The 72,089-nt window shown below is 38.9% G+C and overlaps 1 protein-coding gene across 4 annotated transcripts; it reads right to left on the bottom strand.

Annotated features, from left to right (window-relative positions):
• Positions 1 to 20,828: 20,828 nt before the first annotated feature.
• PABIR2 (PABIR family member 2) lies at positions 20,829 to 51,573 on the bottom strand. Of its 4 annotated transcripts, none has more exons than XM_084870259.1 (10): positions 50,510 to 51,573; positions 48,241 to 48,331; positions 44,171 to 44,227; positions 43,835 to 43,878; positions 43,696 to 43,750; positions 43,348 to 43,449; positions 41,410 to 41,492; positions 39,781 to 39,845; positions 35,974 to 36,070; positions 20,829 to 22,719 (listed from the first exon to the last, which is right to left on the bottom strand). In XM_084870259.1, the coding sequence occupies exons 1-10, from the start codon at positions 50,605 to 50,607 to the stop codon at positions 22,650 to 22,652; spliced, it is 762 nt and encodes a 253-aa protein (XP_084726385.1). In that variant the 5' UTR covers positions 50,608 to 51,573; the 3' UTR covers positions 20,829 to 22,649. The 4 variants fall into 4 exon arrangements, with proteins under 4 accessions (XP_084726385.1, XP_084726386.1, XP_084726387.1 ...); XM_084870260.1 differs by having other exon boundaries at positions 39,781 to 39,842; XM_084870261.1 differs by having other exon boundaries at positions 48,253 to 48,331.
• Positions 51,574 to 72,089: the final 20,516 nt, after the last annotated feature.

The raw sequence follows: 72,089 nt of genomic DNA, 5'->3' as shown, positions 1-72,089 counted from the left end.
AAGGGGCCAAATTAGATTAAAATTGATGACTCTTCTAGTTCCCTCCTGCATTGGAATCCACAAATGTGTATGCTGTGCAGCAGTTTACATGCCATGGTCAGGATTGAACCTCACAGTTAGCCAGCCTGAGGGTAGATCCCATGCACAAATGGACCAACAGTAATCAAGCCTCAATTACAATAGGAGGCCCACATAACCCGCACAAGGAACATTCCTGAAATACCCAGCTCAGGTGATCAAGGAGACTCTACCATTGGATCCCAAAGGACACCTACTATCATACATAAGATCACCCCATGAAGGCTTGGAGTCATAGAAGAACTATCTAATACATAGAAATGAACACAAAGAGACAGCCAAGATGGAGAGACAAACAAATCTCAAATGAAAGGATAGGAGAACTCTCCAGAAAAAGAGCTAAATGAAATAGAGGCAAGCAATTTATCAGATATAGAGTCAAGGTAATGGTTATAAGAATGATCAACAGAGAAATACAAATTAAAATCAAAATGAGATATCACCTCACACCTGTCACAATGGCTATCTTCAACAAGTCAACAAACAACAATTTTTGGTGAGGATGTGGGGAAACGGGGGCCCTCATGCACTGTTGGTGGGAATTCAGATTGGTACAGCCATTGTGGAAAGCAGTATGGAGTTATCTCAAAATATTAAAAATGAAAGGACCTTATGACTTAGTGATTACACTTCCGGAATTTTATCCAAAAAATCCTGAAACACTAATTCAAAAGAATATATGCACCCTCATGTTCACTGCTGCATTATTTATAATAGCCAAGATTTGAAAGCACTCATGTGTCCATCAGTAGATGATGGATTAAAAAAAGCTTTGGTACATTTATATAATGGAATACTATTTGACTATAAAAAAGAAAGAAATCTTACCCTTTGTGACAGCATGGATGGGCCTGGAGAGCATTATGGTAAGTGAAATAAGTCAGAAAAACACAAGTACCATATGATTTCACTCATATGTGGAATCTAATGAACAAACTGAACTGATAAGCAAAATAGAGAAAGATTCATAGATGTAGAACAGGCTGACAGCTGTTGGATTTGGCAGCAGAGGGTGTGGATGGATTGTGCAAAAAAGAAAAAGAGAGAGAGAGAAACCTCATGGACACTCACAACAGTATGGTGATTGCTAGGGGAAAGTGGGGTATGGAGGTGGAGGAGGGTATGGGGAGAAAATAGTGATAGAAGATTTGACTTGGGGTGGTGATCACATAATACAGTGTACAGATGATGCATTATAGAATTGTTCACCTGAAACCTGTATAATTTTTTAACCAGTGTCATCCCAATATATTCAATAAAAAGGGAAAAAACAGTGTGTGTTGTGGTCTCTGTGAATGCTCTGCTTTTCTTCTTTTAGAGTGTTAGCCACAAGGACAGTAAGGGCTGGGCCCTCCATTTCTGTTGTCACCTTTGAGCTGTTGTCATCTACATGCAGCTATGAATCTAAAAAAGAAAAAGAAGAAACATGAAGACAGATATGAAATGGCACATGTTCCAAATTAAGTCACTATGAATGGGCAAAACAGTAACTTCTTCACCACAAATAAAGAACTTCACTCAAGGATTGTTTGAGAAAGAAAAATATGAAATTAGGGGCAAAGAGAAGAAAATTCCCACCTAGGAAATATGAAAAGTGAGGCAATGTTTGTGAGACCAGATAATAACTGATTTGGAAAAAAGTCAAAACATTAGGTAATGTGAAATGCTGAGCCTTGACTGTAACATACATTGCATGTTTTTTCCTAATTCAGTTTTGTCTGTACAGAATTCCAGCCAAATATTCTAACTGAAAGCCCTTGAGGAAAGACTGAACATGAGACAATAGTTCATAATTCAATTCCATCAGCATTCACTGAATGCTTACTATGTGCTCAACATTGTTTCATGCTGTAGGAATATTCAGGAAGCAGAAAACACAGTCAATGCCTAAAAGAAGTTTGCTATTTTGTTGGAAGAGAGAAGACTTCCAAACATAGAATAATTAAATCAGAAAATAAAGACATCATAAAGAATAAAAAACATACTTTGATGCAAAGATGTATGGTTCAGGCAAAAATGGGCAAATCAACACCATAAAAATGTTGAAGATAGTAAGGAGAGTCCTACAGATTGCAAATAAGGTAGACTTGGGCTGTAGGAATAAGGCTAACCAATGTCATGCTCTGGAACTGTCATTAACAACTGATGTTAACAAGAAAAACTCTAACCATTTGTTCTATTAAGTTGAGGGTACTGTCTCAAAATCAACAGGAGACCAAGAATGGCTTCCAAAATCTCAACTATATGTGGTGATCAATTTTTTAAGATATGTAAATGTTGAATTACTCTGTTGTACACCTGACACTATTATAATATTGTATGTCAACTATAATTAAAAACAAAAATTTTAAAATAAATTAATTTTTAATTAAAATAAAATTTCAATCAATAAATAAAATTTAAAGGGCTAACTGGTACAAAATCAGTTATCTTGATATTGTGTCACAAAAAATTTTTGGTAACTAAGTGTGAATAATGAATGAGAAGATGTGAATCATAAGAAATTGTTAATAAGTGTACAGCACTGTTTACAGAAGTGGATCTAAGCTTTTTTGGCCTTAAGAAAGGAATACTTTGGATCAGAATACAGGAGGCAACCAGATGTTACCCTTCTATCCTTCCCTTGGTTATAATGTCCTTAAAAATAATGGTTCCTTGAGCCAGTTTGACTCAGTGGACAGTGTGTGGGCCTGCGGAACAAAGGGTCCCCAGGGTTGATTCCAGTCAGGGGCACATGCCCGGGTTTCAGGCTCGATCCCCAGTAGAGGAGTGCAGGAAGCAGTCGATCAATGATTCTCTCTCATCATTGATGTTTCTATCTCTCTCTCCCTTCCCCTTCCTCTCTGAAATCAATAAAAATATATATTTTTTAAAAATAGTGCTTCCTTTAGATTCAAACCAGGTGACCCCTCCACTTATTACTCATATAGCCTTGAGGATTGACTTCGTATTCCGAAGCCTAAGTTTTCTTAAGTGGGAATAATAATAATGATAATAATAATAATAATAATTATAATGATACCCACTCCCACTGTATATGATAAGGATTTAATTAGGTAATACATGTGGAGTACTTAGCACAAGGCCTACAGTACATCAGGAGCTCAGTAAAAGTTTGCTATTGTTTTTGTTAACCATGATAACCTCCTGATTGCTACTAAAGGCTATATGAATTGGTAGTTAAGAGACTGAGCTTTGCAATCTATAGATTCAATGCACTCTCCATTAAAATACCAATGGTACTAGCCATAGCAATTAGATAAGAAAAAGAAATAAAAGGGGAGGGAGGCAAGATGGCAACTGGCAGGAAGGTAGGAAGGGAGAGTGTGTGAGAGAGTAAGGGAGTAATAGAGGTGTACGTAGATGTGTGTGGGTATGTGTGTGAGTGAAATAGGGACAGTTAGACCCTTCAGTTCTTTCTGGGGCTGCCAATCCGGGCAGTCTTAGATGGCAAAACCCCGCTGCCGCCGCAAACACTCTGGGAAGGACACTGGCAGTGGCACACAGATCACCCCATCTTGAAGAACAGAACTGCTTGAGACTAGGATCCTAGCCTCGCCACCACCCAGTCTGGTCTCAAAAGCAAACCAGAACCCTACAGCTGCTCTGGTAGAAGACCTGTCACCACAGCTGCAGACCCAGAGACACCAGGACTCCAGGCACCTGGCTGCAGATTTCTGTGAGTCACAAAGCCAATCCCCCTTCCCTGCAGCCCCCATGGCAGCAACGTAGAAACTACCAGACCCCAGCCGCACAAAAAGGCTTTCTGTCCACACAAAGCAGTGGCGACTCTGCCTGACTTTGAGCCTTGGTGCTATCCCTAGGGATATAGTTTCTGTGACCAGATCCTGCGCCCACACAGGGCAGGGAGACAACACTAAACTTAAGCACGGTCTTGTGAACTTAGGGAATGTATTTCCCGCTACTCATCTCCACCTCCAGGCAGGGAGGCAGTCCTGAATTTGAGCATAGGCACACGACCTTGGGGATATTGTTTTCTGTGACCAAATCCTACACCCAACGCAGTGAGACAGCGCTGAGTTTGAGCCTGGGGGTGCAAACCCAGGGAGTTTGTTCCCCACGACCAGACACTGTGCCCTCACAAGAAGGCAGCACTGAATTTGAGCCTGGGTATATGGACACAGGGAGTATGTTTTCCACAGCACACACCTGCATGACCAGACCCCACATCCACACTAACTGGCAGTGCCATCTGACTTTGATTCAGGATAAGCACACACAAAATGCTGTTTAAGAGATCAACCGAAGGACTTGTAACCATGCATATAAACATAACCAATGGATACAAGACACGAGGTGGGAAGGTGAAGGCATATGCGGGGGAGATATATGAAAACATGCTCTAAGTCACTAATCATCGGAGAGGTTCAAATCAAAACAACAATGTGGTACTATCTCACACCTGTCATAAATGGCTATCATCAACAAATCAACCAACGACAAGTGCTAGTGAGGATGCAGAGAAAAAGGAACCCTCGTGCACTGCTGGTGGGAATGCAGACCGGTACAGCTACTGTGGAGAACAGTATGGAGTTTCCTCAAAAAAAACTAAAAAATGGAACTCCCATTTGACCCAGTGATCCCACTTCTAGAAATATATCCCAAGAAACTAGAAATAAGAATCAGAAAGGATATATGCACCCCTATGTTCACAGTTTCACAATTCACCATAGCTAAGATTTGCAAACAGCCTAAGTGCATATCAACAGATGAATGGATTAAAAAACAGTGGTACATCTACACAATGGCATATTATGCTGCTGTAAAAAAGAAGAAATTCCTACCTTTTGCAACAGCATGGATGGAACTGGAGAGTATTATGCTAAGTGAAATAAGCCAGTCAGAGAAAGATAAATATCACATGCTCTCAATCTTTTATGGAATATAATGAACAACATAAACTGATAAACAAAAGCAGATCCAGAGACAGAGAAGCATCGATCAGACCTTCCAACCTCAGAGGGAAGGTAGGGGAAGGAAAGGGGAAGGGGGAGAGATCAACCAAAGGACTAGTATGCATGCATATAAACATAACCAATGGACACAGACACCAGGGGTGTGAGGGCATGAGCGGGGGTGGGTATGGGGGCAATGGGGCGATAAGGACACATATGTAATACCTTTATCAATAAAAAAATTTTAATGATTTAAAAATAAAAATAATAAATGTCCTCATTTTTTTTAAAGAGTCTGGCTTTGGACTTAGGTAGATTAAAACCTAAATCCTGTTCTCTGCTATTTGCTGGCTATGTAACAGGCTGTTTGTTATTATTATCATTTGCTGTTGTCACTATTATTACTACCAACTTGGTTTCCCAGGTACCTTGATACTGAGAAAGGAAGTTGGAGATCACAAATATTCCAGGCACTGGAAAGGCATGCCTTCCATTGTCAATTAATAAACTGGTCTCCTGAATTATAGTCTCCTCTGAGTCTACTAGTAGTTCGTGTCTGTCAGTCCCCCAGAGTCCTTGCAGGATGATGGGAGTTCTTGTTTCAGTGACCACCCAGCCTCTCTTGTAACCATCTACCTCTCAAAATAAGAAAAGTTTTTGGCTCACAAATCTGTGAGTTGACTTTATCCTCAAGTTTCAGTGAGATGTCTACAGCAATTTCAGACCTTGCATCTATATGACAACATATAGAGGGAGAGAGACCTCTTTCTTAACAATGAGGAAACATTCTGAGAGCCCACAGAACCCTGGCCAGTTTTCTCAATGGTTAGAGAATCAGCCTGGGGACTGAAGGGTCCCAAGTTCCATTCCAGGTCAAGGGCATATACCTGGGTTGCACGTTACCCAGCCTCAGTAGGGGCTAGTTCAGGAGGCAACCAATTGAGGTGTCTCTTTCTCAACTCCCCCTTATCTCTCCCTTTCATTCTCTCTGGAAATCAATGAGAAAAGTATCCTCAGGTGAGGATTAAAGTATAATTTAAAAAAAAAATTTAATCCATAGCAGGCCTTCCTTCACCTCTCATTAATAGGTACTGGGTCCCCCAGCCAGTATTGCTCAGTGGCTGAGCATCGATCCATGAATCAAGAGGTCACTGGTTCAATCCCTGGTCAGGATACATGCCCAGGTTGCAGGCTTGATCCCAAGCAGTGGGTGTGCAGAAGGCAGCTGATAAATGATATTTCTCTCTCATCAATGTTTCTATCTCTTTATTCCTCTCCCCTTCCTCTCTCTCTAAAAATCAATAAAAACATCTTTTAAAAATATGTATTGGGTCACTTCCCAACGAATATATGCCCACTTCCAAACTAATTCTTATAGCCAGGTATATCTGAAATATTCAGGAGCGTGGCATTACCAAGAATTAGGCTTCACCCACTGAAACTGGAAGCAATCCCCAAAATTATACTTGTGCTAAACAATGTGAGAGAGGTAGAACAAATGGTAGGATATCAACTCACAATGGCCCCCACCTTAAGCATAGGATATCCTTGCTCCTTAATGCTGGCGATCATAAAAAATAACCCTACCATGAATAATTGGACACTCCTTAAAAGCAAGTTAAAGTTAAGGTGTGCCCTAGTGACCTCTTTGGAACTATAGTCATATCCGGAGTAACAGGAATGTCACTGCCTGGAAAAACAGGGCCCCTTTCTAAAATGGGCTTTCCCTTCTGGCCAGACTCCTTAGTCCATAACTACAGTTGATAGGATCTTTGGGAGAGGTTTCCTTGGCCTTTTGTTTGAATGTCGTGCCCCCTTTATGATTCTATACATGAAGAGGAAACCAGCCCTTTCCAGCTATGTCAGGACCTTGATGAATGCCTCAGTAGCAAGCGTGACCCAAACCACAGACAGCCTAGTTCCTTCCTTTCCCAGAAGGAAGCTAACATGGCTGTCCCTTTGTTTGAAGGTGCTGGGTTAAAAAACACTAGCTGCAGTTTGAGAGAGAGAGTTAAGGAGGTCCTAAAATCAATTCCTCTCCTCGTCTCTCTACTGTTTGTGTTGAATATACAATGAATCAGTCTGAGAAACCAAGATTCACCCCAGCTCGGGCTGAGGACTGACACAGGCAAGGCTGGACTACTTGCAGAGCGCAATGTGCTCTGTCCTAGAATGTATACGACCACAGGCCTGTGCCTCAGGGTTCAGTTCCCACCATTGGCTTCCTCCTTGACCTGTTTTTAATTTTTCAAACCTCCCACCCCTCTCGCAGACGGTTTCAGTTTCTTGCCTGACTTCTCCGTGGTTTCCCTGGGCAGGCTGCCTTGTTCTCTCCCTCAGCTGGCGAGGCTGGCTGGCTGCCTAATTGTCCCAAGAGACAGGAAGGCACCCTTTACATCTCTCCAGCTTTGGTCCCTTTTTACTGCCTCTCTGGAATTAACATCAAGGACTTTGAAAATATCTTGGTAAATGCAGATGTAGAAGCTAGATAGGATTGTGGTCACCTTGGCCCTCATTTTTCTTGCTTCTACAGAGTAGGAAAATTCAGTGCTGTTTTTGGACTTTACCCAATACGTTTTCTGCTCAGAAAGCCAATAACTCACTCTCCAAGTGACTTGTTTGGCTCTGCTGGCTATATCACGTATCATATATTATAGATGATATATCACAGTCATTGGCAAAACTTAACTAATGCCCAAACTCCACTCCCAGCTCCCAGCACTGACTGCCAGAGGTAACCATACATTAACATTGGTAAGATGCAGTGTGCTGTTAAACCAATCTGCATTATTTGAAGTGAAAGGGTAGAAGCAAATAGACTTGCAAGTTTCTTGGAGTAGTATTAGTGTAATTTCCCTTGGACTGTAAATAACTTCGAAAGATCATACAGGTATTTTCTACATTACTTGGAATTTGTTTTTCAAATCAAGTGAATATTGTGTACAGAACATTGTGTTCAATGTTCAAGGGACTACAAGGGTTTTAGTAAGGAATACATGCCATATGCTTTGGAAAAATTAAAAACAATCCAAGGTAGTATATGCTAAGTCAAAAAGAATGGTATAGAGCAGGCTATAAATGCAGCAGAAGTACAGAGGACTTTATCCTTAGTTGATGTATAACAGCTTAAACTCATTTCTAAGCATTGCCCTTGGGCCTTTCATTCAGGACAATAAGATACTCTGGGAGAGGTGGGGTGGAACACCATTTAAAGTTAAACGAAACCTCTTATTAACCCATGGCCAACCTGTAGCAAGAGCACCCCATTCAGTTGCTTGCTTCCTGTGGCTAAAGTTGGCCTATGCAGGAGGCCAAAAGAATGTCTATCCAGTGGTTTTGTATGGCAGTTTGCATTCTGATAGTGAAGGAAAGATAAATGTGGAAGAACCTCCCTAAAAAATACCTTCCTATATTGTAGGTTGCCTGGTCACTCCGCTTAATGGTTTTATTTTTCCCCCCAATATTTTTATTTATTTATTTATTTTTATTTATTTTTTTTTTTAGAGAGAGGAAGGGAGAAGGAGAGGGAGAGGAACATCAATGTAAGAATGACACATCGGTTAGCTGCCTGCCACATGCCCCCTACTGGGGATTGAGCCTCCAATTTGGGCATGTACCCAGACCAGGAATCAAACAGTACATGGGACAACACCCAACCGACTGAGCCACACCATCCAGGGCTCCACTTAATAATTTTAAAAGACGTTATTTTGTTCAGCAGTCTGTAGTGAGTGAAGTTTGCACTCTGCCAGGGAAGAGATATTAAATGTCTGTGGGGTCTGTGGGAGTGGGAAAAGAGTATAGACCTCATTGGGAAATTCTCTGTTAGTCACTAAGTTTATTAATTTTGTTTTAATTGATTTCTTTATTGTTTTATAGAGAGAGGGGGGATTGAGAGAGAGAGAGAGAGAGAGAGAGAGAGAGAGAGAGAGAGTCCCTCCTGCACATGGCTCGACCAGGGATCGAGCCCACAACCTGGGTATGTTTTTCTCCTTCCCCATAAATATGATATAGTATATTGCAATGACCATCTCCTGCTACTACTCTCCAAGGACATTTGGAAAGGGTGTTAAATAGCAATGGTTTTGTACAGTGCTATAATTTTTATAGCTATACGGAAGCCAACTGCCACCGACATCCCTACACCAGAGACGAGTGAGCCCCAAAACTCTTTCATGAGAATAAGCAATGGAATCCAGCAGATTATCCTAACCAAATAGCACTCAGGCAAAAGGGCCCAACCTGGTAAGATTCTTTCAAATGCATTTTGTATCAAGGCTTAAACTCATCAGAAAAAGACAATGAAATTTACCAGGAAATGTTTAACGTAGAGTAATAGAGCTGCTGAGATACACTTAAACATAACTTTCTAAGCTTAAACTGCATAATAATCTTTTCCAGATCCTTTTAGTTCATTTTTTTTTTCACTCCAAAAAGAACCTTATATGGGATTGTTCACATTTGGCCCAGTACAACTTTGGCCCATATCAAACCCCTTAGACTTGGCCCAACACAAATTCATGCTGTCAACTACAGCTTAGCTCCCACCATGGCCCAATTGTTCCTTATTCATCTTATACTGTGAATATTCCAGTTTTCCTCCCAACTCCCCATTCTTAGTAGATGAGCTTGCTTACAAACCTCTTACAAATGTTGCTTGGAGCTATGGATGTAAACTCACTTAACTATTGGAAATGTTAGAATATCTCTCACATCAGATGATGTTTCCCCCCCTGAATATTCTCAAAGTTATCTATTTTCTCCTCTGTTGTAGAATTCATCCCTTCCCACTTTTCTACTCCCACATTTATCCTCTCCCTTTAGACCTGCACCATTTTATATAGTAGCTACTAGCCACATGAAGCTATTTAAATATAAATTAATTAAAATTAAATTAAAAGTTGTTTTTCAATTGACCTAGCCACATTTCAAGTTCTTAAAAGCCACATGTGACTACTATATGGCACAGAAAAGACAGAGAAAATTTCCATCATCACAGAAAGTTCTACTGGGTAGCAATTTTCAATAGGGTCCTCTGATTTCTTTCCTATCCCATGGATCATCAACAATAGCAACAACTACCCTACAATTGACCCTTCTACCCTTGTAGCTAGCTACAAGTCTCTAAATGCTGCCAAACTTTTAGAATGAGAATTTGCTTTTACCCCTACATTCCTTCCCTAGTCCTTTGCAATTTGACTTCTGTATCTTCTTTGCAGAAATAAAGCCACCAAAGACTTTTGGTGCATCCTACACCATTTTTTCCAGTTATCATCCTCCTAAAATTATTTCTCTCTAACCTGTTTCTCCCACCTTCGGTACCTGGCACATAATCATTGCTGAATAAATGTTGGTTAGCTGAGACAATGAACTTTCCTCCTTGATCACTTAGTCCTCCAGGACCCATCATGCAACTCACTCCTGTCTCAAAGGCTCAGTCTTCTGCTTGTTTTGTTTTGTTTTGTTTTGTTTTTGTTTTGTTTTTTTTGCCAGCCCTTTTCTGACTAGCTCATCTTCTCTCCTTCACCTTTAACTACTAGTATTTGCTTTTTTGAAATGGGTCTTGATGCCCTGTCTCAAGATACTAATTTCTCAGAAACAGACTTGTAGATACAGAGAACAGACTCGTGGTTGCCAGAGGGAAGGGGGTGGAAGAACTGGGTGAAAAATGTGAAGAGATTGAGAACTACAGATTGGTAGTTACAAAATAGCCATTGGGATGTAAAGTACAGCATAGGAAATATGGTCAATAATCTTATATAATAAAAGGCTAATATGCAAATAGACTGAACGGCAGAACAACTGGTAGCTATGTCATGCACTGATCACCAGGGGGAAGACACTTAATGCAGGAGCTGGATTAAGTGCGCTCCCACAGGGGGACCGCTACTCAGCCAGAAGCTGGGCTCGCCAGCAGGCTCATGGCTGTGGCAGTGGCAGGAGCCTTCCTGCCTCCAAGGAAGTGCTAAGGACCCCTCAGGGAGCAGGGAGCAGGCCTAAGTTGGCAGGTGGACATCACCTGAGGAGTCCTGGACTATAAGAAAGTGCAGGCCAGGCTGAGCCTCCCCACAACCCCAGCCCCAGTGCACAAATGTCATGCACCAGTCCTCTAGTATTTTAGTAACTATGGTGCGAGATGGGTACTGGAAATATCAGGAGGAACACTTTGTAAAGTATATGATTGTCTAACCACTATGCTGTACACCTGAAACATGCCAGTTAATTCCCTTGTGAACAGTCAGAGATTTAAGGGGGCAGGAACAAAGACTGTAAAATGGAAGATATGGGAAAGCTCTGGCCAAAGGAACATTTTCTATATAATAATTCTGCTACAGTCTCTCTTATGACTAGTTTCAACGTTGAAGAACAGAATAGTCGTTTTTTTCCTAATCATTTCTTCTTTATTTTTTTTCCTTTTTGTTTGGAGGGAGGAGTGTGTTAGTAACCTCCAAACTACCTCTTCATAGCAAATTACACAACAGTTGTAGATCAAAACAAAAAGCCAGCCACTTGCACAAAGGCGATAGTAATGTAATAAGACCACAGAAAATTACATCCTGGTGCTTTGTGAAGAAAGTTGACAGGACAACACATCCTTCCCTTCTTAAAATGAAAGCATGAAATACACTCTAACCTTTAACAGCATATGATGTCTATAACTATGTGAAGGAAAGTCAGAAATTTTTTTCTCCCTTTATTTTTCTTTTAGCAGAAACATCGTTCTGCTGATTAGAAAGCTAAAAAAGTGAATTGGGAGAAATATGAAACTCATTCAAGTAAAGAAAAATTAAAGTAATGCAGACAACACAGTGTAAGATGCTTGACTCTGTTACACTTAACTTAAAAACTACCAGGTCTTCCCCATCTGGTGTGGTTCAGTGGTTGAACATCAATCTATGAACCAGGAGGTCACAGTTCTATTCCCAGTCAGGGCACATGCCCAGGTTGTGGGCTTGATCCCCAGTGGGGAGTGTGCAGGAGGCAGCCAATCAATGATTCTCTCTCATCATTGATGTTTCTTTCTCTCCCTTCCTCTCTTTTCCTCTCTGAAAACAATAAAAATATATTTAAAACAAACAAAAACTACCAGGTCCTGACCAGTGTCCCTCTACCCTGCACCACACCAGCTCTATTGAGATACAGTTGAAAAATAAAAGTGTAATATATTTAAAATGCACAACATGATAATTTGATTATATATACACTACTGGTCAGGTGCACGTAATTTGTGCATGGAGGGGGGATTCCCTCAGCCAGCCTGCACTCTCTTGAAATCTGGGACCACTGACTCCTAGCCACTCACCTGCCTGCCTGATTGCCCCCAACTGTCCTCCCCTGCAGGCTGATCTTGCCCCCAACTGCCCTCCTCTGCCAGCCAATTTGGTTCTGATGATCAGTTTCTATGCAAGTCAGCATCAAAAGCTCCACCTCCTAGGCAGCCATTGGCTCCTCACAGTTGACCCAGATTTGGTTCTGATTGGTCAGTTTCTATGCCAGTCAGCATCAAAAGCTCTGCCTTCTAAGAAGACATTGGCTCCTCACACTTCACCCAAATTTGGTTCTGATTGGTTGGTTTCTATACCAGTCAGTATCTCTGGCCTATCAACAGGGCCTGATCAGAAAGGCAGGGCTGATCAGCAGCCCTGGTGGAGGCCTAGAGAGAAATGGAGGTGTTGCTGCTGACCAGACTGGGAGAGAAAGAAAAAGGCAAATGCTGATCAAAAGCTGCCACAAAGGATCAGTCCTGCTTCTCTCTTCAGGCCTCTCTCTGGCCCTGATTTGCAGCCCCCTCAGCATTCAGTGCTGGGATGCCGCACCTGCAACAAAGGCAGTCAGCACTTGGTTGCCACAGTAACCCAGGGCAGACTGCAGGACCAACTTCCAGTTGGTGGAGCCTCAGTTGTTAGTGGTCATTATGACTCGGGGTTTTTATATATTAGGACTAGAGGCCCAATGCACAAATTTGTGCACAGGTGGGGTCCCTTAGCCTGGCCGGTGATTGGAGTCCGATCAGGGCCTTCTTGCCCAGTCCCAATTGGGGCCTATGGGGGCCAGACAGCCAGTGAGGGACCATGGGAGGGCTCCAGGTTGTGTCTGGCCCTCTCGTCCAGTCCCAATTGGCCAGACCCCAGCAGCAGCAAGCTAACTTACCAGTTGGAGCATCTGCCCCTGGTGGTCAGTGCACATCATAGTGATTGGTCGAGTGGTCGACGGAAAGGTCGGACACTTAGCATATTACGTACGCTTTTATTATATAGGATAAGTGAAATGATTACCACTATCAAGTTAATGAACACATCCATTACCTCACATAGCTACTTTTTTTTTTACAGGACACTGTTATTAACTGTAGTTACCAAGATGTTTATTAGATTCTCACAATTTATTTATATTCTAACTGGAAGTTTGAGCCCTCTATCCAATCTCCCATTTCCTCTACCTACCAGCCCCCTGGCCATCATGAGTTAATACTTTTTCTATGAGTCTTACTTTTATTTTTTTAGATTACACATATAATTATTTGTCCACAATACAATATTTGTCTTTCTGTTTCCCAACCAATATTCTTGAAATGTAATTCAACACCCAAAACCTATAAGTGACACTAAGAACACTGGAGAAATTTTACTGAACAGATGTGGGCCATCCCAAAACTCAGTGATCTTTGAGAGCTAAAATATCAAGATTTTTTTTCACAATGATTTATAAGAAATTTGCTTATAACAGAAAAACAAGAGAAGGCTTTCAGTTATACACAAGGTAATCAAAGTAGCAAAAATATCCTCCAGAGTGGGCATTTACCAGGCAATTTGGGTTAAAATAATATAAAAGGCAAATTGTTTTGCCCAGTACATCTGCCTTTCTTGCACTTGAAGAAAATTGGCAGATGAAACTTCTAGAAACAAAGAAAGGAAGGAAGGAAGAGAGAGAGAGAGAGAGAGAGAGAGAGAGAGAGAGAGAGAGAGAGAGAGAGAGAGAGAGAGAGAGAGAGAGAAGAGAGAGAGAGAGAGAGAGAGAGAGAAGAAATGAAGGAAGGGAGCCTCCTTTCCCACAGCCTTCTGCCAAACAGATTCTGTTGCTAGGTAAACATAAGCCACCAACAATTTATGTACCCATATATATATATAGCAAATTATAGCTGAGAGGAAGCCTGCTAGTTTATGAAACAGATGGTAGATTTATGTTGTAGCCCAAGAAAAACAGGGTTTTGCCACAAAGAGCCACTGCAAGTCTCTCTGACAATTTCCTAGCCTAATAAACACTATGGCTTTTTATACTGTGAAGTAGAAGAGTGGAATCACATAGAAAAGAAGAGTTAAAAGGAATGACAAAAGTGATGCTCTTTGAGAGGTGGAATTATTGGTTTTAAACTTTGTTTTTAAATAAGCAATAGCAAAATACATAAATAAGTAAATAAATAAATGATAGCAGCAGAAAGTAAACCAATACAGCTAGTAATATACCCTCAGACTTGCCATCTGGGTTGAAGTTAGATTTAATAAGCCCAGCTATATCAATTCCACGATAACATTTAATGAAGGCAAATCTCTGTAACTAGAAAATATATCCATGTTTATTAAATTTTTTAAAAGAAGTTTCAACAACTGAAGGCCCTTGCAACTCTTATTTCTCATCCAAACTAAACTGGTATTTGTTTAATAAGAAACCGGTTCACAACTGGATTTCAACTGCTCCAGCACGTAAAGGAACAAACTGTTGAACCACACTCAGATCCACACTGACATCTGCAGGTAGTTGAAGCAGGACTTATAGGAATTGTTTTCTAGACACCAGACTATCAAACCAGTCATCACAGTAGTATACAAACATAAAACACAACATTTAATACCCTGAATGACAATTTATTTATTTTTAAAAATACTATCAAAGTGTAAGCAGTTTCATAGATTAAAATATTGCACATAGTATATGAGCTCAATTATGTAGGAAAAAATGTAACTATTTCTGCCTGGTGTAATTGTGGTGGTTTTATTTTCACTTAAATGTTTTCCTTCTATTTTCTGTTGCTTTTTATATATTCTCAAATGAGCATATAGTACTTTTACAATAAGTAATGTAAAGCATGCTACCTAAGTTTTAACTTCAAACCCTTAGTTGTCCCAATTCAACTTGTATTAACATTCATCAAAGCCTTTTAACAGCACCCTGCAAAATGCTGCTTTACTGTAGTAAACCACTGCTATGTAGCATGTTTATTTATATAGATTATCAAAACTTCTAAACACACAAAAATAAGGATAAAACCGATTTGTAGCAGACTCAAGCTACTCTAGTCTAAGATATGATTTTTCTCTAGTGCCTTTCAATTGAGAAATATTTTTAAAGTAACATTTCTTGAATCAATCTATAATTACAGTATTAGAGAAAATAGGATCTACTACGATGAGGCTCCTTTTACAATGACTGTATGGGAGACCGTTTGTCTTTCTGGACTTGCAAAATCAAGAGACTCATTCAAATTCTGAGGTAAAAAAAAAAAAATCAATGTTTGAAGAAGGCTTTATTTTACCTGTTAAAAATTAGGTATAATAGAAAAATCCTCCAGGATTTCTACTGGTAGAATAAAAAGTACAACTGCATAAAGACTCCTTAAGAAATTCAATCAATGAGCTCTCATAAAAATTCAGTCTCCCCCACTTACAAGTGTGTTACATTTCTAATGCTTATTAATTTTTTTTGGGGGGGTGCCAAGTAGTAGGGTTCCAAGTTAATTTACAAAATAAAGCTAAAATCTAAAATACTCTATGTTTGCAACGAAACTGTAGAATGAAGTTTTAGCAATAAAATAAAACAAATGTTGGGATGCTTTTAACAACAAATTATTTTTCAGTTTTCATGTTTTGGTGCATGAGAAAATAACTATAGAAAGATAAGAAAGTGGGACATTTTCAAGCACTTTAGATAGTAACTAATTGCTCTTTAAATCTTGCAGCTTATCTTGTTTTTGTTTTATGCTTAAGGGTTGTACTTAAGGTTTTACTTTACTTAATAAATGGACATGGAATGGTAATTGGGAGAAAAATTAAGAGAGTGATTTTACTATGGAAACTGGCTAAGAATTGACACAGAAGGGGAAAGGGAGCTAAAGAAAACATGGATGTCGAGTCTACATTGTAGACGATACTTTTTGTTTCCACTTCATTCATTCATTCAGTTATGAAATATATTTTATAAATAAATTATCTTTATTGTTGGAAGTATTACAGATGTCCCTTTTTAAAAATATATATTTTATTTATTTTAAAATATATTTTATTGATTTTGTTACAGAGAGAAAGGGAGAGGAATAGAGAGTTAGAAACATCGATGAGAGAGAAACATCGACAGCATGTGCCCCCAACCAAGATACATGCCCTTGACTAGAATCGAACCCGGGACCTTTCAGTCCACAGGCTGGCATTCTATCCACTGAGCCAAACCAGTTTCAGCCAGATGTCCCTTTTTTTGTTTGTTTTTTTCCCATTGACCCCCGCCAGCCCGCACCAGCCCCTCCCAGGCCTTCACCACACTATTTTGTGTGTCTATGGGCTATACATATATGCATACAGGTTCCAAACCCACACTCTGCACTCCTTACCTTCCTTCTGAAATTCATCAGTTCATTTTTTGGGGTGTGTGTGTGTGTGTGTGTGTTTTAACCTTAATTGTTGAAATTAATACATATGTCTCCCTTTCCCCCCCGCCCCCCACTGACCCCTTCTAGCCTGCCTTCATCCCCTACTACAAGTATTCACCAACCTATTGTCTGTGTCCATGGGCTATGCATATATGCATATAAGTTCTTTTTAAATATATATATTTTTTTATTGATTTCAGAAAGAAAGGAGAGGGAGAGAGAGAAAAATCATTGATTGGATGCTTCTCACATGCCCCCCACTGGAGATCAAGCCTACAACCTGAGCATGTGCTCGGACCCAGAATCGAACCGTGACCTCCTGGTTCATAGGTCAACGCTCAACCACTTAGCCATGCCTGCCAGGCTGTATACAAGTTCTTTGGTTGATCTCTTCCCACCCATCCACCCTCCAGACCCCCAGCCCCCGCCCCCACCTTCCTGCTGAAATTCATCAATCTGTTTCATGCTTCTCTGTCTCTGGATCTATTTTGTTCATCAGTTTATTTTGTTCATTAGATTCCACATATCAGTGAGATTATGTGATATTTTTCTTTCTATGATATATGTATTTTAAAATATTATTTGTTAAATTTGTTATAACAGGATACTTCATATAACTCTCATTAATGGAAAGTCTGTATCATGTGCCACAAACAAAAGACACATATTAGGTATATATTAAAAATATTAGCTAAAAGTGGAAACTCCTCATGTGTTTCCTCAGGAATTGTGTGGAAGAAGTTTGATGCTCCTCCTAGAGGGCAGAGTGTGTGTGGCTTTCTTCCCACTCCTTCTATAGGTTAACACTCCCTGATGATATTCCTTCAGCTCCCTCTATTGGTTAGAGAGAATAACTCCACAATTATTCAACAAACTTTATTGAGCTACTATTATGTTTCAGATACAGTGCTGGCTGTTGAGAATACAGAGCAGAAAATGAGAAAATTATTGTATGTAATGAACAAAGATTGGGAAAGAAGGAAAAGAGGAAGCTAGAAAATTTGGACATAGATTCCTTTTGTCCAAAGTAGGCAGGTCTCCGTGACCCAAGCTAGAAGCTTGTCTATAAGGTTTATATTCTGACCTTACTTAGCTTTGGAGCTCTAACCACTCCTTTAGTCAGAAGAGATAGTAACCCCTCATTTACTTAAGCCTCTGCAATCTCACTTTTACCCCTTTTACTTCACCAAAAGTACACATATGAAAGGCTCTAGGGACCTCCTAATTATCAGAATCAGAAGGAGTTTTCAGTCCTCACCTTAAGTGACCCTGGCAATGACTCCCTCCTTAGCTTCACTGATAAAGGTAGCTGCTTTCCCCAGTTTTCTCCTGCCACCTCATCTCTCCTTCAGCTTCCTTTTAAATGTTGGTGTTTGTCAAGATTTTGTCCTTAACCCACTTCTCCATACAACCTCCCTGCTTATGTCTACACACATAGGCACAAAGATTTCTACCTACACAAGCTAAAACTCTCAAATTCTAAAAGACCACAGCCTATTTCTTTCTCCAGCTTCATTGTTTTTCATTTATTGATGTAACATTTGTTAACCCAGCCTCATTTTCCATAATTGTCAAATTACTGTGTTTCTGTGAGAGTGATTTGGTCTCTTCTTGTCTGTACCCGATTTCCCCTTACCTGATTCCCACCTCCACCCAAAAGTTTGCTCTTCAAGATTCAGCTTCAGTGCTACTTCTTCTGGTAAGCATTCTAGAAGCACAGCACAGCCTATTTTTGGTGCTCCCCCTTTGTATTCACCCAGCACGCTCAAATTGGTGCTTCCAATGGTCTGTGTATTTCTGTTTATTCCACTACACTTGTCTTCTTAAAGGCACGAACTTAATCTGCACTTATAGTTCCCAGCACAGGGCTCAATAAATATGTTAAATTGATAAACAGTCTAAGAAATCCCTTGTAAACTATAGCATAGGGAATATAGTCAATAATATTGTAATAACTCTGTATGGTGTCAGGTGAATACTGACAATATTGGAAGGAACGCTTTGTGAAGTTTATGATTGTCTAACCACTGTATACCTGAAACTAATATAAAATAATATTGAATGTAAACTGTAATAAAAAATTGTCCAAAAAAGAGGGGAAAAATTCCCAGAACTGTGAACAGTTAAACACAAAGGAAGAGGAGGTTGTTGGTGGTATAAGCTAGGGCTGTTTAACACTTGAGTATTCAGATACTTTTCCCTTTCCCTTCATAGAGGCAGCCAGGGCTGGTGGGGCTAGAGGGGCATGAGGGTCAGAGCCAAAGAGATGGTTGGGCTAACAAGGCCACCAGGATGTCAGGGCTGGAAATTGATTACACACAGGAGAAATGACCAATTATTTGGAGGACAAAGGGAACCAGGTCTGTCACTAGCTGAGAATGGAATTATAGGGTAGATGCTAGGATGAACCCTATGCTGGAGGTATGAATTTGAATTCATGATTTTTAATAGATGAACAGATATAAATATGTGTGGATCTATGCTGAGAAGGCCTTTAAACCATGATGCCCACCCCCATTCCCAGTGGCAATGATTATACCAGTGTCTAGCCTACACTTTGATTTTGAAATATCTTTCTCATTAAAGGAAATCAGGGCTCCTTAGAGAAATGGCTGATCCTGGGGCTGGGTCAAGATCTTATGCCAGAAAGTAAAACACTCTCAAAAAATCATAGGGATTTGTCAACAGGACACGGGAGCTGACATGGAGGAGCACTCACCCTCCAAATCTGGGAGGTGAATATCAATAATAACATGGTAATAGATTAAACCCCATTGACTAAAATAGGAGTCTATGAGTCTACATTGATTTAAATAAATGGTAGAGAAGGGAATTTTCTTTACAGTAGAATGCTAATTAATAACTGTATTCAAGGGGGGGCAATGTTAAAATATGTAAACAGATAATAATTTAATTAAAATTTTTTTAAAAAAATAACTGTATTCAAAATGATAGGATTAGAGTTACCATTAGGTAGCCATCATAAATACCAGCAGGGAAGAAAGATCAGTGGATACTATTATACTAGTAGTAAATGAAAGTTTCATAAGAAAACAAGGTAAGTAATACTCTTAAAGTATCTCTATACAAAATATTTTATTATTTTCAAAGGGAAAACACTAACTGTTCAGTGGAATAACGTGGTAGACACCAGTTTAACTAAAGGATCAAAGATATCATTACCAGTAATAGGACAGTGACAGCATGTGCCTCCTGCAATGATATATTGAGAACACAGCATCGCTTATGTGGTATTCCTGCCCAAAATAAAAAACCTGAATTTAAACATTAGTCAAACCTAAATTAAGGGACATTTCTCACAATATCTGACCAGCACTTTTCAGAAATATGAAGGTCACCAAAGAAAGATCGGGGAACTTCCAGATTGAGGGAAACCACACACATAATGATTAAATGTAACATATAATACTAGCTTAAATCCTGGGCCAGATAAAATATTTCTTTTCCTTTAACTTAAAGAATGTTATTGGGACCATAGGAAAAATTTGAAAGGGGTCTGAAGATTAAATGGTATCAAAGTTAACCTCCTAATTTTGAAAGCTGTAATGTGGTTATATAGAATGTCCAAGTCTTGAGGAAATTTTCACTGACGCATTTAAGAATAACAGGGCATATCATGCCTGTATCTGTTGGTTCAGGAAAAAAAAATGTGTGTACATACACATACACACATTAGATATATAGATAGATGCATACATACAAGAATTGAGAGAGAGAGAGAGAGAGAGAGAGAGAGAGAGAGAGAGAGAGAGAGAGAGCGCGCGCACGCGCGAGGGGAAGGAGAATGATATAACAAATATGGTTAAATATCAACAAATGAGAAACCTGGGTGAAGGATATACTGGAGTTCTTTGGGCTAGTTATACAACTTTTCTTTAAGTGTGAAATAAAACAGTTAATATATTTTTAAAATACTGAAAAGAAAACTGTGTGCTTGTAACCTGAGTCATACAAAAAGGCTTTTATTTTTTACCTGTCTACTCCTCCATCGAGTTCCAAAAAAACAATTTAGTCTTATGAATATGTAAAAAATAAACAAGATAAAATAAATTGAAAACAAGTATGAAATCCATGTGATCTTGGCAAGAACCTTCTAAATTGCCAAATTCTATAAAATGTTCTTGAAAATTTGACAGGTTATGAGGAGAGATTTTTTTTTTTTTTTTTTTGGAGGGGGGGAGAAACAATCCGAACTTCAATATAGTCATTAGTTCCTTTGTGTTCCTGATACCCTTTTATTCAAAACTTGATCACAATTAGTCACAGAGAATGTAATACTGGACTATGGAGGCAGAAAATCATTATTAATAAGAATAAAATAAATACACTTTAAAATTTGTACAGAATTTTATGCATGTGTACACACTTTATTAAATTTGCGTTTAAGATATACACAAGGTCATCATTTCACAAAATTTCCCATTATTTCAAAAGCAGTTATCATGAAATACAATGATTACATAAGTCAGCCAAGCAAAAAGAGCATCACCTATAGGATTTTCTTACCTTATCATCTCTTGTACTTATTTTCAAATAGAAGCTTGAAATATGATATAATATAGAATAGGAAGAGATCACTTTAATATATAATAATGATCACTTTTCAAATATTAAATTTTATATAAAAATAAAGGGGTACTCTTAACCAAGCTAATCTGAAGATTAGCATGTCTATCTTTTATTTATCTCAAAACAATCCCTGCAGAAAGTTAACTTTCTAGTTCATTTAAACAATAAAGTTAACCATCCTGCTTCCTAGTTCTCATACCATTGGAACAATTTCATTTTCCTGCCCTAATTCTACCCCACCACTGAATTTGAAAAATAAATATCATATTCCAAAGGTTATTTCTTAAGAGTTCTAGATTAGAGCCAATAAATGGCCAAAAGTGTCCCTTTAAGGCAAGAAGACAGGAGAGTGAATGTGGATAAGTATCCTGTAAGATAAGCCATCGCTCAATATGATATAGGCAGAAACATCTGAACATGATTCTTTCACAAACAGAATAAATACACTGAATGCCACAGAAATAATGTTTCTTTAAAATGGCATACTAGAGAAAAATCTTCATAATATACACATTTATGTCAGGTTGAAGGATTATGGCCTTTGCACAGGTGAAAGCAATAAGAGAAATAAAACCATTAATGGTTGTTATTACTATTTAAAATAAACAGCGCATCTGATGCTATAACAGAACTACTTATTGATAGCTAAGTGATGCTCTCTTACAATTCAAAGAGAATATGTTTCCCTTCAAGCCACACAGTATTCTAGCCTGTGAGTACCTGCAAAGTGCAACATCTTCCTTCAAGATTCAAGGATCTTTGCCTTCAAAACACACAAGTGCAGTAGTTTTTGTTTCTTACATACATTCAAAAATGGAATACTATGATCCTAGCAGGGAAATTTGCATATTAAATACACACTATCCACCCACGATATATGAACATTAAAGAAATCTACCATGACATACATTTTTACACAATTTTAAATAATAAATAACACAACAATAGACTACACTCGAGTTTTTAAAATAGCTCCATTCAGGATTTACCTTTTAAAATTTAACTTCTGGCATCACAGACTATCATTAACAATGTTCACAGCTCAAACAGCTTCTTAAAAAGCAGAATTCACAACAACATCGATTTTTTTCAGCTCATAGATATTAAATTGCCTTGCTCTAAGGCAGCATGAACAAGAACTGGATTCTGATTCTGGTGGCAACACAATGACCAAAACACAGTCGGCAGCACCGCTCATCACATGACAAAACAAAAGAATCCAATGTCACAAAAGTAATCAGGAAAAAAGCAGCAATCAAAACAGTATGTGGCAGTCACATAAAGCTCCCTTTTCTACATACCTTATGATATACATCTTTACAGCACAGCACTGTACCCCAAGGCATCTCAGGCCTCATAATACTACCCAAGGCAAGCTGTCAAGCTTCAGGTATGCTTTCTAGACAGTAGTTTGTGGGTAAATAACATTATTCATTCATTTGAAGGTGCTCCACACATCTGGTCAAGTCAGGAATTTCTTCTCCTTGATAACAACACCTAGAAATATTAATAATATTTTATATATTCCTTAAGGCAACAGAATTGGGGAGAAAAATAGCAACTGTGGTAGCTGAGTCATAGGAACTTGTGTGGTGACTACTCCAGGCATCCTATAAGTTCATTTACACTCTCAGCGCTAAAATTAATCCTCACGTCATACACTCTAACATCATAGAAACGATATGGGTAGTAATGAAAGCAACTATGTGGTTTTTTTTCCTGTTCTGTGAGAAATGACAAGTAAGCAGCTCCAACAGGAAAAGGAAACAAAGCAATGTGCTTTAAACTGATGCAGAACAATAAAAAAATGATATAATGAAAAGCAACTCATCTATTGTAAAATATATTTGAAACTATGTAGCCAACAGAGGACAAAAAAATTGTCAAGCAAAAGAGAATTTCTGATCTACTCTAGGTGTCATATAACTGCTGGGAAAAGGAACCATTATAAAAATACCTATCAGTAAAAAAAAAAAACAAAAAAAAAACCACACACAAAAAAAAACAAAAACGTATCAGGGCTTTCCTTAAACATATTTGAGATTTAGTCCCTAGATCCAAAATGTGATCAGGAGAGAGAGAGAGAGAAAGAGAAAGAGAGAGAGAGAAAGAGAGAGAGAGAGAGAGAGAGAGAGAGAGAGAGAGAGAGAGAGAGAGAGAGAGAGAGAGAGTCACTATTCTCATAAAATTGAACTTTAGAGAAGAGAGATGCCAAGAAAAGAATGGTGTCAAAATAGTTTAAATATGTAATACTTTAATCCTCATTATGGATCAAAGTTCTCTGTGTTCCTCTCACTGAATGATTTATGTAGGAAACAGCAGCTAAAACACTGAATCAGAAATGGGTAAATCACTTGGGTGAGAAATCATCCATCAAGATGAATGGAGGGCATGAATTGGAACATGCCACTGGAGACTCTGCAGTCATGCTGCCTATAGCCAGTGAATCTGAGGATAAGCCACTGCTGCTACTGCTCCTACTCTGCCATCCAAAGTATCTGAACTAAAGACAAAGCATAAAGAATTATAAGCAGATGAACCTATCAGGTTAAAAGTAAACATAGCATGCAAAAACATAGTTTCAAGAACTCATGAATTAGTACAGCATTTGTAAATAATAAAAAGTAAAAAAGCAATAGCAAATGAACTACATCATTCAGATACCTGTGAAAGTAAGATACTCGAGGTTCCCTATCATTTTAGTGCTCTCCAGGAGGCGCCAGAATGTCAATAAGCCTTCCTCTTGACAAGTCACAATTTTAGTGAGGTTGTTCCCTTACCTTCAGCTAAAGAGATTTCTACCTTATATTTATCTTCTTACCTTCCCATCAGTCTCATAGTAGAAGGAAATGGTTACTCATTGAAGTACCTACCCTGAGCTGTGTGAAGTATTCTATCAAACAGTGCTATATGGTCCTTCTACTCCAGAACCAAGCCTTTCAACTGCACTACATTTTACCACTTCCCCACTCCCAAAAGGACTTTGATTCAAGCACATTTTTTCTAATTTTCCCCATTATTTGCCTTTCATATTCTTCTCATTTTATGAATTTCCTATACTGTTTCCTCTCTTCTTGCTTTCAAAACCCAAAGGTCTCTCTACCACCTCTAAAATACTCCTTTCTTAGACCCCTTCTATTACTATCCAGTTAAGCTTCTAAAAGGAATGCCCTCTATAGCCCAGCTGGTGTGGCTCAGTGACTGAGCACTGACCGTTGAACCAGGAGGTCACAGTTGAATTCCAGCCGGGGGCATATACCCAGTTGTTGGCTTGATCCCCAGTGTGGAGCGTGCACGGAGTAGCCAATCAATGATTCTCTCTCATTATAGATGTTTCTCTCTCTCTCCCTCTCCCTTCCTCTCAGAGATCAATATATTTTTTTTAAATGAAAGGAATGCTCTATATTCACAGACCCAATACCTTCACAGTCCATTTGTCTCTTTAATCTTGACAACTGGCTTCTGCTCCTACCCTCCCACTAAAACTCCTTATCTGGGACATTAAGAGCCTCTATAGCCCAGCACAGGGATACTTTACCCAATCAGCCCAAACCCTCATGCCTCCCAACAATCAGCCTGGCCTTCCTCATAAAGCTGCCTTCATATTTCAGCATTCACAATTAAGAGCCTTCACCATTTGCCATCAGGCTGCCTTTCCAGCTTTGATTCCATCAATCCAAAATATAAGCGTTATGCTCTATATTTAGCTCAAATTCACGAATTCATTCATTTATTTTTAAACAATTTTTAAAATATGTATTTTATTGATTTTTTACAGAGAGGAAGAGAGAGGGATAGAGAGTTAGAAACATTGATGAGAGAGAGTCATCGATCAGCTGCCTCCTGCACACCCCCACTGGGGATTTGCCCGCAACCAAGGTACATGCCCTTGACCGGAATCAAACCCGGGACCCTTGAGTCTGCAGGCCGACGCTCTATACTAGGGGTGTCGAACTCAATCAGAGAAGGGGCCAAAATCTAAAATCCAGCCTAAATCGTGGGCCGAATGGTTTACTGAACAGTCATAAACTGACAATGTCATAAACTGACAGCGGAGTGCAGTGATGACAGCGTGGTGAGGGCCACATTGCAAGGCCTGGCTGGCTGGATTTGGCCCGCGGGCCTTGTGTTTGACATATGTGCTCTATACACTGAGCCAAACCGGTTTTGGCTCACTAATTCATTTATTCTAATATTACTGAGTTCCTGCCAAGTTCAGGAATTATGCTAGATATTAGAAAACAATGGTGTATAAGACAAACATTGTTCCTGCCCTCATCAAATTTACAGAACAGGGCAGAATACAGACATTGAAATAATTATGCTAATAAACATATAATTATAATCTGTGATCAAAGTAATAAAGGAAAGATACAAGGGGCTATGGGAAACCTGATCTAATTTAAAGAAACAGGAAGGAACAAGGCTCCCTAAAAGTGATATTTGAGCTGTCATCTGAAAGATGAGTAGGCATGAATGAGGTAAGGTTTGGGAGGAAGCAAGGATAGTTCTAGAAGCCAAAAGCAGGCTAGTGTGGCTGTCATATAGACAGTAAGAAGAACACGAGAAACAAAGCTGGAGAGGTAGTCAGGCAGTTTTAGCTATTATACGGAAGTACTTTTTATTTTTGTTTTGTTTTTTTTTTAAATATATTTTATTGATTTTGTACAGAGAGGAAGGGAGAGAGATAGAGAGCTAGAAACATCGATGAGAGAGAGAGTCATCGACCAGTTGCCTCTTGCACACCCCCTACTGGGGATATGCCCGCAACCAAGGTACATGCCCTTGACCGGAATCGAACCCAGGACCTTTCAGTCCCCAAGCCGACGCTCTATCCATTGAGCCAAACCGGTCTCGGCTACTTTTTATTTTAACAAAAGAAAGCATAGAATTGGAGAAGGAATTATGAATCAGAAAATAAAGGTTCTAATTTAAATCTGGTCACTAGATCCTTTGAAAAAGCCCATCCTGATCTAATGTGTTCTAAGGCTAAAGATTATGAGCCTTTAATATTATAATTTTTATGAATTTCTAAGTTAATATATTTCCAGTATTAAGTAACCTGTGGTATATTTGGAAGTTTCTGGGCCCTATATCACCTCCAATGAAATATAACTTCCCACCCACGCTGCTTCTCTACTCTTCTATTTTATCTTCAAAATGTAATTTCTTTCTATTGCCACTGGATTTTTTTAGGTGGAGACAGAATATAAACAGGCTTCAGAATAGTAAAAATTAAAATGGAAATGGTATATTCCATAGTACTCCTACTCTATGCTCACTGCTGTCAAATGCATCATTAATAATACCACTTTTAAGAAAGAAGTTTGGATAATTTAGCTGGCTCAGATATTTTTTCAACCAACAGGCAAAACAGGTCTAAAATATGAATTATTCAAACTACTGAAAGAAAGTTGCACAGATAATCTAAGACATTGGAAAATCAAAACACCTTTATATTTGCTTTGGAATATATGTGATATTTTCCTCCTGCAGGATTTGGCCTAGACTAATATTAAAATAAATTTATTTTCCTAAAGTACATATTGGCTGGGCAGCTGACGGACATGCTCTGTGGTAGTTGGAAGGAATAAACAGGCTTGGATTAAAATTTGGCCACCAAGCAAATAATCTGAATATAAATAAAGACTTTCTTATTCCAACCACCAGACTTATGGTGAGCCCTAGGTTAAAAGGTTCCATTTGTAACAAGACCTGCTGCTTAGGTGAATCTTTTATTCATTCAAAACACGGAAGATGTGGGTGATGAACACACAGTGCAATATACAGAAGATGAGTTATAGAATTGTACACTTGAAACCTATAAAATTATATTAACCAATGTCACTCCAATAAATTTAATGTAAAAACCACAGAACATGCAGAGAAATCTGTCATCTAACACTATTGATTACCTTAAGAGAAATAAGCTAATGGGAAATTTACCAAGAAAAAAATAAATCTGAACATTTCATATCTTTTCAAGAATTTTTTCTCTATTATTAAAAATAAACATATGTAAAATTTTGATTAACAGAAAAACAGCATACTTATATTTAGTCACCAAAGCAATTCAGATTCAGAATTTAATAAACCATTAACCATATATTTCCACCAAGTTAAAAATCTACTTTCTGTTCTAGCCGAAACCGGTTTGGCTCAATGGATAAAGCGTCGGCTTGGGGTCAAGGGCATGTACCTTGGTTGTGGGCCTATCCCCGGGGGGAGGGGGGGGGTTGCAAGAGGCAGATGATCGATGACTCTCATCGATGTTTCTAACTCTGTATCTCTCTCCCTTCCTCTCCGTACAAAATCAATAAAATATATTAAAATAAATAAATAAATAAATAAATATAAAAAATATATAAATAGATCTGGCATAACTGTATTGATATCGGACAAGGTAGGCTTTCATTAAAAAAAATCTACTTTCTGTTCTAATTAATCTGGCACTACTACACATGGTCAGAAAGCACAGACTACAAGTCACAAATTACTCATTGTCAGTATATCTGCATAAAGCAAGATTTATGTTATATTTTAATCTATAGATTAGGAAATAAAAGTGATTTTCACAGTATCTGCTATTAAACTTCTACCAGGGTTTCCAAAAGGAAAAAAGTATGGTCCAATTTGAGTTTTTCTCTTCTTTCTTTCCTAGCTTAAAGTCTGATGGAGCCAGACAATAGCAGGAAAGCAAAGGATCTACATAATTCAAACTGAACATAGGAGTACATGAATCAAAAGAGAACTAATTCAGCCCTAGCCAGTTTGGCTCAGGGCGTGGGCCTGCAGACTGAAAGGTCCTGGGTTCAATTCTAGTCAAGGGCATGCACCTCGGTTTGCAGGCTCCTCCCCAGTCTGGGCCCTGGTTGGTGCTCTTGCAAGAGGCAACCAATCGATGTGTTTCTCTCATATCAATATTTCTCTCTGTCTTTCCCTCTCTCTTCCGCTCTCTCTAAAAATCAATGGAGAAATATCCTTGAATGAGATTGGAGAGAGAGAGAGAGAGAGAGAGAGAGAGAGAGAGAGAGAGAGAGAGAGAGAGAGAGAGAGAACTAATTAATTCCAACCACTGAACATAATGTTGAGGCAATATGTATCTGAACCACACAACCAAAAATACTTATGACTATGAAAGTAACTTCCTCTGTCTAAAAAAACAAAGGGTGAAGTTGTAAAAGAACCATTAAAACATTTAAACAACAAAACTAGGATGTCTGTTGCGACATGTACTCTCACCCCATCTGGTTGAGCCACTTTGCCTTATTCAGTCAATAAATTGGGTTCAATCAGATTGATAAACAGACAGGTAAGTGCACTAAAAATTAGCCACAGCCTTATCAAGTTCAGCAGATATTGAAATAAGGAAAGATAATAGGGTATCCTTACCCCTTGATGTGAGTTAAACTGGCACATAGGACATTTTCTCTAGTCTCTACTACTTTACCTTAGTAAAGCCCAAGATTATCTTCCCATATAACCTCTAAATTCTTAAGATTATACATTTAAATATGATAATTTTCAGTCACCTTGGGAACAAGAGTTTAAAAGTATCTGCACAGATGTCTAAGTTGCTCACATAAACATGTTCAAATTATATGTATACATTTCTGTTAATAAATAAATCATAGCCCTAACCAGTTTGGCTCAGTGGATAGAGCATAGTAGGTCTTCGGACTAAAGCACATGTGTCAAACACAAGGCCCGTGGGCCAAATCCAGCCCGCCAGGCCTTGCAATGTGGCCCGCACCGCGCTGTCATCACTGCACTCCGCTGTCAGTTTATGACATTGTCAGTTTATGACTGTTCAGTAAACCATTCGACCCGCGATTTAGGCTGGATTTTAGATTTTGGCCCCTTCTCTGATTGAGTTCGACACCCCTAGACTAAAGGGTCCCAGGTTCGATTCCAGTCAAGGGCATGTACCTTGGTTGTGGGCACATCCCCAGCAGGAGGTGTTGCAGGAGGCAGCTGATTGATGTTTCCCTCTCATCAATGTTTCTAATTATCCCTCTCCTTTCCACTCTAAAAAATCAATAAAATATATATTTTTAAAATAAATTATTATTAAACTTTATTCTTGGGCCCTAGCTGATTTGGCTCAGTGGATAAAGCATTAGCCCATGGGCTGAAGGGTCCTGGGTTTGATTCCAGTCAAGGGTATATATCTTGGTTGCAGGCTCCATCCTGACCCTTGTCAGGGCACCTGTAGCAGGCAACCAATCAATGCCTCTCTCACATCGATGTGTGTGTGTGTGTGTGTGTGTGTGTGTGTGTGTGTGTGTCTCCCCCTCCCTTTAAAAAATCAATGGAGTCCTAGCTGGTTTTGCTCAGTGAATAGAGCATTGACCTGTGGACTGAATGGTTTGAATCCATACTCATATAATGGGCTCAATCCCCAGTAGGGGACATTCAAGAAGTGGCCAACCAATGATTCTCTCTCATCATTGATGTATCTATCTCTCTCTTCCTCTCCATTCCTCTGAAATCAATAAAAATATATTTTATAAAAACCAATGGAAAAATACCTGAGTTGAGGATCAACAAAAAATAAAATATATAAAATAATTAAATAACCTTACTCTTGGTATATCACACATTCACTATAAAATTATCTTTTAATGACACATATAACATTAAAAATAATGCTAAAATCATTAAAATTAATCTAATAAAAATGTTAAAATCATAAAGGTTAAATTAGCAGTCACATTAAAACTGAAATTTCATTGACTTTTTCCTTTTCTGTAGGAGAAATAGACTACCACTTAATCTTGACTAGCAGCCCTGAAAATTCCTTTTATTTTCTTTTTTTAATATATATTTTTATATATTTCAGAGAGGAAGAGAGAGACAGAAACATCAATGATGAGAGAGAATCATTGATCAGCTGCCTCTTGCATGCCCCACTAGTGAATTGAGCCTGCAACCTAGGCTTGTGCCCTTACCTGGAATCAAACCGTGACCTCCTAGTTCATGGGTTGTGACACTCAACTACAGAACCATGCCAGCCAGGCAAATTCCTTAATTTTCATGCCACGGACTTATTCCCCCAAAATGAGGAACAGAACATGAGTTCCCACCATTAAAAAAAAAATCAAAGCACCATGCAAAGAAAGGTGTACTTAAAACTCTTGATGTTCATGAAGACTAAATGCAAAATGGCATAATTCCTGTCTTGTGATAACAAAGTTCCCCAGATTTTATTATGAGAGATTTCAGAATTTTCTTTTAGTAAAAAATATGATATAAAGAATAGTCTTAGTATGTCTTTGGGTGGCAGTTGGCACACTGGACACTAATTCCAGATGGGTGCATACTCAAATTTCACATTTAATTTCTATTTCAAAGATGTCAGATTTTAAAGGTTATTATCTAGTACCGCGGCTCGCAAGCTATACGCAGCTCTTTGACCCCTTGAGTGTTCTAACACCACTTCTTCAAAATAGACTCGCCCAGGCCAAAAACCGACTTCTGTGCATGGGCCACAAAGCTTCAATCGCACTGTAAATGCACACCTGCACGTGGTATTTTGTGGAGGAGCCACACTCAAGGAGCCAAAGAGCCGCAGGTGGCTCACAAGCTGCGGTTTGCCAACCACTAATCTAGTATATAAACTTTAAAGTGTTAAAGCCCATCTTTTATTTGCAGGGTAGGTCAAGAAATTAACTATAACAGTTTAAATGATCATTTACTAATGGTCTGATAATTTTTCTATTCCCTAAATGGTATAAAAATTGTTTCATTGGTTTCATTGTCAAGTAGATTGCTATCTATGGCAATAAAAACCAGAACACAGCTACTTCCTGTCTTTCTCCCCATTTCTAGAAATATGTATATCTGATCAATGAAAATACATTAAAGAGAGAGAAAAAAAGTTTCTGCAAAGGCAGGATCCAATTTTTACATATCAGGAATAACTCATATTTAAAATCTCTTAGCTATAGACATAAATGTCAGCAATATTATTATTATACAAGGTGTCCCAAAAATTTAGTGAAATGTTAAGTTTTAATATCCTTGGAAGTCCAGATGCGACAAACTTACTAAAAATGTCCTTTAAATTTTTAATTGCTTAAATATATATATGAAACTTAATTTTGTGAATTTTGAGTAATAGGTTTCTTTTTAACATATATCATTTGAGCCATATATTGGCTTCTAAGCATTCTATGAGTGGCCATGAATAAAGCAAATCTCTCCAGTATGAGGGAACATTTTTTGTGTTTATGGATCAAAAGTGCCCTTTATCATCAATGTTCCCAGGACTCTCATTGCCAGTCACAGGTCCTCAGAAAATGGAAGTAGAGGCAACAGAAATAGAAACATCACAACAGCAACCATAATCTAAAGCTTAGGTTGCTCCTTAGAGGAATAAAGGACTGGACAAGAGAAGAGAACTTTTGGTAAATACCATGCCTTTTCTTTCCTTTCTTATTTATTTACATGAATCTGTTTTATGGCAACTTCGACAATCAGTCTATGGCAATATTTTTAATAAATCACCTCACCCTGTCTGTACGTTTTTAGCTTGGCAAAAACCTTTCATGTCTTTTACCTAACTTGGTTACTTGGTCAGTAACTGGGTAAGCAAATCTATTTATAATGCCATGTGCCTATATTAAAACATACTTTACCATAAAAGTGATATGTAGTTTCCACTAAGTATAGAGTTACATCTGCTAGTTATCTTGACAAGCTTTAGAGGTTTTCTCTTTTTGATCGTCTACATACCTGGAAAGGCACTCTGTACCAAAATTAGCACACTGAACGACCAAGGACAGACAGAGATGAGAGAGAAGAAAAACTGTGGGGCTGAAAATAGCTGGAACAATCTAAAAGGCATCTGTTCCAAGGTTAGAACAGTGCTGATCAACAAGTCTAATAAACTAGAAAAATCCAACTTCCTAGTCAACTAGAAGTACAAGTTATCTTCCACAAAACATGAAATAAGTGATCTGGAAAGAAGGAATCATTAATTAACACTCATACCTTATAAGTGGCTTACACAATTCTTCCATTTAAAGGATGCAAGTCTTTTAAAGTGAATGCCCTTGTGGACTCTTAAAAAAAGATCCTCACATTCTACCATGTGACAACACAGAGGATGGTTGTCCATAAACCAGGAATTGGGCTCTCACCAGACACTAAATCTACCATTACCTAGATGTTAGACTTCCCAGCCACCAAAACTATTAGAAATAAATGTTTGTTGTTTAAGCCAGTTTGCTGCTAAACTGATTTTTCAACAGCAGCCCAAATGGACTAACATAAATTGAACTCAAATTATTCCTAAGATTAAAAATGGCAGCAGAGTAGGAGGACATGCTCCCAGGAACAAGCTGGAATTACAACTGAAATACGGAAAGGCTTTCTGAATAATCAATGGAAAACTCAAAAGAGAGAACTCTGATACCCAAGGACTGAAGGTGGAGACCACATAGAGATTGGTAGGAGGGGCAGAGGCACAAAGGGGCTGGCCAGGCACCCACAGATAGCAACTGAAGTCCCAGAGAGATATCTCAGCTTGTGTGTATTGGGGGGGGAGGGGGAGATGCCACTAAGAACTCTGGGATCTAATCCCAAAGCTAGCTCCCCAGCAGAAAGCACCAAACTGAGGAGGGTACCCACATAACATCTAGCTGTGAAAAGCAGTGGGGTGCTGTCTGCCATGGAGTGGCAGCTGAAAGTTCAGGCATCCTCTTAAAGGGCCAATACACAAAAATTCCCTGTGGAGCCACCTACCCTGTGCTCTAGCAGAGGGAGGGTGAAGTGGACTGGAGCTGAGAGAGCAGAACTCAGGACTGGGGACTCAGGGGATAGAACTCAGAAGGCAGACACCCTAAGTTTCTTGGGCTGAGTCATTTCCTCACACAGCACAGGGCATCTTTCCCATGCAGACATTTGCCTTGCCTGGCGGGGGGGGGGGGGGGGGGGGGGGCAGTCAACACACCCTATTGGAAAACACCTTGCCCTGAGGCCACTTAAGAGATTAAAAGTAACAATTAGCCTCCAGGCAGAAGCAATTGTCACACACTGCAGAAAAAGATTGCCTAGGGGCAATTCAAGTCAGAATTCTATTAGTATGTAGACAGAGGTGGTCTCTGGAGGTTTTGAGTCCTAGCCTGATCCAATCAGATAAGAAATTTATCTGAAACAGAGTTCAGAATAATGATGTTAAAAATGCTCAACAGTATGAAAAAAAGATATAGTTAACTATGACAAAAGAACAGTCTGAGGTAAAGAATGACATAACACAAATAAAGAACACATTGGAAGAAATACACAGCAGATTAGGGGAAGGTGAGGATTGAATCAGTGAATTAGAAGACAGAGTGGAAAATATCACTCAATTAGAGAACCAAAAAAAAACAAACAGGAGGATAGCTTAAGGGAGCTGTGGGACAATGTGAAATGTAACAATATTAGAATAGTAGGTGTGTCTGAAGAGGCAGAAAGGGAGAAAGGCATAGAGAATGTGCTTGAAGAAATAATGGTAGAAAACTTCCCTAAATTGGTAAAGGAAAAAGTCACACAAGTTCAGAAGTCACAGAGAACCCTAAACAAGAGGAACCCAAACAGACTCATGCCCAGACACATAAGTAAAATGCCAAATATTAAAGACAAAGAAAAAATCTTAAAGGCAGCAAGAGAAAAGAAAACTGTTGCCTACAAAGGAGTTCCCAGAAGGCTGACACCTGATTTCTCATCAGAAACTCTATAGGCCAGAAGGGAATGGCATGAAGTACTTAAGGTAATAGAAAGCAAGGATCTGAGACCAAGATTACTATATACAGCAAGGCTATCATTCAAAATAGATGGTCAAATAGCTTCCCAGACAAAAAAAAGGGGGGGGGTCACTAAAGGAGTTCATCACCACTAAGCCAGCATTACAAGAAATGCTAAAGGGATTGCTGTAAGGGATTGCTGAGAAGAAACAGAGAGAGAAACCTAGCCATACAGAATTAAAATGGCTATAAATAAGTACCTCTCAATAATAACCCTAAATGTACATGGATTAAATGCTCCAATTAAAAGGTGTAGGATAGATGAATGGATACAAAAACATGACCCAACTATATGCTGTCTACAAGTGACCCACCTCAAAATAAAAGACACACCGGGATGAAAGTGATGGGTGGGGAAAAAATTTCCATGCAAATGAAAAAGAAAAAAAAGCTAGAGTAGCAATACTCACATCGACAAAATAGACTTTAAAAACATCATGCTAAGCGAAATAACACAGTTGGAGAAAGATAAATATGATATGATCTCACTCATTTATGGAATATAATGAACAACATAAACTGAAGAATAAAATTAGAGCTAGAGGGGGAAAATATACTAGAATATAATAGAAGTAATCCTGTTATTTGAAGATTTTTAATGTTTCCTACAACTGTTGTGATAGCATACTAGGTTAGTACAGTTTCAGTAACATTATTATACTTAAAGTCCTTTTATTCTTGAAATATTAATATTTATTGCATGTAATATTATATGTAAGCTCACTTTTCTTTTTTTCTAAATGTATTTTATTGATTTTTTACAGAGAGGAAGGGAGAGGGATAGAGAGCTAGAAACATTGATGAGAGAGAAATATCAACCAGCTGCCTCCTGCACATCCCCTACCGGGAATGTGCCTGCAACCAATGTACATTCCCTTGACCGGAATTGAATCTGGGACCTTTCAGTCCTCAGGCAGATGCTCTATCCACTGAGCCAAACTGGTTTCAGAAAGGTCACTTTTCTTAAATAATTGGTTTATTGCATGTAACATTATATTTAAAATCATTTTTCTTGAAATAAAAAAAAACTGAGGGGAAAAAAGATCCTCAGACATAAAACTTAGGAAAGAGAAAGTTCTGAAAGGCAGTACACAATCATGTTTAGAACATGGATGTTCAGTGAGTTGATTCAAATGTACTTAAAACTTTCAAATTATCCCAGCCGGTGTTCCTCAGTGGTTGAGCATCAACCTATAAACTAAGAGGTAATGGTTCCATTCCCAGTCAAGGCAAATGTCTGGAGTTTCAGACTTGGTCCCCAGGGAGGGGGGGCGCATGCAGGAGGCAGCAAGTCAATGATTCTCTCTTATCATTGATGTTTCTATCTCTGTCCCTTCCTCTCTAAAATCAATAAAGATATATTTTTAAAAGGATATAATACAAAATGCAGGCAGATCAGCTATAATCAGTGTACCATTACCAAGAAATCCAGAAACTCTCATACCATCCAGCTATTGACACTCTACCACACCTAGCATCTACTGAGAGAGGCTGACTTAACAGGAGCTAGGAATGAAGGTGGAGGTGCCAAAAGATACACACTTCCAAAAATGTACTCATGACTTTCAAATGATCTGCTTTTTCACATTATCTATACCTCTGAGAGATTTCCCCTCTATGGAGCATGGATAAAAAGCTGAATATATGCCCTCGTTGATTTGGTTCAGTGGGTAGAGTGTTGGCCTGTGGACTGAAGGGTCCTAAGTTCAATTCCAGTCAAGGGCACATACCTGGGTTGCAGGCTTGATCTTGGGTAGGTAGGGGATGTGCGGGAGGCAGCCGAACAATGATTCTATCTCATCATTGATGCCTCTCTCTCTCCCCCTCCCTTCTTCTCTAAAATCAATAAAAATATATTTTTTAAAGCTGAATATATTTTAAATGATCCCAATATATTTTTGATATGACTCTTGAAATAGATCATATCCTAATATCCTTTTGATTTTATTTCATTTTTTACCATGAACTGAGTTCAGACAAGTGTGCATTTTCCGAAGGCAGAATACTGGTAGAGCCTTGGAAGAGCCTCTTAGGCTGGCTTTCGGACTCCATTTCACCTAAAACAAAAAGAGAGAATAGTACTGTAAACAATTTTACAGGCTCAGTGCTAAAATAGGATGATCTCTGATTAACCAAAGCTGAGCATACTTCTTGAAGCTGTTACTTGAAAGATATTTTCCATGTGTTTAACTAGAAGAAATATACTTCCACGTAATCTCAACCAAAAAGTTAACAGCCCTAAAGAAAACCTCATTTATATGTACCATGCTACTAATATAGTCATGTTATTTAATAGTAAAGTCGGACACTGATTGCATCAGGTAAAACGAATCAAGGCTAACCACAGCAGAAATAAAGTATCTCCAAATAGCTGAAATTCACAGCAAGTAATAATTTATACCAGATGATTAGTAAGGATTTGATATGTTTTAATATCAGAACATTTCCTGATTTGAATTCAAATGGGTTAAAAAGTATTAAGTCTTCCCCTGGCCAGTGTGGCTCACTTGGTTTGATTCCTGATCAGAGCACATGCCTGGGTTGTGGGTTTAGTCCCCAGTCAGGGTTCATGAGAGATGGCCAATTAAAGTTTCTCTCTCACATCAATATTTCTCTCTCCCTTCCTCTCTCTGAAATATCAATTTTTAAAAAAGTATTCAATCTGATAACGAGTATATAAATCAAAGGTTGCTTTAGCCTCCTTAGTGAAAATGAAGGTAAAAATACAGTCACAGATTGCATAATGATGTTTTGGTCAATGATGGCCTGCATGTAAGATGGTGGTACCATCCTATATAATAAAAGGCTAATATGAAAATTATCCCCTTTGGAGTTCCACTGAGAGACTGGGAATTTGATTGCTTGCTATGACGTATGTTGACCACCAGGGGGTGGCACAGAAAATGGAGAGTGACCAGTGGCAGCAGCAGGGGTGCTGAGGGAGTGAGGGAAAGAGGAGGTGGGAAGGCTGGGAGGTGGGGAACCTGATGGGCCCTGATCACCGGCCAGACCTAGGGACCTTACCTGTGCATGAATTTCCTGCCGAGGGCCTCTAGTAAGATTATAATGGAGCCATCATAAGGTCATAGCACAACACATTCCTCATGTGTTTGTGGTGATGCTGGTATAAACAAACCTCCTACACTTCCAGTCATAAAAGTACAGCACATAAAATTATGTACCATACATAATACTTGACAATGATAATGAACAACTATGTTACTGGCTTATGTATTTACTATACAATACTTGTTATCATTATTTTAGAGTGTATTCTTTCTATTTATAAAAAAAAAAGTTTGCTGGCACACTCTCCTTCCCAAAACCACGCCCATTCCTTTCCCTTTACTCTTTTTCCCTTTAGAATGCATCTCCTACACTCTAAGGAACCCCACAAGACTTGCAACCAGGTGAGCAATGGACAGCAGCAGCTTGTCCCAGGCTAACCCCCAGAACCTATCTCCAAGGCCCCCTTTTCTGACTTTCTAGAGAGCCAAATCAACTGCGCTTAGTACTTCTTCTATCCTAAGCCCTTCCTTCTATCAGTGTTCCAGCTTTAATAAACATACTCTCAATAATTTTTTTAAAAGTTTGCTGTAAGCCCTAACCAGTTTGGCTCAGTGGATAGAGCGTCAGCCTGCGGACTGAAGGGTCCCAGGTTCAATTCCGGTCAAGGGCATGTACCTTGATTGCGGGCACATTCCCAGTGGGGAGTGTGCAGAAGGCAGCTGATCGATGTTTCTCTCTCATCGATGTTTCTAACTCTCTATCCATCTCCCTTACTCTCTGCAAAAAATCAATAAAATATATTTTTTTAAAAGAGTTTGCTGTAAAACAGTATGTCATGTCACACTGTTAAACATCTCACATTTGCCCTGTGTCTTGATTGCATAATTTTTTCTTGTGCTTGATTTGATCTCATGCTGTTTTGTAGAGCATCATGCAGTACAGACTTGTACACTAGGAGCAATAGGCTGTACCATATGGCCTAGATGTGTATGTAAGTGCACTCTATAATGTGTATACAATGATGGAATCAGCTGATGACAAATTCTCAGAACATATCTCCACTGGTAAGGGATGCGGGATTGTATAAGTTTGAAAGCACATTTTTAAGTGAAAGCAATTATTAACCAATTCATAAAATTGGTATACTGGCTATCTCAATCCTATAGATTTTTCTCAGAACTGGTAATAGAAAAACTTTACATCCAAGGAACAGTGGTTAACATTTTGCCACCAGGAGTGCAAAAACTAAACCCTAAATTAGACAGAAAAGGCCCTTTTCCAAATAAGTTATGAAATAAAACATGCAAATACTTTTGTTTTAAAGTTCTTTATCTGGAAATGGAAGCTCCATTTGAGTTTTAAATGGAATATTAAAGAAACTTTAAGTCATGGGCCTATCTATACTCCAGTAGGAAAATTAATAACTGTGAACTTAAACCTTTACAAGATTCTTATGAGGAAAAAGATCAAGTAAAAACAAATACAACATTCAATTTTTTCCCATTTATCAATTAATTTATATTATCTTTCCTCTGGAGCTATTCTGAATATGACTAAAATTGAAGAAAAGGTTGTATTTTATTTATTTTTCCATCCTTTAATATGCAGTTTTTAGAAGCTGCCTCCTGGCTTTCAACACCTCATTAGCAAAACACGTTTTAGCAAAAAATTCCTCCATCTGCTGGTATATGTTGGAATAGCTTTGAAATTAAAAAAACAATTCCACCAATTTCCTGCAACAAATTTAAAATTAATGAGAACAACAATAATAGCTTTACTGTCCCTATGTTAATTTCATGTAATAGCTCTTGGGAAGCTTCTTAAGATTATAAATAATTCCTTAAAGAATTAAGATAAAAACTATTGGTTTATAAAATAAAATTTATTCTCTAATACAAATATTGTCAGTGCATCAGGTTCTATTTTCCAGAACATACCATCTTTAATTTTATGTTGTCTGAAATACAGCACTTTTTGAATCTGTATATGAGTCTATCACTGGAAATTTTTCACCGAAACCAGCAAGTATCCATTTACCTACCCGTGAGGAAAGTTGATTTGTTTACTGGCCCTGAAGCTGATCTGCACAAAGAAACCACTTACTGAATTGCTTTTTAAAATTATTGCTAAAACTCTTGTTTAAAATGACATCCAACACTTGTGATCATGTGGTCATATCCCCAGGAATAATGACTAAAATGAATAATGTTAAATTTCTTTGCCTCTTTTTAATAGACTCCATCAGGTGCCCATAAGCATCTAAAACTAGCATTGAGTAAGATCATTTTAGTTTAGTGCTTTGTGATTCAAAATAAGGTAATTAAGAGAGCACCCCAATTACAGCAAAAATCCTATAGACTTGAATATGAGGCAATTCTCTCTGCCAAGGTGTAATTTGGTGGTGGCTTATATTTGAGAATACAGCTTGTTTATAGACCTATTTACTATGACATAAGTATACATTTCTGCAACATATCAATTTGCATCTCTTTTCTATTCAGATCACCAAGAGGCAAAATTTTGGAATATATATTGATAATATAAATATATGAATAAGACTCAGTTATGAAGTATAAAAAAAGATGGGTAGTATCAAATAACTAATTTACAAATTATAGAATTAGTAAAGTATACATGGAGAAGAGTAATGCATGTTTCTTTAGGAAAAAGGAGTCCTGTCTTGAAACTAATTTCAGGCAGAAATTCTAATTTGTAATTCAAGTTTGACTAGGTTTAATATCAGAAATGTGATGCTTACCTTTTCTTTTAACAGGACCAAGAGCATTGGGTCGAATGCATTTGACTGGGCTCTGACTCCTCCTGCTTCAAAGAACAAACACAATGATGTGAAGTACTTCTAAGATGCAAGAAACATTTAAACCCACCAAATAAGTCAATAAAATTAGTATTCATATAGGAAGAAATATAAAATGCCTGTGTTCTAGAGGTTGAGTAAATGAAATGCTAATATATGATCTGAACTGGCATATGACAATCTGGAATAACATGATATTTTAATTGTTCTAGAATACCAAATACCCACAGCAGTTTCTTTAAAAATATAATAAACCTTATTACAAAGTTATTTGTGTCCAGCCAGCATGGCTCAGGAGGTCAGTTTGATTTCAGGTCAGGGCATATGCTCGGGATGTGGGCTCGATCCCAGTGTGGGACATGCAGGAAGCAGCTAATCAATGATTCTCATCATTGATGTTTCTCTCCCTCTTCCTTCCTCTCTGAAAAAAATCAAAATATACATTTAAAAAAAGTTATTTGGGCCCTGGCCAGGTGGCTCAGCTAAAGGGTCAGCTTGATTCCAGGTCAGGGCATATGCCCAGGATATGGGCTTGATCCCATGTGGGGTAGGCAGAAGGCAGCTTATCAATGATTCTCATCATTGATGTTTTTCTCTCTTCCTCTCCCTTCCTCTCTTTGAAATCAATAAAAATATTTTTAAAAATATATGCACTGGTGAGGATTTTTTAAAAAGTTGCCTTGTTGTTGTTTCCCAATGATTAGAGCATCGGCCCATGCCCCAAATGGTTGCAGATTCAATTCCAGGTCAAGGGCACATACCTGGGTTGCAGATTAGATCCCAGGCTCCAGTTGGGTATATGAGGGAGTCAACCAATTGATGTGTCTTTCTTTTTTAGAATATATTTTTATTGATTTCAGAGAAGAAGGATAGAAACATCAATGATGAGAGAAAATCATTGATAGGCTTCCAGCTGTATACCCCTTACTGGGGACTGAGCCCACAACCTGGGCATGTGCCCTGACTAGGGAATTGAACCAAGACCTCCTGGTTCATAGGTTAACCAAATACTTAGACACACCAATCAGACCCGTGTACTCTCTCTCTCTCTCTCTCTCTCTCTCTCTCTCTCTCTCTCTCTCTCTCTCTCTCTTTCTCTCTCTCTCCCTATCCCTATCTCTATCCCTATCCCTATCCCTATCTCAATTTCTATCTATCTCCTCCCCTAACCTTGCCTCTCCCTTCCACTCTCTCTAAGAATCAATGGAAAAATATAGCCTTTGGTGAGGATTAACAACAACAACAACAACAACAAAAAAAAAACAACCAAAAATGTTATTTGGATTTGACTGCTCTATAATCTTAAACTTTTTCTTTATAGAAGACATATCATCAAACACCCACATGCAGGTGCTCTGAATATAAATTGGCATTAAGTCTCAAAAAATGCATGTGGTAAAATGTTAATGGTAGAATATAGGTAATCGGTACTTGGATGTTCACTGAGCAATTCTTTCAATTTTGCTTTGTTTGAAAATTTCCATAATAAGATGTCAGGAGGGGGTAAGTTCTTCAGAGAAACAATTTCAGTAAGTAGCATTTCACTCACATATAAAAAGCAGGTTTACCTACCTGGAGAAATGTCTCGGACTAGTAGTGGGACTTGGTGGTAGCCCACTGCTGCTCAACATTTGTAAGGTTGGTGAATAAGATTGCTAGAAAAACATATTTAATATTAAAATAGTTAGTTCTAATGCTCCAGTTTTCAAAAGATTCTTCTCAAAATATCAGAAACAATATATTTAGAATTGTTTAGTTGTCTATGCATTTCTCTCATATATGAATGAGAATATATATGAATATATTATAATTTTTCCCAAATTACTATCACAGGTTTTGATTTTTCTTCCAGTCAATGGGTTTTCTAAAAGTGAAGCAATTTTTAAAAAAATATTTGTTTTATTGATTTCAGAGAGGAAGAGAAAGGGAGAGATACAAACATCAATAATGAGAAAGAATCATTGATCAGCTGCCTCCTGCACGCTCCCTACTGGGGCTTGAGCCCGAAACCCAGACATGTGTCCTTGATCAGAATCGAACCTGGGATCCTTCAGTCCAAAGGTCAATGTTCTATCCACTGAGCCAAACTGGCTAGGGCTAAAAGCAATATGATATCTCTCTATCTCTGTCACATGTCTCTGTGCCTCCATCTGTTTCTGTCTTCTCCCCCCGTATATCTCTGTTCCTCTTGTCTCTGACTTCCTATCTTTATAGATGCCTTTCTGCCCCAGGGCTCAATCTTGCCCTCTGTGCCCCTGCCTCCTCCTTTCTCTCTAATTATCTCTTCTGTTGTGTTTCAATCCCATCTCTGTCTCTCTCCAAGTCTTCATCTCCCTCTCTGTGTTTCTCTCTCTCTCTTATTTTTAAAAAATATATTTTATTGATTTTTTACAGAGAGGAAGAGAGAGGAATAGAGAGTTAGAAACATCCCGGACCGGAATCGAACCCGGGACCTTTCAGTCCACAGACCGACGCTCTACCACTGAACCAAACCGGTTTCGGCTGTGTTTCTATCTCTTGGCCCCCATGTCTCCTCATTGGTCTTTCTGCATACCTCCCCTTATCAGAATGCTCAGGCTCAAGGGCCTAGATGGAAAGACTTTACACCACAGTGTCTGCAAGCACAGGATCATGGCTGCTTCTGGGACTTCTCATCATTCCTGGACCCTGGGCCTGCCTGCCCGGCAGCCGTCAATTATCTGCCCAGCCTGCTAGGGATTCCCACTCATCCCTATGGGGTTCTAAGGAACCAAGTATTGGAACAAACTCCGCCCTGGTACAGACACTGTGCTACCACTGAGTGAGGATGTCCTGCCACTGAAGGCTTGGTGGGCCATACGCTGCTTTCCTAAGGAACTTGGGCAAGGAGAAACTGAGGTGCCCCTCTCTGATCGCTTCAACTTTTTCCCCAAGGGGGTGTTCTTCTTGACATCTGACTGAAAGCCCTCTTGCTGTGGCTTCATCTGCCCTCCATCTCTGTAACTCAGCTTCTTCCTAGAGCAAAAACTCCAGTTGGGCAGAGATGGTTGGGCACACTGCTCCCCAGGGAAAGCACTAAGGAGGTGACCCCTGAGGGGTGGGCACTGACCACAGCCATATCCAGGATGAGGGAGAGGAGGTTGAGGTTCAGAGGAGCCAGCAGAGGTTAGGGGTTGCCACCACCTGGGTCCTGGCAGCAGAAAAAAATAAAAAGTGCAGCCGAAACTGGTTTGGCTCAGTGTATAGAGCGTCAGCCTGCAGGCCAAAAGGTCCCAGGTTCTATTCCAGTCAAGGGCATGTATCTGGGTTGTAGGCACATCCCCAGTAGGGGGTGTGCAAGAGGGAACTGATCGATGTTTCTAGCTTTCTATCCCTCTCTCTTCCTCTCTGTAAAAGAAATTAATAAAATATATTAAAAAAAATAAAAAGTGTGTGTGTGTGTGTGTGTGTGTGTGTGTGTGTGTGTGTGTGTTTTAGAGAGTAAACAGCTCAGTGTGTGAAAGAGAGTTAATATATTGTCCATGAGCCTACCTTTCCAAGTCCTCTGGTGGGTGATGGTGCCGGAGAAACTGGAGTGAAGTCAATCCTTTTAGGAGAATATAATTTCTCTGGCTTCTCAAAATCACTATCACTCTGTAAATATAAAGTGTTATTTCCTCATAATACACAATTCAGCACATCACAGCTATTTGTTGCTACTTAAACATGCCTATATTTTTAGAGTACAAATATATAGACTCTAAAAAGTTGCAATATAATATCTGGTAGAAAAGCAGAGGTCAAAACTGAATATGAGTATATGAAAAAACTAATAAAGCTAATGAACAATACAAAGGTTTCTGTAAATTATAAACACGCAAGCAAATGTGAAAACTTTACCAGGCTCAAGCTCTCATCCCATGACTGGCTCATCTGCATGGCTGCTTGCACTTCCCTAAAACAAACAAAAATGAAAGGCCATCAGTGCTCAGAAACAAGACGCACACAATGCTATGTCCCATTCTTGTGAAGCGCTAACCTTTCATGGGCAGTTTCTCTGTTCATGATATCCGTGCCTTCCTCCTGCAAAGACAAACCTGTGCTGAAAACATAATATTTATCCACCCAGTTCTTTATTGCGAAGAAAAGAAAAAAGACTTTTCTACCTTATTTGACATAATCACAGTATAGCAGAAATAACATTCTAAGACTGTCACCCACACCACATCTGTATTTTATTTGAACCTGCAGGAGATTTTTAATCTGTCTACAACAAAGCAGTAGCAGCGTACTGCATTTTTGATATCTAAGTCTTCAAAATGAAAATAAAATCAATTCAGAAAATTGTAGACCTGCACTAGAAAGTAAAATTTACCTTTTTGATTTGATGCAGTCTGCTACTAGAAATCCCATTAGATGACGATGACAGCAACTGGAAAGAAAAGTAAACATTTACTATTTTCTGAATCACAAAGCGGCAATCTGCTGTCAGTACCAGTGTATGACCTCTTCCTAGATAATTTTTCATATTCTTCTTAGAAATCTAGCTCTTTAAATTACTGAACATTAATGCACTAGAGGCAGTACATTCAGTCTTTAGAAAGTACACCAGGTGTCCAACCTCAAGGCACCATCTGTCGCTAGACAGGCACTTACTTTAACGCTTTTCCCAAATGAATGCAGAGCTGTGTACATTTATATATACAAAAAAAGACTCCAGGCCTTGGAAATATCCATTACCCCACTAATCTAAAATAAAGAACTATATAAGAAGGGGAAGAAAATACTGATTTTATTCATTTTTATTAGCACTTTGCCAATGGACAAAGTAAGACTAAGAAGCTTAGTATGATGTTGTGACTATGATTTAAGTTTATAAAAAACACTTTAAAACTTCAAGATTTTGTTTCCATGACCTAAATCAAATCTAAAATTTGATCACTAATGCTATCACCACAAACCTTAGTAGTTAAGAAAAATCAATGTGGAAGGCAAAGTACATTTTTAAAATAGCTGCTGCTTTCCCTTAGATCACCATTTTTTAATAACACAAAGATGGAATGTTTTGTGGAGGGCAAATTATGTTCCTTCAAAATAATCACAATCTGATTACAAAATGTAAGATAAAATTCATATAAATGGACCTTAGGGTTCTAATAGCCATAATATAAATAACTACTATTTATTCCCTAGTGAAATACAAATGAAATTATAATACTATATAAAAGTAAATAAGAAAATTATCCTGATACAGGAGGCCCTAACCTATTAAAACTTTTTAAAAATACTAATGTAGTGAGGATTATAAAATGGTCATAAACTGCTTTAAGCAAAAGGTAATTCAGGTAAGTTTTTTTATGCCTAGCCAGCATTGCTCAGTGGTTGAGCATCAACCTATGAACCAGTAGGTCATGGTTTGATTCCTGGTCAGGGCACATGCCTGGGTTATGGGCTCAATCCCCAGTGTGGGGCGTGCTGGAGGCAGCCTATCAATAATTCTCTCTCATCATTTATGTCTCTCTCTCTCTCTCTCTCTCTCTCTCTCTCTCTCTCTCTCTCTCTCTCTCTCCCTCTCCCTCTCCCTTCCTCTCTGAAATCAATTAAAATAAATAAAGTTATCCACTAAAATATGATTTTACCTCAAAATATATCTCTTCATTACCCACCCCTGTCTTTAATTTTTACCTCTTCTAGGCTTTGAAAATAAAAACTTTACCAGTACAATTCTTTTAAAAAGTACTTTGCCATTATGAAAGCAATAAATGTTTACTGGTGAACTCTTAATAAGGTCATTTGAAAAACATTAAGCTACTAGGCAAGTAAATGAGACAAGAAAGACTCTAACAGGATAATATAAAGGAGAGCATAAATGTGTCCATCAGACAACAAAGGAAACCCCAAAGGCAGTGAAATAATCAGGACAGACAAAATGAGGGTTACCAAGCCTGATTGTGAAGAAAGTCAGAAATTTAAAAGCTGAATTTATATGATGTACAACTTGTAAATTTAACACAGAACTGAGTAGACTTGAAAGAGGGGCAAAGGAGCAAAGCCATATCTAGTCCCAGAAATAAGAGTGAAGTATAAGCTGAGAAAAAAAGCCAAGAACTTCAAGGAGGTCTGGTTAATGATAAGTCAAGCAAAGAGCTCAAGTGGAATAAGAGGCCCCTGACTTTGGCAATAAATGGGCGTTGGTGACTTTTGCAAGAACAGATATTTTATGGAGTTGTGGTAGGAATGATGAGATTACAAACTGACCCAATAGTTAACAAGAAATTAGGAGACAAGGAATTAGAGGCAGTGGAGTATAGATTAAGCTTTGAAAAGCTCCCAGAGGAGAAGAAGAAAAAGGGAAGGAGAAAATAGGTAAGTTTATTTTTCATATATTAGAGGTGTGAGTCGGGAGAAGGTAGAAGAAAAGGGCCAGTGAGGAAGAGACTGAAGACACGAGACAGAGAGAAGATGACTGACCAAGCACAGTGACAGGAGCGTCATAAAATATATGAACCATTAGGAGAAAACACCGCATGTGAAGGTAAAGACGTTTTAAGGAGAAGAAAACTGACATGAATACAAGACAGGTGTCTGCCTTCTCTGTGAAATGAAAAGCATCATCTGACGAATGTGAAAGGTGGTGAGATAGGAAGCTTGTAGTTCGGGGGGAAAAAAAAGATTTAGAATATTGCTTTGGAAAAAGAGCACCTTGAACCCAGCATACCCAGAAAGAATTTATCTTCTGTTTCTTCAAATGACCAATTCCACTCAATTTTCCCAAGGTAACACTCTCCCCTTGGTCATCAAGAAATAAAATTGCAGTGACTTTTGAGTCCTCCTTCTCCCTGCCTTTATATCTAATCAGTTGTCAATCATGAAGATCTATCCAGGCTGGTGTGGCTCCATGGTTGAGCACCGACCCAAGAATTGGTGCCGCCAGAGCCTAGGGTGGGTATTTGTCAAGGAATAGTGAGAACTAAGCCTAGATAGAGCTGATAATTATCTTTATAACTTAGAAAAGAGAAAAGTGAAGTGTAGGAGAGGCAAATTCATTTTCCCTTCTTTGCTATGCTATTGATACAAGAACATTTTTCATATATACGGCAAAAATAAGTACTTATATTTTCCAGTATCCTCGGGGAATGTGGTGAGGAGAATCAAACCTCCAGACAGCTAACATTTTCCCCTTTAAGTATTTTTAGCACTTCAGATGGAAATCTTTCTTAAAAGTGTGATATTTTCCCCCTTGTTAAACAGATTATACCAAGCAGAATGGCATAGGAAGATCTCTATTCTAATCCCAGCTCTGCCACTTATTAATTGTGTGATTCTGAGCAAGTCCCTTATATCGGCTGAGTCTTAGCTGCTGCCTCTTTTAATTGGGAAAAACATTTTCTACCCTGCCTACTTCACTGGGGTTGCTATGAGATTAAATGTGTGAAAGTACTTTGTAACATGTAAAATGTCATACAAGAGTAGGTATTACTATAATTTAAGAAAAGGTGAAGACCCAGGTATCCTTAAAAACATATTATTTTATGGTTCTATGCCATTAACACTTCAGGATCCATTACCAGGTTCTTAGCTCTTATACTCAGCCATGTACTTTTTTTTTTTTTTTAAAGAAAACCTCTGTCTGCTTTTTAGTTTTCTCCTCTCTTCCTTTGCTAGCAGCTGTCAGTATACCTTTAACACAAATGTACCTCTTCTGATTTGCTGCTTCTCACACACTACTGGATTGGAAGCTTATTATAATTGTGCATAAATTTTAGATGATTCAGAGGTCAGAAAGGCTCTCCTATAAATAAACTGATGAACATTTGTGCACAGACTATGGAAATCTAGTTCAGCCATTTAGAGGTCTGTTTGCTTACATCTCAGATGTCTTCCAGAGCACTGCAGCTACAGCATAAGTGGGCTCCACATGTGAAGTGCTGCTATATAAAAACCTCATCATAATTTCTCCCAACACAACCAACTAATAAGGTGATCCCCAACAGCTCTGCCAATATAGAACAGTCACGATCAGCAACTCCACTGAGAATACAAATACACGCATTTTAAAGGGGTCTTTCTTTGGATAAACAGCATTCACCAACAGAAATAAACACTCTGCCACCATTTTTGTGATTTTTTGCATCCTAGGACAAATTAAGACCACAGCTCTCAGTTATAATTAGAAATTAATCCTGACTTACCTCACAATCATGATGCAAGTAGTAGCCCAAAACAAAGAGCAATGTTTAAAAATACAAAGTTCCACAGCCAAGAAATATTTCTAACCAGGTCTTCTCTTGTGCACTGAAAGCTGAAATTGGCCACAGCATTAAGCAGCAAACAAGATAGGGAAGGAAATCTTTCTTTTGTAAATAATTGTGCATAGCACATAATTTTAAGAAAGAACTACATTTGAAAGTGTTTCCTGCAACCAAAACCACTAAGCATACTTACTTCTATACTCACCAGGCTGTGACTGCTCATAATCGTTGCACTATTCCACCGAGTTCTAAGTGTGTAAGGCTGAAAAACCTGCGAAAGGTCACTAAAAAATAAAAATAAAATTATTAATGTCTTCTCATGTAAGATACCCTTCAACTATACTTGATGTCAATTCTGTAAATTAACAATGAAATCTTCAGTGGCTCCTCGTATCACACAATGCATAAACTTCTCACCGTCCTCTTCAGAGCTTCCTCCGTGGTGTGGGGTGATTATAGATTGGCGGAGATACTGATCTCCTAGGGGTGTTGGGGGGCAGCTAGGAGAGGTATGGGGCGGAGCTCCAGACTGGTTGCCTCCAGCTGCTTCTGCTTAGAACTCAAACCCCCCACTAGCCCCCCCTCCCCCCGCTCAAAACCGGTTACCACCAGATTCAAACTAGCAGAGAAACTCGTCTGTTTATCCTAGAGGACCTACAATCAGTACTGCTTTCTGTGTGTGTGCTGTGACATGACAAGAACTGAGCCGTGTGAGCCCAATCAGAAACTCCCATTTGTGCCCTAAACACATGTTTTACTTTTGAGCCACACTGTCCCACTAAATAATCATACCTGGAGTTTTGCTCAGGTTGCCCCTTCTGAGCTGAATGCCCTCCTTCCCACTACCATCTGTCAAAGTCCTTCCTTTCCTTCAACACTCATTTCAAATGCCATGCCCTCCGTGAAGCCTGTTTATTCCACAAATCTAATGCAATCTTTCCCTCCTTTGAACTCAAAGAGCACAATGGGAAAGTAGATGTTTCCTCGAACACCCTCTTTACCTTTTATAAATGAAAACTATGCGTGTGTTTTAAATCCTTGGTGGAGGTGTTTTGGTCACCCTTGTACACTACCCTGCAGTGCCCAGCAGAGTGCCATGCCATTGTTAAGAGGCCAAGAAGGATTTTCAGGACTGGTGATATAGATATCACCCAATCCAGCTCGCCTGTGTTTTAAGTGAGAAAACAGAAATTCAAAGAGGCTAAGTGACTCATTCATAATCATAGCCAGTCAGGGAGAAAATTGGGACTAAGCCTGCTTTCCTCACTCACTCTGCTGTCATTATGCTACCTTTCAAGTAATTACTTAAATTGTGATTCAAAAAACAGTATGTTATTTCCACAGTAAACTAAATTCAGGTCAACAGGATTACCCTCGTCTCTAGCAATTGCTTGCCTACTAGATTTTAAAAGACAGCCAAAAAAGACCACTTTATTCCTATAGTGGCAAAAATAAATGCAAAACCGAGGACAGCAGTAGAAAAGCGTCGTCATTCTATCATCTGTAGTTTCAAACATTAATAAAAGAAAAAAAGTAAACCCGCCCCCCCCCCAAATGAGGATATTATAATCAGTTTGATAAACATTAATCTTTACCTTCCCTGCACTTGATTAATGTTTTTGGCAAACTCTACTCCTATCCCCTTTTTTGGACTAATTCCATTTCAACAGGGTCTCAAAAAACGGCTCTCTGCCTAAGATGAATTGTCTACTTATAAAAGTGAAATGTAATAGGTTCAGGAGGTCTGCTAACCTAACCTTCACTATCACAATATTCCACCTTAAAATAGACCCACTGATGACTTATTCACATGAAAACACAAAACCCTGCCACGAAAATTCAACGGTGCACTCTTTCCATAGTTTTCTAAAACCCGTGTTTTCTCTGACCCAAGCTGCATGCTATCTCCTTCCTTCTTATTCACCGGAATGCATTTCAGGCAGTTTTAGAATCTGAAAACATTATGACAAATCTGAATCACTTAATATGACATGCACACATGATTTAATTTCAAGTTATTAGATAAACTGTGATTTAAAAAAAAAAAAAAAGTAAACTACTGTTAACCCCAGGGTTCCTCGACGCGGCTTAGAAATAGCAGCTCTTAGAGACAGGTGTCAAATTGCAAGTCTGGTTCCAGGGGCTTCGGTCTGACATTCAGTGGTGTAAATTAGGCAGGGCAGGCAACCTGTTAGAAGAGCCAGAAGCTTCTTGTCGTTACTTTTAGAGTGAGCTAACAGAGCCGCAGGTAGAGAGAGCCCCGTGGTTCGCACACTGCCCGGAGTTTGCGGTCAAACTTTCACTCCACCGCGGGACCCCACCGTCAAGCACACAAGTCATCACCCCCTCAAGTTTGGAATGCCCTGAGGAGCTCCCAACTCTCACTTTAGGGAAGGAAGTCCGCCTGCAGGGGCTCCGGGAGCCCCTGAACCCTATCGTCCATCCTCCCCAACCCTGCTCACCTGAGCCCACGAATCAGGGGAGCGCTGCTGGATCTCCTCAGGGTGCCCCCAAGAGATGTGCCATGCTCAAAGTCCAGCTCCATTTTCTCCTGGGCCATACCAGAGACTTGCAGCCAGGCACAGCGGAACAGTGCTCAGCTCCTGGCGCTTAGCTATGGACTCACGGCAGGACTGAGCTGCTGGGGACTGGCAGCTGGGGGCGGGGGCTAAGGGGCGGAGGCTTGGGGGCGGGGGCTAAGGGGCGGAGAAAAGCGGGAGGGAAGGAGGATGAGGATGAGGAGGGATGATGATAGATAGATCCAGGGAGGGAAGGAGAATGGGAAGGTTGTAACGGAGGGTGACAGTATAAAGGGAGAAAGAATAAAGAGGGGTGGAAGGAGGATGGAAAGGAGAAAACGGGAGGAGAAAGGACAGATTGAAACCAGTGTAAAAGGCGGAGGAAGGAGAGAATTGAAAGATAGGGGGGAGAAGGGGGGCAGGGTCGGGGGAGGGAAGAGGAGCGGGGCGGGGGGGGAGAAGGGGGAGGAAAAGGACAATGTATGGGGGAGAAAGAAGGAAAGAGAGCAGGGGAGAAGAGTAGGAGGGAGAGGAAACTAGGCAGCAGCGGAACTCATGCTATCTTTTGGCCGAGGACCTCAAGCAGGGGCCAGGCTACAGCCTCTGCAGCTGCCCCGCCGGCGCTATCACCGAGGAGCTGACACTAGGGCAGGACCCAGTCGGGTGGCCTTGGCAGCTGCAGCTCCCCGTGCTTAGGGACGGGGTCCAGCCCCCCATGCTATGGGACCCTGTCCCAGAGGCTCCTCAGCCTTGTTTTCGGTACTTCTCTCCCTACCCCCCTTGCAACCTGGAGAACAGGTGGGGGGTTCAGCCCCTCAGCCGCCACCACGGGCGCCCGATCGTCCTCTCTTTGTTTCTAACGGTTCAGGGAATCCCTCGGTGCCAAGACCAAAAACTACAACCTGCCTGCTTTTGCTCCTCCCACGCTTCGGAAGCGGGAACCTCCGCGGAGCCAGGTCTTCCGCATTCGGGCACCCATCGGGTCCTGCGCACGCGCCCGGCAACCGCGCCCATGGTCCCACGGGCACAGAGCATGCGTGGGAGCCCCGCCCCCGCCAACCTCCCCCGAAGGGGAGGAGCGTTTCCTGGGGGTCCCCGGCGCTTTCCAAGTTGGTATTGGCCAGGGAAACCTAGCGCCCGATTTTGAATAGAACCAATAAGTTAGAGACACTGGAGCAATATGTTTCTGGAAGAGTTTGAGCCGATTATTCAAGGGAAACAGAAACGTGCGGCTTCTGCGTTATGTCCTTCCCAATTTGGATGCTCTGATGTCCGCTATCCCCGCTCATTTCTTAAAGCCTTGTATTTTGTTGGTCTTCGTCAGGAGCGGCAGATCTTGTTTTCAGAAGATGTATTTGGATGCACTAGACTAAAGGGAAGTGAAAAAACAAAAGCAATGGTGTAAAAACAAAGACTCTGACAAGCATTCATAGCGAGAAGCACTCCTGTCCCGTTTTACAAGCGCTGTTAACGTCAAAGATGTCAGGGAAAGCCCTGAAGAGCAAGTAGCATAAGTGTTTTACTTTCTAGGATTTATGGAGACCCTGGAAATCATTATTTGGCATGTGTGAGACCTGAAATTATTCTATTTTACAAACACCTACACAGCCGTTACTGTGCTTGGCACTATTCTAAGAACTTTTGAGATACTAAATCCTTTGTTAACGTAAAGAAACCATTGAAACCTGTAAAGAATTTTTGTGAGTTTATTTAAGCCAAACTGTCGACATATACAGGGAAGCAGTACCTCAACCATCTGAGATAATGCTCCGGAGAAATGGCGGGTCTGCATTTATACATAGCAATGAAAGGAGGGACTTAGGTGGGTTACAGGAAATCCACTGGTAATAGATTAAGGAGGTGGAATAAAACAAAGCGAGGGGGAGGGGACCCTGGGATTGGATAAAAATTAAAATGATGAACACATAATTAGGTGGCTGCAGGAACAATTAACATGATAATGAAGAAATGTGTGATATCTGACCTGGCACCCAGCACATTGGGTTGTGCCCCAGGGGGTCCAGAAAAAGGGAAGTTACAAGTTACCCAGACATTTCAAGGGTACTAATACGTTATTATAGATGCAAAAAAAAAAAAAGGCTCAGTTAAGGTAAAGGTTGACCTTGTCAGTGAAGATACCAACCTAGAACAGTAACTGCCCACCATAACTTCTTTTACTTAAAGTTTAATTTCAGACCATCCTTTGTGGTTACTTTAGGTCTCTGAGTTTGCAAGACTGCTGTGCAGGCCTCCCCTGAGCTTATCAGGTCAGCATGTGATCCCTTTCATCCACACATTTAATCCTCACCAATTGAATGACCCTGAGAGAAAGATGATCATTGTATTATTTTAATCATACATATCTAGAAAGTACAAAGTTGGTTACAAAATTTAGCAAAACTAATTTTACTTGGCCCTTAATTCAGTTGATTCATATTAAACTTGCCAAGCCCAGTTATCATTTTATTCCCCAATGTTTATATTTTGTACTTGCAGTATGCGAGTTTTTAAAACCACTTTTGAAAAGTTTCTTTTAAATTGCCTATATTTTCCTGCCTGCTGGATTAAAATTCCAAACTCTGTTTTTGACCAATGTATGTATCTCTTTATCTCATGGTCTTAGCATAGCTCCCACTCCGTCTGCTCAAAAAATTATAGTGCATTCTGTTGTTCACAATAGCAATTATACAATCATTTGATGACCACATGCACAGTCCCTAACTCTGAGAAGTCAAACAATTTCGTAGAATCCCTAATTTTCAGGAACTTAACAATTAGGAGAAACTCAAGGATATGTAAGAAGATGGATGCTACCTTGGCCATCATTTCCAGGTTTTATTCACATCATTCTTGCCTATCTAGCTTTTTTTGCTCTTCGTGTAAACTTACGGGAGACTTGGGATGTTTGTAATTGTGGGCTTGCTCTTGTGAGTTAGAATGGTGCTTAAAAGTTGCCATGACAACTGGTGAAATAAAGAGCTAATTATGACATATTTGTGGGACATCTTTTGTAAGGGGCAAATGGCAAAAGACAGGGTCATAGAAACAGGAGCAGCGTAAGTGTCAAGGTATGCCTAAACAAACCAGAGATCTGAGATCATGGCATATTTACTATGGAACAGCAAGAGTTGATCATGAAACATGGCTAGGTTGGTATAATAATGTATAGGTGGAAATGGGAAGTAGTAAAAATAAGTTCTTTAAATGTCGTGTTTGCCACTATAGTATACAGAAGTCTTTGTTTTTGTAATACTTGTTCCTTTTGACATTCCAACTTGTGTATGTATTGAGTCCCGGCTATATCTTTACGGGTTTTGGGTCCTTGTCATGTAGCTGCACTTTAGTTAAAGAGAATGTCTACTGTTTGTAATAGTGGAAACTTATCTCCAACTCATGTACTTAGTCATTTTATATTATTACCCCCTTTTTAAAAACAGTCTCTTAGTTGCTCTTTCCTTGTTTTATTATACCCATTATCTTAATGTTATGGTATTTAGAATTTTTAAAATTAAATATCTATTATGCTTAGGCATGATGAAATTTTGTCTATTCATTCAAAATATATCCACTAAAAATTCTTACCTGCCAAGAATATTTAACAAACTCTTTAAAAACTATAATGAGCAGTAGAGTGGAGATAAGATCTTGTTCTCTGGTGTACTCCATATTTTCCTTCTATTTAGTTTGTTTTTTGAATTTCTGTTCTGTATTTAACTACTGCCTCCTGCATACACTGTCCTCACATTTAGCTGCCATTTTTCATAAACTTTACAAGTGTCTTGGAAACTGACATTGGCTTTCAGGAGATCTTGGTACTAGCTGAGATTCTACTGCCACCTAATTACGTAACCTGAATGGCTCTGGAATTGTATCAACTGTAAAATAGAAATGATTTACCTACCTTACAAGATAACTGTGAAAGACAGATTATTTAAACCTGCATTTATTAATGAAATAATTTAATAAGTAGTCATCAGGTGTTTATGAGTACAAAAACAGTGGCCAGAGAAATATCCAGAGGCACCTCATTTTCACTTTAAGGGGTGGGGAAACTTTTTTCTGCCAAGGGTCATTTGGATATTTATAACATCATTCACGAGCCATACAAAATTATCAACTTAAAAATTAGCCTGCTATCTTTGGTCAAACATTTAATTAACTCACTCCTAATGCCTTGGCAAGGCCAGACCAAATGGTTTCTTGGTCTTTATACAGCCCATGGGCCAACCAGACAATCCCGGACTTAAACAGGACAGAAGAATCTGGACTTTACCCCTTATTAGTTGTAATTTTAGTAACCCCTCTGGACTTTGGTCTCCTCCTTTGAAAAATGGCTATTGTGATGGTACCTACCTCAGAGTTATTGTAAGCCTTAAACGCAATCACATACGTAAAGTTCTTAGGACAGATAGTACCTTGGACAGAGTAAGTGCTCAAAAAATGGTCACTATTCTTAACATGTCTTACATCAGGAATGATGACTCCAAATCACCCTCATCATCTGGGATTTAAGTAACTTAATCCTGCCTAATATAATTAAGCTTTTCTTTTTCTATTCTCAGAATGAATGAAGAATAATTATGATCTTTCATGTCATAACTTGTCTTGAACTGTTTCAAGATAATCCCATTATTTTAAGTTCACCACTGATTGATTAGAAGAGCAGGGTTAATAATTGAACCAATTGAGACAAGTATATGAAATCTTTTTTAAAACAGTACAGTGCTATGCCATGTTATTACTATTTTAAGAACTCCCATGCCACTAGTTGCACTTGTCTTCTTTCCCAATTCTCTATGATTCCTAAAAATTGCGGTTCTACAAAATTATGAGCATGAAATTTCAGCACTCAAAATTTGAAAAGAGCGGTTTTTAAAATGTTTTGAGCCATCACAGCGTTGTTAGATGGAAATACTGATTTGGATGGATACTAAATTCTGCGATATTTAAGAAAATAAGCCTCTATGCTTTATCTCTAATCTTTTTCTTAGATGAATAGCTAAATTTTATTACGTGTAAAAAATATACATTATATGACTGTTAGAAAAATAATTAAACTAATCTTTTCTTAGAGAACTAATCTTTTCTTAGTTTTCTTAGAAAACTAACTTTTCTTTTCTTAGTTTTAAAGAGTTAGATTTTATTCCGTGTAAAAAATATACATTATATGACTATATTAAAAAAAAATAATGAAACAGCATGGAAAACAATGATTCGTTTGCGCAGTTGATTCATACGGGTTAGCGTCTTACCAGGACCCTTTGAGAGTATGTGGCCTCTAAACACATAGGAGTGGTTTTGGTTCCCCAACCCCCACCCCAGACTTCAGCTTTTTTAAAATTACAAAGATGTAATGTGACAAGATGGAAAAATTTGTCATGGGAGGTTACAAGCTTGTTGGCCTCAGTCATACAGGGTTAATGGCTTAACCAAAACTGAGAAAATTGAGTATTAGGTATAGGGCGAAAAAGATGGCTCTCCCATACACCATACTCCTCCCTACCCATTATTAAATAGTGGTTAAGGAAACCATTCCAGGGTTAACATAGAAGCAGAGGAATGACTTCTGTTAATCTGCACTAGAAGGAGAAGGGAAGACCGATTTGGGCCAAACAAACAAACAAAAACACAGCAGCTCCCTGACTTCGCCTGCATCTGTGGCCAGACTAACAGAAGCGACAGCAATAATGCTCATTGCTTGAGCAGTAAGCACACTCTAACCAGCCAGGCACATGGCGCAAGCGCAGAAGGGTGACGCCCAATTTATACACCAAGATCATCGGTTGTAGTCTTTACTTTAAACCCAAAAGGCTGCCGAAACCGGTTTGGCTCAGTGGTAGAGCGTCGGTCTGCGGACTGAAAGGTCCCGGGTTCGATTCCGGTCAAGGGCATGTACCTTGGTTGCGGGCACATCCCCAGTAGGGGGTGTACAAGAGGCAGCTGGTCAATGTTTCTCTCTCATTGACGTTTCTAGCTCTCTATCTCTCTCCCTTCCTCTCTGTAAAATATCAATAAAATATAAAAAATAAAATAAAATAAAATAAAAATAAACCCAAAAGGCTTATCTGGTTTTTGCTTTGGCTCTGCAAATTAAAAGAGAAGGATTTACGGACATAAACTAAGACAAATTCATTTTCATTATATGTTTGGAGGCGGGAGAGGGGGGTATTATCAATTCCAGCACTGCCCCACTTTGTGCCTGGTAGTGTTAGGGCTGGTAAGGCAGCAAAGGTGAGCACCTCTGTGGTCTAATAGCTTCCTCCTCTCTTCTCCCCTCTTTCTCCCTCCATCATCTCCTCACCAAGTTGACCTGTCCCTATGCCGGAAAACCTTGAGATCATAAAACTAAGCAGTAGCTTCTGCCTCAACACGGACATGGCACAGGAGAAAATGGAACTAGGCGTGGAGCTGCTGCCAAGTTCAACCATCACAGCCCGCAACATCCAGAGAAGATCCAACAGCACCCCTTTGATCAGCGAACTTGGGTAAGCAGCATTGAAATACTGGAATCAAGAGGCGGGGGGGCGTGGCAAGAGTTGGAGAAAGTGACTTCCAAAAATATCCCTATCCTTTTCTTTATTCATCAAGATTCTGCAGGTATCTCTGTTGGTCTTGGCGTCCAGAGACCCCACCCTCAGCCTAGAAGGGAGTGGAGGGGATGGCTAGAGGGAAAGTGCACACCCACCCAGAGGTTGATTTGAACTTGAATCTCCTCTTCTGAAAGTCCACCAGCACCCAAGGGCAGCAACCAATTGATGTGGAACTTGACATTTTCTAACTTCACCCCATCTCTTATCCATTCTTTTGAAGAAACTGAATATTCCCCTCCATATTTTCTGTGATTAATAATTTTTGTCATTCTCTTAGCTGCTTTGTCACCTCTGACCTTCACCTCCAGCAAATGTAAATAAATTGGCAAACAAATAAGCTTGATATATATATATATATATATATATATATATATATATATATATATATATATATATATATATATAGTTTTTACTGGCGCCAAAAAGTTAAGTACAACAGAAAGTTGATCTAAAGTTTGCATTTTGTATTCTCAGTGGCTAATACTGCCCCCAACTTGGTCCTTGAGTATGTATGGGAAAAACACAACTCTTTTTATGTGTAAAGCAGAATATATATATAAATTTCATGGGGATTTTCAAGGGAGTGCAATTGGAGGAGACCTTTATATAAAGGCTCCTTAGAGGGCTGATAATGAAACAAATATGATTTTAAAACACTGCTCTAACTGATAGTTAACTATTTTCTGCACATATCCAAAGGTCTGGCATGAGTCATGCTTATTTTTTCTTAAAATAGAATTTTCAAGTGAAATCATGCATTTCACATCCCAATATCATAAAGTTTTCTCAATATTGTAAAAATGTCAAAAAATGTATTTGCTACATATGTTATTAACTTTGCTCCTCACCTTTTGCTGGCATTAAACTAATCTGGAGTTGTAAATAGCAACTATTACAAGTGAACTCAAAGAGCAGATCCTCCTTCCTTGTTTAACCTATAAGGAAACTGAGGCCCATAAATCTTCACAATGACAAAGCAGTGGAGCCAGTACTAGGAACCTGTGTCTCCTGACCCCTAAGTTACTGCTTTGTCCACTACTAATCAACATCTAAGCTGATTAACTCTAAACAAATGCAGCTTTCTGGTCATTTGAGGTAAGGGAGAATATAGTGTTCTAAAATGAAAAGCAAACTAAGACTAAACAGAACAATTCTGCATGTTGTGTTGAGAATTTTACTCTAATCTTGTTGTGTGGATAAATTGTTATGGACCCTCTCTGCTAATAGAAGAAAGCACTTAGGGAGAATGCTGGTTTTCCTGGAAGCCTTATGAAATGAAAAAACAAGTTGCATATTGATGATAGAGGATATATACTTGAAGGAACATGTGGATCCTGTTTAATATATTAAGTGCTGGGGCAGGGCAGAGATGGCAGGACCTTCCCAAACCCTCAAAGTTCTGGAAACAAATAGAGTGATCTTAGTTATCCCTTCATACTTTGCTTTGTTCTGAAAAGGATTTGAATTTTTTATTTTATCATGACAGTATAGTTACAGTGTCAAATTCTATAGCTTAAGATTCTGATGCATGAAGAGAAATTTGTATAGAAAGGTTGTGGTGCAATTGAATCTTTATCGAGAAGGAGTTAAAGATAAAGAAACCTCAAAGTGGACCAAGCCTAAAGCCTCTTGTTTATGAAAAAGAAATAACATGGGAATGGAATATGACATGCCTGAGGCCAGGAAACTTGTCCAAATGATCTATGCGCATGTTTTGTGCTGTTTTGGCAAGTTTAGGGTGTGGTCAGAGAGGTTACACTGAAGGAAGGGAAATTAGAGTAGAATTACTTTAAACCTTAGTTGAATTCATTTTTAGCTCAGTTATTTTCAGTTGCACATGTGCACTGCTCACTTTTCTCACCTTCTCTTAGTTGGGCCTCTAATACTTGTTGCCTTGCTGCTTTCATAGGTTACTAAATATTATTGAACTTCTTTCAAGTAATTTTCCACTTTTGCTTGATACTTCCTGTACATAAAGAATCAGTCTCTCTTGCACCGGCATTTGCAGAATTTGTTCCTTAAAGGTCAGTTCTTTAATACATGTGTTACTGTGTTTAAGAAGTCCCTTTACTATTTTTGAGAACATCTTGTATTAATAGAAATACCAATGTCTACAATTTTGAACCTCTTGGTTCTTTATAATCTTTAGCCCTCTAGTTGGCTTACCCATAGTTCACTACTGGTGTCAATAACTATATTTAAAGGGAGTAGCATTTTTTTCTTTCCTTCTCTAGCTTTTATTGGAATTAGAAATTAAGTTCTTGGATTTCTGCCAGTGCCTTCCCACTTTAAATACCTTTGGCCCAACCCCTGTATTTAAACTCTCACTGCATCAATTCTGTTTGAAAGTCAGACTATTGCCCTTGGGCCAAATCCAGCCTTGGTTTTGTAAATAAAGTTTTATTGAAACATATCCATGTCCATATGTTCACTAGTTCATGGCCAATTTCCCACTGCAATAGCAGAGTTGAGTAGTTGCAACAGAGATTGCATAGTTGACAAAGCCCAAAGTTTTTACTATCTGGCTCTTTGTAGGAAAAGTTTGCCAACCATCTGGTTTAATAAATCTTACAAATCTGGAAGAAGAATAGTGGTCATGAGGAATGATTTGGAACTGTAACTGACATATATTGTAGTTTAGACAGAGCTGCTTACTGATTGTTTGATTTGGAGCATTAAACATCTATCTAATTATATTAACCTTCACTTTTTCCAAATTGTAAGTAATATAGCACTTAACTCAGTTGTAAATATCACTTAGGATTCTACAAATTCATGTTGAGTGACTTGTACCAATTGAGTATATGCTACCTTGATTTATTTCATTTATAGTTTTTATTAAATAAAATTAGCAGTCAGAAATTTAGGGGAGAATATAAGTACCAGCCATAAGAATTACCTCCACACTGACACAAAATATAGTTGAAATATGTAACTCATTAGTGCCATTAGTGACCCCTAGCATCTTCATAAGTGACTGCTGGAATATATTCCTGTTTTTATAGGGAACATAATTGGGAAAAGAAGCAAAAATTAGAAACAGATATATATATATATATATATATATATATATATATATATATATATATATATATATATTCTCTCATAAAATACTAAGTTACTGCCTGGTATATGCAGATTAACATGTTGAAAAACTATATCTCAAGGCTCAATAGGCTTTTAATTTAATAGGAAAAAAAAATACAGCCAAAACCGGTTTTGCTCAGTGGATAGAGCATCAGCCTGCGGACTGAAAGGTCCCGGGTTCGATTCCAGTCAAGGGCATATACCTTGGTTGCGGGCACACCCCAGTAGGGGGTGTGCAAGAGGCAGCTGATCCATGATTCTCTCTCATCAATTTTTCTAACTCTCTATCCCTCTCTCTTCCTCTCTGTAAAAAATCAATAAAATACATTTAAAAAAAAAAGGAAAAAAAATACACAAATGACTATTACAATATATTAGAGTTAGACCTGTGCTTAGGGAGGGAAAGAAAGTGCCAAAGAAATTCAAAGAAAGGAATGAGAAATTGGTGAAACTGGTGAGGGAAAAGAAAAGGATCTTGGAGAAGTAGCATTTTAGATGAATCCTAATGGATTGATAAAGTGCATAATGGAAGAGAGGGGGTTGGACAACTGTGTCAACATTCCTATATGGAACAGGCTTGGAGGCATAAAAGCATAGGTGTATTCCAGATAGCTGGCCAACTCTGCCTGCATCACTGTCTCCCAAATGTTCATCTGTTGATTATTGCTGATCCTAGTGAGTTTTTCACCAATTCATGTGGTGTTCTTTTTTTTTTTTTTTTTTTTTTTTTTTAAATAAGTACAGCATAATTAAATATTTTTATGTAGTTTCCAATTGTCCTTTCCTGGGAAGGATTATATTTTACTCAGAGATTGTTAGTGCTAGCTTTTATTTTAAACTACCAAGATGTCCTTTTTATAAATGAAACAATGGTGTTGGTAGTTGGTGAGGTTGTTTTGTTGTTTTTTTGTTTGTTTTTTAATAATCTTACTTGACAGAAGAAAATGATAGCTACTGTGTGGTTTTGTTATGAAATTTTACTAGTCCATGAAATCCCAAAGTCTCAAGCTAAATTATGGAAGGCTTTGGATGTTATAGTGAAAAGGTAACTGAATTTGGCAGGTGATGCAGAGAATCACTGAAAGTTGTGAGCAGGAGAGCAAGTTGTTCTTTAAGAAGGTAATCTGGTAGTCTGTTACAGATATGACAGTGGGGAAAGAGCAGAGGTGAGGTGACCAATTAGACCATTGCAGAACCTGTAGAAAAGTAAAATGGCTTTGAATTGGGTTGAGGCTGGATACTGAAAAGAGTAAGATGGATATAAGTGAGATCATAGACATGAAACCTAAAGGACCTGGCACATAATTGGCTTTAAAATACCAAAAAGAAAAAGAAAATAAAGGACCAAAAAGAAAATGAAAAAGATGAAAAAGGTGGATGAGAGGTACACACGAACCTTCTGTACTCTTTTTACAACTTTTTTTTTTAGATTTATCTTTATTGTTGAAAGTATTACAGATGTCTCCCTTTTCCCCCTTTAATTCACCCCTCCCCCCCACCACAGGCCTATTGAGATTTGTCAATCTTCTGATTTTGGATCAGTATCTAATTAGCTACACTGATTAGAATTCTTTTTTAAAAAAATAAATCTTTATTGTTAAGATTATTACAGGTGTTCCTCTTTTTATTCCCCCATAGCTTTCCTCCACTGATTCCCCATCCCACCCCATGTCCTTACCCCCTTCCCCACTTCCACTGTCTTCACCCATAGGTGTAAAATTTTTGTCCAATCTCTTCCCGCACCCTCACACCTTTCCACTTCCTTTCTATGTCCCTGATTTTATTATAATCACCAATTTATTCTGTTCATCAGATTTTTTATTCACTTGATTTTTAGATTCACTTGTTGGTAGGTATGTATTTGTTGTCATGTTGTTGTTCATAGTTTTTATCTTTACCATTTTCTTCTTCCTCCCCTTCTTAATGAATACCTTTCGGCATTAAATATAATACTGGTTTGCTGGTGATGAACTCCTTTAGCTAGTCTTCTTTGGCATGCCGGGCATCTGTAGAAGGATAAAAGACTCTGAGCCCAAGAGGGTGAAGATTATGGAAAGCCTTGAATTCCATTCTCAAAAAGTTTAAAATTGTTGTGTGAGGCATCAGTTTAGGTGTTTACCTATGCCATCATCTTGGTTTCCCAGCCTTTGCAACTTCTTGTGAATTTTAAAGTGTTTGAAAATTAAAAGTTATAACAAAAAGAAGACAGACAAGGAAAAAATTACTTTTTCAGTGTCCAAAATAAGGCTGAGGCCAGCAGGGTGGCCCTGTCAAAGCTGAGAACACAAGCAACATCTTCAGTGGGTTTCAGTCCATTGTTCCAATGTGAGAATGTTGCCCACAAGCAATACATTCAAGGGGCAGACTCAGTGAGCACCAAAGCCCCACTGAAGCATTTCCTGCTCTGTAGGATGGACTGCACAGCAGCACCCCTGCTGTGGTCATAGCAGCTGATCAGTCTGGGGGTCAGTCCCTCCCACTGATGCCAACAGCAGTCAAGGCTCAACTATAACAGAAAATGCAGACAGCTCACATAGTGGCACATCTGGTGCACCCAGCTCGGGTAACTGGGGAGGCTGCATCACTGGACTCCACAGAACAACTATTACACAAGGCCACTCTACCAAGTTCAGAAGCTATAGCATATAAACAAATATAGGAAGCAGCCAAAATTAGGAAGTAAAGAAACAGATTCAAAGATACAGAGGACATTTTTACATTTGCCAGATGGGAGGAAGATTGGGGGGGGGGGGTGGTTGCATGAAAAAAGGAAGGGATTTAGACATACAAATTGGTAGTTTCAGAATAGTCGTGGATGGGCATGTAAAGTACAGCATGGGGAAGATAGTCAATAATCTACACTAATAAAAGAGAAAAATGTTCATTGACCGTACCTTCGCTATGCCCTCAGCCAATCAGAGGGAGTATGTAAATTAACCCAACAAAGATGGTGGTTAACTTGCATATGCTGAGGGAGGGAGGAGTGAAGACTGAAGACAGCATAGAAGGAAGAGGGAAGTAAAGTGTAAAGCAAGGCGGTTGCCAGAGGGAAAGTGCGGGCAGAACGGGCAGCAACAGCGGTAGGTGGGATGGGTGACAGCGGCCCATGCAATGGCAGGGGTGGTGGCGGCACACATGCGGCTGCTGCAACCACTTGCAGGAATCTTCCTGCAACGGGCCCCTAGTATTCTAATAACTATGTATAGTGTCAGATGGGTATGAGATTTATTGGGATGATCACTTAGTAAGTTGTATAATGTCTAATCACTGTCTGTACACCTGAAATTAATATAATATCATATGTCAACTATAATTGAAAAATAAAAAAACAATTAAATTTAAAAATTTTAAAGAAAATACCTTGCTTTTTTTCTGTCCTCTGTTTTTCTACCTTCTGCCTTGAACAAAGTTGTGTACATCTTCACTAATGTAGTGGAGCTTATTGACTTGCACATACAAGATAGGTATTGCTTTCAAATCTATAAGGATTATGTTATAAGAAAGAAAAGGAAGGAAGGAAGGAAGGAAGGAAGGAAGGAAGGAAGGAAGGAAGGAAGGAAGGAAGGAAGGAAGGGAGAGAGGGAGGGAGGGAGGGAGGGAGGGAGGGAGGGAGGGAGAGTTCTATGGACCCCTATTGGTTATACCTCCTATTCCTGTGACAGTTTGAGAATTGAGAGGGACTTGAATCTAGCACATTGTAGCTCCAATAATAAATTTAGATCAAATTGAAACAGAAAATGATCTATTTCCAAGGCCACAATAAATTATATTTATTCTTGGTAGCATGACTAGAGGTAAAGTGGTGTGCTTGAGAATTCCTTACCTTACATGGACATTTGTTTAGGCTCAGCCAACTAAGGCTTTGTGTATGTGTGTGTGCATGTTTTAATTTCTACATCTGCACAACATCTCCAAAAAGAAGCCATTTAGATGAATGGCGTTGCTGTTTGAGTATTGAAATCTTATTTCTTTTTTTTTCTTTTGAAATCTTATTTCTTAAAAAAAAATTATAATGGATTTTAAATGACAAATGATCTCTTTTTCTTCTTAGTGATAACTCACTGGTGTTCCAAGCTGACAGATTAAGATATAGAAGAAACAGTACAACATTTATGACAAACACTGTCTCATAAGAAAATGCTTATAACATCCTCACTGGACAAGATTGTGCTCTTGGCCTTAACTAGTGGTTCTCAAACTTGAGTGTGCACCTGGAAAGCTTATTAAAACAGACTACTGAATATAAATTTAACTGGTACTCAGAGTCTATTACTCTAAAAGAATTCCTCAATCCAATAGAAATGTAAAACAAACAAACAAACAAACAAACAAAAATACAGTCTCCTGGCCCTCAAACCCAGAGTTTCTGATTCAGAAAGTCTGGAGTGAGGTCTGAGAATTTGCATTTCTGACAAGTTCCCACAAACCGGAAACATTATAGAAGGCAAATAAATACATGTTGACTACAGTCACAATTGTTTTGCTGAAACTGCAGCAGAATTAAGGGTTGTTTTGTTTTTTTAATAAGTTTTCATTGATTATTTTTTAGAGAGAGAGGAAGGGAGAAATAGAAACATCATTGATGAGAGAGAATCATTGATCAGCTGCTTCCTGCATGCCCCCCACCGGGGATCGAGCCAGAAATCCAAGCATGTGCCCTGGCCTGGATTCAAACCAGTGCCCTCTTGTTTCCTGGGTAAATGCTCAACCACTGAGCCACACTGACTGGGCAAGGTGGTTGTTTATTTTTACATTTAAATGTCATATGGATTTAAAATTGAGATTTGTCTTCATGTATAAAAACATCTGGCTTCCAAATTTTAAAAGAATATTCTAATTTTGAGAAGAAAAATTTGCAGGCTCTCCTAAGAGTAGTTTTCAGGCTTTTGGTTTGACTTTTAAGTTGAATTTATCTTGAATTGAAAATAAAGTTTGTCTTTTCATGATGTTATAATGCAATCTCTAAATTATAACTCTTATCTATTAATTATCCTGTAGACATAGGAAAAATGCTAGTAGATTAGTAAAACAAAGTGAGTAAATGATTCACTATATGAATCTATTTATTGAAGTGAAATTCATATAACATACAGTGGACTATTTTAAAGTATACAACTAAGGGATATTTAGTGCATGCACAATGTTGTTCGACCACTATCTCTCTCTTGTTTCAAAAAGCACACATGTTCCTGACCATGAAAGCTTTCAGTCTTTCATCACAGAGTATGATATTAGATATATGTTTTGGTAAATGTCCTTTATCATGTTGGCGAAGTTTCCTTTCAGCAATAAAAAGAATGAAATCTTGCCATTTGATATTGGTTGTATATTTTTATCAGAAAAGGCTGTCAAATTGTGTCAAATGCCTTTTCTTCATCTATTGAGATTATCATGTGGTCGTCCCCCCCCCCCCCCCCCCCGCTCCATCCTGTTAATATGATGTATTGTATTGATTTTCTTATGTTGATCCACCTTTGCATTCCTGGGATAAATCCCTCTTGGTCCTAGTGTATCATCTTTTAATGTACTATTGGATTCTGTTTTTGAGGATTTTTCCATCTATATTTATAAGGAATATTGGCCTATAGTTTTGTTTTTTTCTTGTGGTATCTTTGCTGGCTTTGGTGTTTGGATAATGCTAATCTCCTAGTATGGATTAGGAAATTTACCTCCTCTTCTTTGTTTGGATGAGTTTGAGGAAGATTAATGTTTATTCTTCTTTAAATGTTTGCTAGAATTCACCAGTGAAGTCATCTGATCCTAGATTTTCCTTTATTGAGAGGTTTTTGAAATAAATTCTAGATTTTTTTATAGTACTTGTTACAGATCTGTTTAAATTTTCTATTTTATCTTGTATTAGTTTGGTAATTTGTGGGTTTTTATGAATTTGTCCCGTTTCATCTAGGTCAGCGATTTTCAACCTTTTTCATCTCATGACACACATAAACTACTGAAATTCCTCACCACACCAAAAAACATAGTTTTTGCCTATTTGAGAAAAAGTTATGTATAATTTTTATTCATTAATTAAGTCACACTGGATGGCTATTGTGTTGGCTGTTGTCTTTTTTAAATCTTTTTAGAAATATATTTCTTTTTTTTTAATAAATTTTTATTGTTCATATTATTACAAGTGTTCCTTTCCCCCCCCTTCCTACCCCACCCTCTGCCCTTTCCCCACCCCCCATTGTCCTCATCCATAGGTGCACAGTTTATGTTCAGTCTCTTCCCACATTCCCCTCTCCCCTTTTCCCCAAGAATCATTAGTTCACTCCCCTTCCATACCTCTGATTCTATTATATTCAACAGTTAATATTGTTCATCAGATTTTTTTTTTAATTTCCTTGGTTTTTAGATTCACTTGTTGATAGTTACGTATTTGTTGTTCATAATTTTTATCTTTATTTACTTTCTCTTCTGAAAGAACCCCCTTCAGCAATTCATATAATTCTGGTTTGGTGGTGATGAACTCCTTTAGCTTTTTTTTATTAGTGAAGCTCTTTATCTGACCTTCTATTCTGAGTGATAGCTTTGCTAGGTAGAGTATTTTTGGCTGTAGGTTCTTGCTATTCATCACCTTGAATATTTCTTGCCATTCCCGTCTGGCATGCATGGTTTCTGTTGAGAAATCAGCTGACAATCGTATAGGTGCTCCTTTATAGGTAACCACCTGCATAGCTCTTGCTGCTTTTAATATTCTCTCTTTGTCCTTTGCTCTTGGAATCTTAATTATGATTTGTCTTGGTGTGGTCCTCTTTGGATTCCTCTTATTTGGAGTTCTGTGCGCTTCCTGGACTTGTAAGTCCAATTCTTTCCCCAGGTGGGGGAAGTTTTCTGTCACTATTTCTTTCAGTATGTTTTCGATATCTTGCTCTCTCTCATCTTCTGGGACCCCCATGATTCTGATGTTGGATCGTTTGAAGTTGTCCCAGAGATTTCTTACATTATCTTCAATTTTCTGGATTCTCTTGCCTTCTAGCTTCTGCAGAGGAATGTCTTCTGGCTCTTTATGTTCCAAATCTTTGACTTGATTCTTGCGATCTTCTATTCTGTTTTTAGGACTCTTGGGCTTTTACAGCTCCTCTGCGCTTCCTTCTGGTTTTCTCCTTGCTTCTCGTTGTAGAATTTCCAGTCAGAAGACTTTCCTGTAGTTCTGGGTAATGTCCATTTTATATTTTAGTTGTATTTTATTGAAATTGTTGCGTGCGGCTGCGGCTAGGTGCCTACCCGAGCAGCCCATCTTGGATTCTCCCCTAGAAATATATTTCTATTGACTTCAAAGAAGAAAGGAGATGGAGAGAAATAGAAAGATCAATGATAAGAGAGAATCATTAATAGGCTGCCTCCTGCATGCGCCACAAGGAGATTGACCCCACAACATAGGCATGGGCCCTCACCAGGAATCACGACCTCCTGGTTCACAGGTCAACCATTGAGCCACACTGGCCGGGCTTGTCTCTTTTTTAAAAATAGTTTATGATTTTCTTTTTCTTTTCTTTTCTTTTTTTTTTTAACAGAGAGAAAAAGGGAGAGAGAGAGAGACAGACAGACAGACAGACAGACATCCATGTGAGAGTGAAACATTGATTGGTTGCCTCCTGCACACTCCCTATGGGAGATCAAGCCCACAACCCTAGGCATGTGCCTTGACAGATTTGAACCTACAACCTTATGATGAATGGGATGACACCCAACCAACTGAGCTCTACTGGCCAGGGTGGCTGTTGTCATTTATTTATTTGACAACCTAAGGTAAAAAAAAAATACACAAAACAGTCAACAGTGAAAATTGCTGCTCTACGTAGGTCTGTGGACTGAAAGGTCCCAGGTTTGATTCCAGTCATGGGCATGTACATTGGTTGAAGGCACATCCCCGGTAGGGGATGTGCAGGAGGCAGCTGGTCGATGTTCCTCTCTCATCGGCATTTCTAGCTCTCTATCCCTCTCCCTTCCTCTCTGTGGAAAATCAATAAAATATATATTTTTAAAAATTGCTGCTCTAGATTATCTAATTTGTTGACAATTAATTGTAAAGGAGGGGTTGTTGTTGTTCTTTTAATATGTTTTTATTGATTTCAGAGAGGAAGGGAGAGTGAGAGAAACATCAATGATGAGAATCATTGATTGGCTGTGTCCTGCATGCCCCCTACTGGGGATTGATCCCACAACCCTGGCTTGTGTCCTTGACCAGAATCAAACCTTGGATCCTCTGAACCGCAGGCCAACGCCCTATCCACTGAACCAAACTGTCTAAGGCAAAAATTAATTGTTCATAGACTTCTCATATGATTTTTAACATGATGGAATCTATAGAGCATATTTCAGTGAAATGTTGTAGCTTGGAACTCATTTTTAAATATTGCTTCCTAATCTTAGAACTGGACATTTTCCTCTTTCTAGAATGATATCCAATATTACTTCACTGTCAACATCAGAAACAGGCAAATCTGTAGAGAATTTTATGAGTTGATTTGAGCCAAACTGATGACATCCTGGGAAGCAAGATCTTAGAGCTCTGACAAATGACAGTTTTCTGGTTCTTTTTATACATTTAGAATAAGGAGGGAAAGAAGGAAGATTAAACAAGATTATGTGCTCTTTCGAGAATGGTTATACCCCTGAGGGGTCTGGAAAAGAGGATTATGTGTACTTCTGGCACTTCATAGTAATTTTAACCTAGATGCACAAGAACAATGGAGAGGGCTTGCTTAAGGCAAAGATAAACCTTTTATAAGCCTGCAGTATGATTATCCCCCCTGTCCTTCCCAGCTAGGAATTTATGATTACATACATTAAGTTATGATATTACCTTCAATTACTGAATTTGTCAGATTTATTAGAGTCCCTTTTTTTTGTTCGAACTGCAAATGTACTAATGTTATATTGGGTGGTGGTGGTAGGGGGAATAGAGTTGTTCATTAAGCAACTCTCCTTCTATTCACTCATGTTACTATAATATAGCTAAAGGACCATAATGTCTGTATATAGAGTATATGTATATATTTAAGATCAGGTTAGTATGGCTTTTCAATTAAATTATAAACCTTATTGTTTCACATTCTATATTGTGAATTTTCTGGGCATTTGAATGATGATATGAACATTTAAGTAGCATGAGTTAAATGTATTAAAATTCAAAGGTATGTGTGCATTCAAGGTTTTTATTTTTATTTTATTTATTTGTTGTTGTTAACCCTCACCCAAGGATATTTCCCACTGGTTTTTAGGGAGAGTGGAAGAGAGAGGGAAAGGCAGAAACATCAATGTGAGAGAAACACATTGATTGGTTGCCTCCTTCAGGAGCTCTGATGAGTGCCCCGGCCAGGGAAAAGCATGCAACCAAGATATGTGCCTTTGACTGGAATCTAATCCGGGACCCTTTGGTTCGTAGGCCAATGCTCTATCCACTGAGCCAAACCAGATAGGGCGCATTTGAAGGGTTATTTTTTTTTTTTTAAGTAAAACTGTTGTTTTTAGATTTGGTGCATGTACAACTTTTCAGTGATCCATGCTAATAAAAGAGAGCATTGGGGGAGAATATACCAAACTGGATAAATCAAAATAGTTTCTACTTGCTTTGGAAAGTAGATTATCTTTACAGTATGCCTTAAGAATGGGAATACAAATATTTTTAAACTAGCAATAATATCTAATATTGGAGAGGTACAAGGAAATCCATATTCTCACACACTGCTGGAAAGTAAATTTGAATAAGCTTTCTGGAGGATAGTTTGGCAATGTATATCAACAGCCTTGTGAGCCAGAAACTTCAGCTCTATAAATTGAACCTGAAGAACTCATTAAGGGTTCATGCAAAGATTCAGCTTTAAGGTTATTATAGCATCCTATCTAATAAAGATGGAATATGCTAATTGACCCTCACACCATTGCAAAGGTGGCAGAATCCACAGCCAATAAGGAGGGGATATGCTAATTGACTGCTATACCCTCAAAGATGGCAGCACCCACAGCCACAAGATGGCAACACTCAGTCCCCTTAGACCAGCCAGGGCGGCAAGCACACTGCAAGGCCAGCCACTCCATGCACCTGCTGCCGGAGTCCCCCAGTCCCTTTAGCCCCCCAGCCACCCAGGGTCAACCCAAGGCATAGGCAAGCCTCAGATGGCAGCTGCCCAGCCACCCTGGGCCACCCAAGGCTCAGGTAACAAAGGCCAGTTGAGGCTTGTGCTGCTGGCAGTGGCAGCAGAAGAGGGGTGATGAAGGTGTCACCTTCCCCTGATCAATGGGTTGCCTCCTGCCCCCTGAGGGCTCCCAGACTGATAGAGGGAAGGCCAGGCTGAGGGAACCCCCCTCTAGTTATAAGAGCAAGCAAAAATGTAGCAACAGTATTAATGTCCAACAGCAGGGAATATGTTAAATGACTACCCTTCATTATCTGTATGTGAATCCCAGTTCTAGCAGTTACTAGCTATACAACCTTGGACAAGTTGCTTATTTTCTTTGGCCCTCAATTTTCTAATCTTTAAAATAGAAACAATGCCTATGTTGTAAGGTTGTTCTGAGAACTGAATGAGATAAGATATGGCTGGTACATAATGAGTGCTTTTTATTATTACAGGACATCCATAAAGTATAACATTTAGCCTTTAAAAACGCTGGTGTGGTTGAATTTAATCTGGAAAGATATTTGTAATGTATTAAGTTATTTCTGTTTTGTTTCTAAAAAACACAATAGACAATGTGTTTCACATAATAGATTTCACTTCCAGCTCCTTTGTGCTTTTTTTTTTTTTTTCTAAAAAGAGAGAGTAGCTGAGAAGGCCAGGCAATGCCTACTTAACTAAAATAAGTTTGGGGGAGTGATTCTAATGTCATCCTCACAGGAATGGGCACATGGGGGCCATTAATTGCAAGCTGATTTTTTATAACTTTTAGCTGAGAGCATAGGAACACTACTTTTGGATGCCCATGCTCTCAGGGTTCAGTCAGCCCCACCACACAGGTACAGCAGAGCTCTCTGATAATTGCCTTTACTGTCTTCCTGGATGGAGTCAGAAAAACACAGCCACTTGTTCTGAATACACTGGGCCAGATCTCTCTTGACCTAATGGCTGTAGCTCTTGCACTTTTCAAATAATATTTGGAGGCAACATGCCCTCTGTTCGGTCATGATGCTGATCCACTTGGCGCATCAGCTCCTTTCCTCTACTTCAGCATCATAGAGATCTCAGGCATCTTGGGTCAATCAGTTCATAATCAATGACAGAGCCACCCTCTCTGCTCTTTACCATTTGCAAGGACAACCATCAGCTTGCAGAAGTCAAAAACAATATCCTTCTTCAGATAATTCTTCAGATCTATTCCTTGTAAACTTAATTTCCCACAGCTCCTGGTTGGTCCTTGAGCAGATTATCTCAATGGAGAGTCCTCATCAGTCCCCAGACCCTTCATGGAGGAAGACAGCTTTCAGCTCGGAAGCTTCATACTGAGCAGATATTTTCAGTAGACCCCAAATCATCATCTGTTTCTGAATCCCAGTTGGCCAGACAAGGCTGACTACTGATGCAAGTTACATTTTGGTCCTGTGGCAGACAAAAGCAATATGCTGTTTCCTTTCATTGCTACAGCTGGAAATATGTTGACAATGGTGACCTCGTTCACCTTTAGTCTTGATGGCTGCTTCATTGTTCAAAGTATCCTGCTCAGTATAAATGTTGACGTAGGCTTTGACTGACTTGTATGCACTTAGGGATGTAGAGTTGTCATTCTCCAAGCTGAACTTGCTCAGAATTTCATGAACAGTGGACATTTTTATAGAAGCTGGCCCAGGAGCTGAGAACTGCAAACATCCCCAGATGCAGAGCCAGAATGTATTATTATTATTT

The sequence above is a fragment of the Pipistrellus hanaki genome (genome assembly GCF_964339955.1).
Source record: "Pipistrellus hanaki genome assembly, chromosome: X".
NCBI classification, from domain to species: domain Eukaryota; kingdom Metazoa; phylum Chordata; class Mammalia; order Chiroptera; family Vespertilionidae; genus Pipistrellus; species Pipistrellus hanaki.
Note: the sequence above shows the minus strand (reverse complement) of the source record. Positions and strands in the feature narration are given on the sequence as shown.

Excerpts from the sequence above, each read along its gene's own strand:
- PABIR2 (XM_084870259.1), bottom strand. The coding sequence starts at position 50,607 with ATGGCCCAGGAGAAAATGGAGCTGGACTTTGAGCATGGCACATCTCTT. Across the intron at positions 39,846-41,409 it reads AGTCCGAGACATTTCTCCAG|CAGGAGGAGTCAGAGCCCAG; the intron begins GTAGGTAAACCT and ends TGTTCTTTGAAG. Across the intron at positions 36,071-39,780 it reads TGGTCCTGTTAAAAGAAAAG|GTGAAATGGAGTCCGAAAGC; the intron begins GTAAGCATCACA and ends TTTTTGTTTTAG.